Below are 72,089 nucleotides of genomic sequence, written 5' to 3' on the forward strand. Positions count from 1 at the left end.
CTAATGAAGGTCCGATCCCAGCCCCTCTCGAGGGCATCGAGCAATTGATAAGGTCATTTGCTCTACCCATAATTGAAAGATTAAAAAATATAGAGCAACGCTTAGGGGATCTAGAAATAGCCATTACTAAATATGCGGGGGTACCCAAAGAGCATTCACATTCAGTTTTGCCCCCCCCTGTGGCACTAGTCTCATCCCCTATTCATACCAGGAAAAACGAAAGGGCTGGTCTTGATAGCCAGTCTTTGGTCAAATCTTCCAATATAGCCCACCATTACCAAGTACAAAATGATGCGGGTGAATCGATAAAGGAAGTACCAGACCCTCCTCTAGGAATAATTCCAATTGATAGGGGTGGGAATCATCCCCTAGTTAGGGCAAGAGACCGACCAAGGCACCAAGTTGACTTACCCCCAGAGGCAGTCCCATACGTAGTAGTGCTCACGAGAGTCCCGATTCTGGAAAAGGGTAAAAAAGAAGGCTTCCATGAGCTTAAAAATAAAACCATGCATTGGCTCATGTTAAACAGACCCCTTCCCTTCAATGTCAACGGGGAGATTCTACATGTTCGGAGACTTCCCTGGCTAGGCTGTAGAAATAAGGATATTGAGGGGGACATAATCATTATTAATTTTAGAGACCCTAGAGCAGTCACCCACATTCTCGACTATCCTTTGGGTAACACTAGTGGGTCCATTAATCCCCGTGAATTGTTATATTTTTATCCAAGACCTCCAGTCTTATCGAATGCATACTCTAGGGCCCCAGCACGAATGCCGTCATATCCCTTTGCATTCCCTGTACCCACTGATAACCACTGCCACACTTATGCACCCACTTCTGCGGTTCACGAAAATGCACTAGATTGGGTTACAGTGCTCCCCGGGAGCTACCGATATGGCCCAAGGAGGGCGAACTATAGATTGCCATTTACCCCTCTGGAAGTCGCAAATAGATTCGATGGCCTATCACACATTGATGACTGCGATTGACAGAGGAGTTTCCTTAACAAAGGGCCCAATACTGCGGAGCTTCAGGTTGTGGATACTGATCTGACTCCCCCACCGCAGATTTCTTTTCCGCAAAAATCCACTCCTTTCGGGTTAGTTCTATCTTTGCCAGACCCCTCCGCAGCGCTTACGAACACACTTTCGTGTCTGTGGAGGAATTAGATACGTATCCCCCACGGCCCCTACTAGGGGCGGAGAGGGAAAATGCGGTGGGTGGGGGTTTGCCAAATCAGATCCACTCGACACAGGTTGTCCCAGCCAGGGAACGCTCTGGTATCGGGGTTCGCACCCCTCCAGTGCCAGCACAAAGTATTCCTGATGAGATTGTTATAAGTACAGATACGTTTTGAGGTCAATAGAAATTCTATCTTGGAACATTGCTGGGTTGCCCAACAAGTTAGATTGTAGTGAATGGGCAACCTTTATAAAGAAACATGATATATGCATGTTCCAGGAGACGTGGGCTAGAGAAAACTATTGTTACCCTGGGTTTGCAACTTTTAATGTTCTAGCCAGATGGGGAGGGAAGGGCCGTCCGTCCGGTGGTTTGGCAATATGGATTGGCTCCCACCTTGGCTGCAAGGCCGAGATTCTAGAAACCAACTCAGTCGATATCCTGTGTGTGGTCTTACGCTGGTCCACTGGAATGGGCCTGACTCTGGTAAATGTATATTCCAGACCGGTCGGAGTCGCGGGCACCTCAGGGACAATGGAGGCCCTGGTGACATTCCTTGACTCCCTCTCAGGTTCAACAACACTCCTGGTTGGAGGTGACTTCAATATTCAGTACGAACCACTCCCGAATCACCTGGATGGGCTTAGCAGTGAGGAGGATGATCTCTGGGATATTCCAAGTATTGCGGGTCCGCCAGTTAGGTCATCCTCACCACTCCTACTCCAAGTAATAACAATGACCCTTGCAAACTCACTTAGAGCTTGCAATGGCAGGTTCAAAGGGGACACACCTCCGCAACCAACCTTTAATAGACCAGGCCAGGAGTCCCGGATAGACTACATAATGATCAAACTTCAGGACTGGAAACTAGTCTTAGATTTTAAAATAGCCCCAAGGTTCGACAGTGACCATAATGGCCTGATTCTCTCTTTGGCTGTTGATGGCTTTCTTAATGTTGCTGTCCCAGAAAATAGAGTAAGCGCCCCAAGTCTAACCTTATCTAGCAATAGGCGAAGAATAAGGTGGGACAAGCTCCTAGAGAAACCAAACTGTATCAGGACCATCTATGAGCTGGTAGCATCAGCCCTCGAAAAGGTGGGAAGACTTCTCCCACTATTGCCCTCGCCTGACGGGTGCATTTCCCTTGGGGACATTCATCAGACCCTGTGTAGCAATCTTGCCGAGGTATTGAACCCTGTGGTTCGGGACAGGAAAGTGAGGAGAGAAAGAGCCTCATGGTTCAACGCCAGCTGCAGGAAAGCCAAGGCAGACCTTCTACGGGCATTTAAAAATAAAGAGGCTTTATCGGTAATTAGGGAAAAGCGGGCTACTTATAAGCTCCTTCTTGAAAATGCCAAAATAGACTGGGACTGGGAGAACTGGTCAGAAATGTCAACCGCACTCAAAATCAGAGACTCAAGGAAATTCTGGCAAATAGTCAAACATGGCTCAGTTGAGCCTGTTCTGGCTATAGAGGGAAACATCGCGCCTGAAGTGTGGGAGGAACATTTTTCATTGCTCTACAGTGCGGCTGGGCTGGACCATTTAGGAACCCAGGTTGGGGCATTAGCCGCCCTAACCACTGATAACTCTTCCGAGATGGGAGACTTTAATTTGGAGGAATTGGAAATGGCAATTACTCGCCTTTCCTCGGGAAAAGCGCCAGGTCTTGATAAGATTCCGGGCGATCTTTTAAAGCATGCGGTCAGAATCTGGGCCCCCTACCTTTTGGTTCTCTTTAACGCCATCGTACATGGTATGGCGGTTCCCCCCACCTGGCTCGGGGCGGAGATCGTGCCTATTTTTAAAAGGGGCTCGCCTTTAACCCCGGCTAATTACAGACCGATCAGTCTGATAGACGTCCCTCAGAAGCTTTTTGCAAGGCTTCTGTTGGATCGCCTCTTGGACTGGATCGAAGACAGGGATATTTTGAGCCCCCTCCAGGCTGGGTTTCGGCAAAAGACTTCCACCATAGACCAGGTCTTTAGACTGTCCCTTTTATACTGGAAAACAATACAGCTGGAGGGTGGCAGCCTCTATACTGTATTTGTGGACCTAAGGGCAGCCTTCGACCTGGTACCACGTGGTAAGCTGTGGGAAGTGTTGGCTAGAGCGGGGGTGCCTGGCGATCTTTTGTCAATGATCATCCGCCTCCACACCAACACCTATGCTCAAGTGAGGTGTGGTAGGCATGGCGCCCTATCAAACAAGTTCCCCGTTGACAGAGGGGTAAGACAGGGGTGTGTACTCGCACCGACCCTGTTTTGCCTCTTTGTCAACGGGGTTATCGATCACCTCAATAGGGTCCCCAATTCCGACGTCCCAAAGCTGGCGGGAAGGAGGGTTCCGGCAATTATGTTTGCGGATGATACCCTCCTTCTCTCCAAGTCGCCGATGGGAATCCAGCGTGTGCTGGACGGCTTTGGGGACTTTTGTGGAGAACACGGATTGGAGATTAATACTCTAAAGACTAAATTTATGGCCTTCAATCCGCCACCCAGGTTCCACCGTATCCGACGCATAGGGAACAACACGCTAGAACGAGTCAACACCTTTGAATATCTTGGTGTAACCCTTAATGAGGAATTGGGGTGGGGTCCGCACCAGGAGAAAGCAAGGCTGAAACTAGCGCAACATGTGGGTGGGATTCTAAGGATGGTGGGGAAGAATAGGTCGACCCTCAAACCCATAGGCCCCCCGCTCCACATCTACAGGGTGCAAGCCAGAGGAGCCGTAATCTATGGCAGCGAATTGTGGGGTCACAAAGTCTTGGCTGGTCTGACTAAAGAGGAGAATAGGTTTCTTAGGTGCCTAGTAGCCCTTCCTCAAAGTACACCTTTAATGCCATTAAGACTTGACCTAGGCATCAGACCCCTGGAAGAAGAAGTGGCGCTTCGCCCACTGATTTACTGGCGTAGATTATGGGCTGTACCTGAATTGATCCATTACAGACAAGGTTTGCAGGAAGTCCTTAGTCTTCCAAATTCGGGGAACATTGCCTGGTTTAAATTTGTAAGGAACAATCTGGTGGGCCTAGGTCTCGATGCTCTTTGGAACGACCCCCTGGATGCTTGCCCCAGGCTTCCCAAAAAGGTCTTAACCAAATTGTATTATAATTCTAAGGTTCCTACATTCCGACCTTCTATAACCCTAGGGTCTCTAACGCACCAATTCCTTTGTATTAAAAATGCCTACAGCTTTGAATTAATCCTGGACAATATTTACCCTGTACTAATTAGGAAGCTTTACCTACAATGGAGGCATGGGTCCCTGCCAGTACGTGCACTTACTAGTCACTGGTCTGTGTCTGCACCCAGTACTTGCCCGGCATGCAGAGTATGCGATGAAACTGAGCTGCACATTATATTTTTTTGTCCGGGCTATAGTGAGGCGCGCAGAAAATGGATCACTCCCGTTTGTAGGAATTTGGGCTTTACCAGGTGCCACGAAGCCTTCAGAATTCTTAAGAGTGAAATGGCTGCTTACATTGTGTTTGCTGTGGCCACATTTCTGGGGGCTTTCTGGCACAAGAGAAAGCGGTACCTGAAAATGCAAACCTGATTAATTTTGTACTGGGTTAAATTGTACTTGATTCTCTGTAATTAGCAGATATATCGCTCTCCTGGTGTTCTAATGTTCCAACCTTTTTAACACTTTTTAACTATCCAATGTATGATTTTAAATGTATTTATATTTCTATTTTATGTACCTTTTATGGAGAGATTCTCCGAAATAAAGTTCTTTTGACTTGACTTGGCATTAACTTAAAGCTCCTGATAGGCAAATATACGCACGCTAAACATGGAAGACGATACCTGTGTTTTGCTGATGTCAGGAGTGTTTGACCTTTTTGACCACTCTATTTTGTGTAAGCAAACAATGTGGACGGACCCACTGAAAAGAAGGTTACCTAGACTCACTGATGTGATGAGCAGTGCCAAGGAACCATTAGGTTTTCTTAAAAGACCCCTCACACATCAACCTGGTTGGTGTCATGCTTCATCATTGGGGTCCCAACCAGGTGGCCGAATGCCCCCCGGTTGTGATACAACGCCAGATTACAGCAGAGCTGGTGTTGTGCAATTGTGTGTAGTGCAGATTAAAAATATCTCTGGGAATCCTTACCAAATGTGATTATTGTTGGCGACCCAGGATATAGTTAAAACCAGAAAGCGCAACTAATGGAGAGGTTTACTCCTAGTTGTCAAAAAATGGTCTACATGTTTCAGCCTAAGGAAAAAATGAGTGGGTTTTCATCAAGACCAGGTGTAAAGTGCGTGAGTGGCAAAAATTATGCCACATGAAAGTGAATTTTCGCACACATGCGCTAAGGTGTGTTGTAGTGCTAGGTGGTGTCGGTATACTTACGGACCCACTTAGAAAACACTAGATTTGTGTATATGGCAGGATATTTTTGTGTAAGCAAACAATGTGGACGGACCCACTGAAAAGAAGGTTACCTAGACTCATTGATGTGATGAGCAGTGCCAAGGAACCATTAGGTTTTCTTAAAAGACCCCTCCGGGAGACTGAAATAGATCTCAGTGGGATCTCCATCTTGACGAAAGGGTGACTACAGATGGAACCCCTCCCGGGCCCTGAATTTCTGCCATACACACAAAGCACTACACCTAGCACTACAACACATGTTAGCGCGTGTGTTGGAAATTCACTTACATGTGGCATAATTTTTGCCACTCACGCACTTTACACCTGGTCCTGCCGAAAGCCCACTAATTTGTTCCTTGGGCTGAAACATGTAGACCATTTTTTGACAACTAGGAGTAAACCTCTTCATTAGATGCGCTTTCTGGTTTTAACTATATCCTGGGTCGCCAACAATAAACACATTTGGTAAGGATTCCCAGAGATATTTTTAATCTGCACTACACTACTTCACACAATTACACCACACCAGCTCCGCTGTAATCAGGCGTTGTATCACAACCGGGGGGCATTCGGCCGCCCGGTTGGGACCCCAATTATGAAGCATGAAACCAGGTTGGTATGTGAGAGGGTTTTCAAAAAAATCTAATGGTTCCTTGGCACTGCTCATCACATCAGTGAGTCTAGATAACCTTCTTTTCAGCGGGTCCGTCCACATTGTTTGCTTATACCTGAATTGGGGATAGGGACATATCCTTTAATTTCCTCGCTCTCTCCTTGGTTCACACATACTCTATTTTGTGGCCAACCTTGCTCAATATAGGTGCCCCCAAAGAAATAATTTTCTTCCTGTCAAGGCTGTATGAGAAACTTTCATGTAAGGTGCGATATGGTCAATGGGGTGAGTGTACTCCACATTTTGAGGTTAAATGAGGCATCCGCCAGGGCTGCGTTTTAGCACCGTTACTTTTTTCTCTGTTTATAGATGAAGTCGACAAAGCCCTTAGGTCAGTACAGGCAGACGCACCACAAATAGCTGGCAAACCCGTACACGTCTTACTGTATGCAGACAATGCGGAGCTGCTCTCCAGAACTCCAGTTGACCTACAGCGATTAATGGATAATTATAGCCTTTTTATCAAGAATAGGAAATTATTTATTAACAAGACCAAAACTTTTGTCATGGCCTGTGGTCAGAAAACCAAGAAATGCAAAACTATTTACATAGATAATTCCCCTGTGGAATTGGTTAATACCTTTTGCTATTTGGGTGTAACTTCCTCAGGAAATGGGAAATGGACGAATGAACTTGCTAATGTACGCTCTACGATAGTCAAAAGTGGCCATGGGATTTTTAGATTTGCACCCAAGCTAGGCAACCGTTGTATTAAGGATATAGTAGACATATACAAGGTCAGATGTGTTGCCACAGCCCTTTATGGCGCGGGGTTTGGGGCCAAAATCCTAGCCAGACACTACAGCTTGATGAAAACTCTTTTTTAAAACGCCTCTTGTGTCTACCCCCATCAGCATCTACCGAAATTATACATCTCATTGCTTTGCAGCCATTATTGCTATGGAGATCCATTTGGGCCAAAGAGGAGACTGAATTTACTCAAACCATCATTAGGAGCCCTGACAGTACCCCCCAACAAAGGAGGTCCTCTCAATCGTGGCTTTGTAGGAAATCTTTGATGAAAGGATTTTACTAATCTCGGAGCATGCACATCGGACTCCAATTCCCAAGATCGCTCCTCTGGCCCATAGCCCTTCCAGTCCACCAAGTAGTACAATTTGCCCTTTACCTCCTTTGAGTCTAAAATCTCCTTGACTTCAAATTCTGTTCCAGATTCTAATGGAATGGGTTTCGGAGGCAAGTTTTTTCGCAGTTCTAGTGGTGCCTTTTTCAACAATGATACGTGAAACACTGGATGAACCTTCAATTTGGTGGGTAGTTTTAACCGATAAGTAACCGGAGACATCTTTTCTTCTATTCGATAGGGCCCTATAAATCTTGGTTGAAATTTCCTGTTACCTTTTAACCTTAGGTTCTTTGTACTTAACCAAACACAATCTCCTGCCTCTAAGGGAGGACCCTCTCGTCTTTTTTTATCTGCATAGGTCTTGTATTTTTTCTTAGCCTGTTCTAAGTTTTGTATGACCGTCTGATGGACTTGTTTCAAATGAGATACTAGGTCTTTCACTGCTGGGACTAGAACATCAGTCTGCCCTATGGTGAAATTTGGGTGTCGGCCATAGTTCAAGTAAAATGGGGAATAGCCTGTGGAAACATTCCTGGCATTGTTGTGTGCAAACTCAGCTGCCCATAAATAATCTGCCCACTCTCCATCTTGTTTCAAAAGATACAACCTTAGGTACTGCTCTAATTCTTGGTTCACCCTCTCTGTTTGCCCATCTGTCTCTGGGTGATAACTGGTTGAATACCTGGCTTCGATTCCCAGACCTTCCAGAAAAGCCTTCCAAAAATTGGATACGAACTGTGTACCCCTATCTGAAATGACAATCTTCGGAATTCCGTGAATCTTCACAATTTGTGTACTGAAGTGTCTGGCAAGTTGCTTAGCTGTGGGAACCCCTTTTAGAGCCCCAAAATGTACCATTTTAGAAAATGTGTCCACCACCACTAGGATGGTGTTGTAACCTTGACTAAGGGGTAAATCTACAACGAGGTCTAAAGTAACTGTATGCCATGGAAAGGGTGGTGTAGGCAAAGGTTGTAACAATCCCTTAGGAGCCTGCCGTTCTGATTTTCCCTGAGCACAGATTTCACAGGTCTTGACATACTGCTCCACGTCCCTGGTCATTTGAGGCCACCAATAAAGTCTTTTAATTAATTCTTCGGTTTTAGCTTCTCCTTCGTGCCCAGCTAAAAGAGCATCATGCAACTCGTACAGCGCTTGATCTTGTAACTCTTTAGTAGGCAAATACAAAGCTCCTTTAAAATATGGCAACTGATGTTGGATTTCCCTTCCAGCGCCCTCTTCGGCCCAACCTTGCATTTCTTCTGGACTCATGATTTCGATTATTTGTTTCTTCAGGTCAGTTGAGGTGGTGGCGCCAATGATTCTGGTACTTGGAATTATGGCTTGATTTTCCGTGTTACTTTTTTGGTTATTGGTTCCTAGTCTGGACAAGGCATCTGCTTTCCCATTCTGTGCCCCAGGTCTGTAGGTGATTACAAAGTCATAATCGGCAAAGTACAATGACCATCTAAGTTGTCTTGGTGTTAGTGTCTTAGCTGATTTTAGAAATTTTAAATTTCGATGATCTGTGAAAACTGTCACGATATGCTGAGCTCCCATGAGGTAGTGTCGCCACTCTTTAAAGGCGTCTTTAATGGCCAATAACTCTTTTTCCGTTATAGTGTAATTTACTTCAGCTGGCGTTAGTTTTCTCGATCTGTAAGCTACTGGATGCAGCTGACCTGTTTCCTTGTGTCGTTGAGATAGCACTCCCCCAACTGCTAAATCGGAGGCATCAGTCTCAACATAAAATGGTTCCGAGGGATCTGCATGTAAAAGTATTGGAGCAGTGGTAAAATCTTTCTTCAGAGATTTAAAAGCTTCTTCGGTTTCTTCTGTCCAATTAAAGCGAACTCCCTTCCTGAGTAGTTTTGTTAGAGGAAGTATTTTCCGTGAGAATTCACTTATGAACCTTCTGTAGAAATTTGCGAACCCTATAAAGCTCTGAACCTCCTTAACACTTTCGGGGGACTTCCAGTCGACCACTGCCTTGATTTTCCGTTCGTCCATGTTTATTCCGGTTGGTGAAAGGACAAAGCCCAAAAACTCCACCTGGGAAACGTTGAACACACATTTTTCTAGTTTCACAAACAGCTTATTTTCTCGGAGCTTCTGTAAAACGCCTCTCACTTCTCCTCGATGCTTATTCTTGTTGGATGAATAAATCAGAATATCGTCAATGTAGACTATTGCACACTGATCAATGTATTCATGGAGGATGTCATTAATAAAATGTTGGAAAGCTGCTGGAGCGTTGCAGAGACCATACGGCATAACTTGGTATTCAAATAGCCCAAATCTTGTTCTGAAAGCTGTCTTCCATTCATCTCCTTCTCGCATTCGGACAAGATGGTAAGCCCCTCTAAGGTCGAGTTTTGTATATATATGTGCTCCTTTCACCTGATCCAAAAGGACGGAAATAAGTGGAAGCGGGTACCGATTTTTCTTGGTGATTCTGTTAATTGCGCGATAATCGATACAAGTTCTCAAATCACCTTCCTTCTTCGGCACGAAGAATAGAGGCGAAGACACTGGAGATTGCGATGGCCTGATGAAACCATTTGCCAGATATTTGTCTAAGTATTCTTTTAAATGACGATGTTCTTTTTCTGTTAAGGCAGAAACTCGACTGCAAGGCAGATTTGAGCCCGGTTCCAGGTCTATCTTACAATCATACACCCGATGTGGTGGCAATTGTTCTGCTTCCGTTTCATTGAACACATCCTCAAAATCTCGATACTCTTGTGGAATTTCTTGAGAATTGATGACGCAAACAGATTCTGCAGTCATACACAAAGAATGAGCTGGATTACACCCATTGGTTTTTTCTTTTGCTTCAAAACAATTCTTCTTACAATACTCTGAATCCATTACTATTGTCCTGGAGCTCCAATTAATTGTTGGGTTGTGTTCAGTAAGCCAGGGTAGGCCTAAGATGAGTTGAAACTGGGGTGCGTCAATTAAATTGAATTGGATCACTTCTTGGTGTCCGTCACTGGAAATCAGCTGTACTTGCTCTGTATGGCTCACTATGGGTCCGGAGGAAAGATTCGTTCCGTCCACCGCCCGGACGGGTTCGCTCCTAGATTTCAATATTGCTCGTAACCCTACCTTGGTTGCAAATTTTAAGTCGCAAAAGTTTCCAGTAGCTCCGGAATCTATCATTACTGAAACCTCGGTCAATGTTACTTGCCGAAACTTAATTACCATTGACAAAATCAAGTGTGGGGCCGATGACTGCAGGGTATTTGCTACTTGATGTTCAGTTGGAGTTGATTTTTGATTAGCATCCACCGGTCCAACTCCCGCTACTGGTGGTGCTGCAAGTTTTCCTTCGGCTTGAAAGAAGTCTTTGGTTTCTTTGGACACCCCCTAACGAAATGTCCACTGGAGCCTCAGTACATGCATAAATTGCCTGTCCTTCTCTTTTCTTTCTCCTCCTTGGTCAAAGGACCCCTTATAGTTCCTATTTGCATCGGTTCTGTCACGTCTTGTCCGTCCGCAAACTTGACTCCTTCTGACCGAGCCCTGTCAAATCTTGGAACTATTGGTTTAAAATCTCTTCTCTTTTCTCCTTTTCTCTCTCCTTGGCGGAAGTCTATTTCTAAGACCAGATCTACCAGCTCTGAGATTTGGGTGGGTCGATTTGGAATTTGCGCCAACACATCTTTGAGTTCGTCTTTTAGCCCTCTATAGAAGACTGCTGCTCTTTTACTCTCAGGCCAGTCAGTCTCCACCACTAGTTTGTTAAATTGTGCCAAGTATGGCACGAGATCTCGGTTTCCTTGTCTTAAGTCAAGTAATTCGTTATCTACCACTTGAGAGATTCTCCGTCTGTCAAAGATCCGAAGAAATTCTTGTTTGAATGCTTCGTAATTATGCAGTAGGGGGTCATCACGGGAGACCAAGGGCATTGACCAGGACGCCGCGTCTCCGCTTAAGTATGACAACACGAAGGCTACTCTTGACTGTGCATCTGGGAAAATCGAAGGGCGGCACATGAAGTGTAGTGAGCACTGAGTGATGAATATCTGCGCTTTTTGTGGGTCTCCGCTAAATCGCTCTGGGGAAGCTAACGGTATGACTGGGGACAGAGAATGAATTACTTGTGTTGCTATTCTACTTGGACCTTCAATAGGAGGGTCTCCGGTTTCTCGTCCTGTACTAAATGGCTGTCTTAACCTCTGAGCTACTTCTGCTGTCTCCTTCCTAGAGTTGACCACCTCCTGTCTAAGACTCTGATTTTCCTCCCTTACTGCCACCAACTCCTTCTGTATTGTCTCTAAAACTGTTCCTAAGGTTTGCAAATGTATTCCTTCAGTCATCTCTGCTCAGGTGCAAGTTTTTAAACGTGGGCACTTCACTCTGTCAAGGGTTCAAGAGTATTCTTTCAGTAATCTTGCACAGGAACAGAGACACTGATTCCCAACTCCCCTTCAAGGATATTTCTGTGGTCCAGTTTAATTTGTAGACCCACAAATCTACCCCCAAGGGGGAAGGGGGAGTGGATAAAATAATAAACAAGAAGAGACTGGTCCTAAAGCTTGTCTTCTCTCTTTCGTCTACTTCTTCCTTCTATCTGCAGACTGCGTGTCAACTGAGAGAATCTAAGAAACCAAGCATTATTATTTCTTACACTTAGCTGAACTCTATATTCTATTCCGCTCCCTTGTTCTTTACCTACCCTTAGCTCCAAGCACTTGCCCCTCTTCTATTATTCTTGTTACTATCTCTCTTTCTGTTCTTTCTTTTTCTTGAAAAGGCACCTCTGGAATTTACCTGTCAACAAGATATCACTTAATGTATTTATTTCCTATTTACCCCTTGAAACTCTCTTACACTTTAGGTAATCTAATTCACTTACTTGAGTGTGTATGCCTTTATCTTTGTAAGGACTCTTCTTAATAGTATCTATTTTCTAACGACTTTTCTTAACAGTTCTGGAATTCCCTTTTGACGACCTTTTCCTTCATAGCAGGATTTTGCCATTAATCTAGATTTTTTCTGGTAAGTACTGTCTTGTCTCTAACTATATACAACATTTTATTTTACATTTCATTCAGAGTAATTCTATAATTTTCTTTGTGACTTAGCTTATGACTTCTTTCTTCCTTCAGGTTCTGGTAGCGCTAGGTATCCATCGACGAGTTGCTTTCACCAGCTGAAGCCGAGAAATTGGGAAGAGGCGCCACAAACTGTTACCTCAGCAAACTTCTCCTTCTCAACCTTGCTGCAAACTTAGACTGCTTCCGACGGAGGTAGCAGACGAGAAACCGGGCGAAACCCGACGAGGTTGCTCTCTGACTAAATCTGAGGAGCCTAAGAATTAACCTGCGTGCTCTGAAACTTCCTCAGTGAAGTGCGCGTTGGTTCCAGCGCGCGCGCCTCAAGCTGCCTCTGAACACCTGTGGGGAATAAATAAACTAGACCGCTGCGTTGATTAGAAAGCGGCGGCCTTTCTTCGGTTCCATTTCTGATTCAGCCTGGTCCGGCCATTGCCTCTGGCCCGCACTCTTCTTCCTGACCCATAACTTCTGCCCAACACTGTACCCGCTATTGTCCAAGCGCCCCTAGGAGCCCTGACAATCACCTAGTTGCCTTCCCTACCATAAAAATGTGTCCTTCAACCTTATGCCCCTGTGATGGGCTATCAAAACAAAGCACCACACATTTTATGCTTTTCTGTAAGTTTTATTAATTTCTAAGACGTTTTTATTTGAAACCCTCTTTTTTAAAATTCAATGTGAGAACAACCCATGCTGCTATGAATTTATTGGCTAGCCTTAATGATCCTGGAATATGCTTTTATGCCGCTTCTTTTATTCTAAAACAATTGCTGCTAGGAAATCTATCATACGTGATAATTAACTGGACTGTTTTATACACTGGATATTCTATTTAAAAAACACATTTGCTGCTAGGAAATGTATTATACTTGATAATTAATTGGACTGTCGTACACATTGGATGTCTTACACATGTGATTTAAATTTAGTTTTTGCTTTTATGGTTGTTGTACATACCGAATAAAGCCCTTATGAATTGAATTGAATTATGCTTAGTTTGTCTTCATTTTGTTAGACGAAAGGGATTTCAATTAGTATATTGTAGTGGTTGGCTACCTCTGTGACAGGCACATAGGTTTGTGCTATCATTTCAAATAAAAAATTGGCTGTTTGTAGAATATTCTACAGTAAGGGCCTGATTACGAGTTTAAGTGTTTGACGGCCGGACCGCCATTGGCATCCCGACCGCCGTATTGCAAGTTAACTGCTGGGCTGGTGGTGTTTTGTCAGTGGTGCCATGGCGGTGGCATGCTTTGACTCATAGAGAGCCTGCAGCAAATGTCCCCGCCTTGGTAGAGCCGCTTGCTTGTTGGTGCACTGTGTACCATGCCCCATGTTATGCATGACACACAGTTCAAGCATGACAGTGCAGCAGAGGGGGGCACAACATGTGCCCTCATGCACCCCCCATGGGCGGAAACCACCTGGGTCACTGTTTGGGGACCCTTTGCCTGCCTATCCACCGATCTTTTCATGACAGACTCACTGCCTTGAAAAGCTTGTCGGAAAGGCAGGTCATAATCTGCACAGTGGTGCCAGCATCGGCACTGTGGCCGTAGACCACTGTTTTTCCCAACTCTGCCCCGTCCAGGTCCAGGAACCTGGCGGTGGCGGCGGTCATGTTGTGGGATGGTGGAGGTCCGACTGCCAAACTCGTAATTGGGTGGTCCGACCGCCACAAACACCGCAGGTACAGTGGTCCCAAGACTCGTAATAAGACCCTTAGTGCACATTATTAGAGGAGTCTCCATATGCTTTGATTGAAATAATAGGAAAAGCCTAGTATGGCTGTGAGGAGGTACATTTTTTAAATGGTTTGAATCATAGCATGCTCAAAGTCTATGATTATTTTTGGTGGGTAGTATTTATCTGTTTTATGTTTAATGTGGTTTGAGAGGTTGTAGTAAGTGTTGCTTTGTTTATTTAGTAGTGGGGTATATGTAGAAGGGATATTTGTACTTTGATATTCACCATTTATGGTGTAAATATCAGAGTGAATGGTTTAGTATGCATTCTGAAGGTCCCATCTATATCATCCACGTTTGACATTGGCTACGTTTTAGTAACTTATTTGCTGTAGAGAATATTAGGATTTGCTTCTCATTATTTAGGTTGCCATGTAAAAGGAAAGGTTTTTCATTATGTGTCATTGTTAAATGCTCAGGTATTTGTATGTCTTGGTATCTTCTGGGGCAGGAGGAGTATCGCTGGTGCCTTTTTTTAGTTTGTGCAATTTAATGTTTTAAAGTGGGTATAGGTGGTAGTTGGCCTGTGTTGTGTTCAGGGACTTTAGGCAGTATATCTTTGAGGAATCTGGTTGTGGGTTCCTGGGAGCTAGTGCTGGCCTCTATATCCAACAATATCTCCCTTACTTTTATTTCTGTCAGATTTGGGGTGTGGTTGTGCTCTCTTTCATGAATTACTGCATCATTTTTTGTAGTTCACTTCCCATAGCATGCAATAGAATAATATTTGTTACATTTCCAGTATATATTTTCTGTTGATGCACTTTATGAGCTATAGATGTAACCTTTGTAATCTGCGAAGTAATGTTCTTTGCTTCCCCTGTCATTGTATTGTGTCATAGTATCTGAAAGTAGTGTAATAGTAGAAATATATACAATATTTTAAAGTTTGCACGTTTGTTATTTAAATATAAAATTATGCATCTATTTCTATTTTGTATACTTACATGAATATTCTGTTTAGATGTTTCACACAGTTTTGCAGCTTTTCCGAAAGCGATGTTCTAATGTGGAGCAGGTGCTTTCTTTTCTGTTGGATGAAAAAAAACATTAGTTTCATTTTAAATGTTAATTTGAGGTGGTAGTTTGCAGAGGTTGAGGTCACTAGGTTTAGTTTTACTCGCTATGTTTTATTAACAAGTACATTTTAATTTAAATGTAAGTTTTACTCACTTGGTTAAGTAGTTGGTGAGATGTACATATTTCTTCTTTAATGGCTTGGTTGCAGAATCTAGCAGAGTGTGTTTATCTTGCAGCTTAATCATTTTAAAGTATTTAGTTGTTTAAATTAGTGTGCCTTTTATATTTTTGATTTGTTTATCTGATTTAATTGGTCAAAGTTGTTTATACTTTTATTTTATTGGTTGGCTTATTTTTATTTTGAATTCTTTTAAGCTGTTATGTTCTTCTATGATAAACGCTAATTTAGTATTTTTAATGTATGATATATAGTATGAATATACATGTATTTATATATACATAATTTTATATATATATGTGTGTATATATATGTATATACATATATATGTACATATAAATATTTTGGGGTTGTTTTTTAAGGGTTTTAAATTAATGGTAATATATTTTTTGGGTTGTATTGTTATGATTTTAGGTATATCATTTATTGGGGTGAATGGTAAAGATTATGTTGATGCAATATATTTATATGTGGTTTAACCGTGTGTATAAAATGTCTTAGGTTTAGTTCCAATAATTGGTTTAAGTAAAAAGTAGTAATTATTTTAGTGAGAATATTGTAGTCGATAGTGTGTGAATCAATGTTTTTGACCTAATATATGCTTATATAAAGGTAATGATATTTTTGTTTCTGATATTTCTGTTTTCAATATAGGAAAAAATGATATTATTAATGATATTTGTGTACTTGATATTTATGGTTTTGCTAGTTAACTATAGGAAGTGGCATTCATCAGCCAATTCCTAGAGCTTATTATGTGCTTTGTTTGCCCATCTTGATGCTTCTTTGATTAAGTATCTCATTTCATCCACATTGTATGACAATAATCTATTTGTGTCAACTGTTCTCTGTAAAGTTTCCCCAAATAAAAATTTTAAAAGGCCAATAATAATATCTCTCTTCTTAAAAGATGCAACAGGACCTTCAGCAGGCATGTGATTTGAACATGGAGAGACAACAGTAATATATCTGCTGGTACTTGGCAAAAATGTCAATGTATTCTCAGATGCACTCACAACTGTAAGCACAGTCAGTCCTTTTGGCTGTACACTCGTACTATCTCCCGCTGTACCTGTGTCAGGTACAATAGAACTCTGTCCCTGTCTCTGGATTCTATCAGTATATGTAGGCAGTCTGAAATTAAAAAAAGATCATTAAAAAAGTTATCCTCCTCATCTGAATTTGATTTTCTAATATTCTTTTCTCTCTCTCCCTCGTCTACTTTCATTTTGCCTGTAGTGCCTTTAACTATTGCAGGTAAAACCTTTCCTCCCTCCATAATATCTTTCCTTCAGCATTTCTCTTCTCGATACCACTTGCCTTTCAATCATTGTCTAAATGAACCTATGACCTGCTTCTTAATTTTCTTTCTCTCCGTCTATGTAGCTATCTGTACCCATTTGTTCAATGCTTCAAACTGTGCAGGTCTAGGTAATTACTTTTTATCATTTATAGTTTTTCTCAAGAAATCTAGCTTTCTAATATTAAAGGTACACTCCAAAGGAAACTGCAAGGCCTTCTAGGAAGAGGTGTAGTCCTGCCATTTAGAAATTGCACGTACATGTGCAAAAAACAATGTCTGTCATCATTTTATGTGTAGCAGGTTATTCCAGTTCCCCCGTAGAAGGTACACTGGAGGCTTTGGCTTCTTCAACATAGCACCGATTTGTTTCACTCAAAAGAATCTGAAAACCACACAAAACAAACTAACGAACAACAACTAACAAACAACAACTAATCCCAGCATAGCTGTGCCAAAGGTCAACCAATCACAGTTTGGCTTGATAGCAACCAACAAATAACAGCGTGACTCTGTGTTGATGTCTCCTCAATCCCAGTGTGACTCCTTGGCTGACTAACCAATGACAGTACGACTTCTTCATGAACGAGGAATCAGTTGCACAGACTTACTCAAAAGACACACACTAAATAAACTAAATTAACCCATGTCTGCTCAAACTAATTAAGAAGAAAAATTAATGATTAGAATAAGACAGATCTCGCAAATAGCAATAGTAAGACTAGCACCTTTGCAACACTTGTAAACCCTAATTCACACCAAAGCAGACTACCATCCCATAGCAATCCACCTATGATCAATGTATTGACTCTGGTGCACCAAGGAGTAAAAAACACCGACCTAGATTAAACATGAAAACTCCTAGAAAAGAAACTTGTTAATTCAGGGAACCTATCTGGATGCCTGCGGCGCCTTGCAAAACTCACCACCATTGTGCATACAAGTTAAACAACAATAGCTTGAGATCTTGGATTTCGACAAATCTGATAACCAAACCAACCAATAGCCAAAACCCTTTTGATGCAAACCACAAATAAGAATAGTACATCAAAAACAATGTCAATGGAAATAAACGAATACTATTTTACTTGACTACATGCTGCAGAAACATGCAGTGCGTGCGATGTGCAGTGGAGGACAAACGTGAAGCTATCTTTGGAAAGATGGTGGCTTTGCCTAGCTAAATTGAGGCCTAGTTGACAAGAGTCAAGAAAATGCACTTCTACACATCATAAATATTTGTTTCACAAGCAACAGTATTATCTCATTGCATTCATGTGTAATTGAATGTTAAACTGTATTCTGCACATTTTTAATGATGCACAAAAATATGAACATACAAAAAATCCTTTACACCCACGCCTCGTCTCGTACACTTTGGAACTCATCAAGACAAAGCTAAGTTTCGTGTATAGACTTGAAAGATATGCCCTTAAATATATTGAAATGGTAAGGCCTGGTTGGTAAGAATCACTCACCCCCTTTGGGGCACATTTACGAGGTCCTTGTGTCATGCTTGCACCACGCAACGTAGCTCATGCACAAAGCAAAGCCCCAAGTCCTCTATATGAAGCTACGCAAAGCCAAGCTGTGTTGCCTTACTCTGTGCAAGGAAGTTGTTCCATGGGCATTGCGGTGGGTGTTCCCAAGCAACTCCCATGTTTTTTGATGCATTCCCAGATTTACAAGGACTTGTAAACTTGGGAATGCCTCAAAATCTTACGCCTTCCCAGTTGATGGGTAACAAGGATAAATCTGTTTATTTCTCCTCTTCTTTCCCTCTTCTATGTGTGCTGCAGTCTGTAGCACACATAGAAGACACCACTCCTCTGGATTGTTTTTGTGCAGAAAGGTACCCCTTCTTGCACAAAACAACCTGCTGCAAGGAGGCCTGCTTTGGCGCTGGCTGAAGAAAAGCCGCCAGCGCAGGGTGAAAGGACATGAATGCACTACATTGCATAAATACGTTGCATTCCTGCCATTTCCCTGTGACACGGGGCATCACAGTAAGGGTAACTTGCTGTGCAGTCCTGTGCCACCATTCTAATATGCCACTTTGTGTAAAGCAAATATTTGGCTAATATTTGAAAGAAATGTACATGCTCCTTGAATTATGCATCCTTTACTGCAAAACAAGTACAGCATGTGGCTGAAATGATTACTAAAGAACATCTGTTTCTCTGAATATATTTATTTGAGAATTTCACTTACTGTTCTGTTTGTTAAATGAAGTGTGTGTGAAATAGTTTGTTCTTATTTGTTAACTCTTAGATGTCCATAATGAGAGTTTTTCAACTGATAAGATGATGCACTGGAAGAATTTGTATAGCAATTGATGGGTTTGGTTTGAAGACAGGATTTTCTCGTCTAATAATCAGATGAATGTAGACCGTCTGTTGAGCTGACATCTGAGATTCCCTGATTAAATGTAACTGTAATTTTTTTTTTTCCTATTCTTTGAGAAGTATTAAACCTAACCTACCATTCTATTCTGCATGCTATTTACTACGTTTGTGTGGTTAGTGCGAAAGCTTTCTAGTTTCAAGGCAAGTTTTAATGTTATTTTTAAATTATGAGCTTTAAAATGTCATTTTTGGGGGGTTTGGCTCCAATACTCTTTCATGTTTGGGAGTCAGCCTGTGAGGCCACTGGAGACCCTGGCCTCCACTCCTACCCACTGCTCTCCTGATGGAGGACTGCCTGCCATAGTAAAAGATCTCTGCGTGCAGGTGTAGCATGTGCACTCTAGGTGCAGTAGAATGCTGGAGTGGCTACAATGTTTTTTCACACTCTCTGCATTGTTTTTGTGAAACAAACTCCTGAAGCCCCTTCATGGTGCATTGATTGGGACAGCCAGAGGTCCCACTGTCAGTATGCATGAAACAGATTATTTTTTTAATTTGACAGCTGGGCATGCACGTCACAGAAGCATAGTGTGCATGCTTCGCCTGCCCAGCCTTGCCCATTAGTCTCTCAGACTTTTGGTGGCAAATAAATTACAAAAGAATCTTTCTGCCTACTGTCTCTTTTCTTACAACACCACAATTTATCTCTTCTAAGTCACCACTTGCTTTTTGCTGCCTTCTTTCTCCGCCTATCTCTACAAGTCTTTGTACTGTGCATCCTCCATCTATTTCTACATCAGTTTTCTCTACTTCACCCATGTCTACCTCACTAAAATGTCAATATACTTCACTGAACACCACCTTTCTCTCATCTCACACACACATCAACTCCCTCTTAAATATTGCCTGTGCTTATCGCTAGGTCTCCACTCATCTCTACCCCTCTTTGCCTCCACTCGCTATCCAATCCTTCCCTGTGCCTGCACCCCACTGGTTTGTTTGTATCTCTCCTCCATCGACTTAACCTCTCTCCACCACATCTGTTTATCTACCTCACACTTTTACCTCTTTCACACAAAATACCTCAGGTCTCTTTACCTCACCACATTATAGCTACATTTTCTCTATTTTCTCCCTTTGCCCGCATCTTTCACTATCTCATCTCTATCTACCCAGGCATCTCCCTCTCTCTCGCATCCTAAACTCTCAGTTTACTTCACCAATTGTTTGCTTTCTCACCTCTTGGCTCTCTTTCTACCCAGGTCAACTCTACCTCACAATAATCACCATTTTACTTCTTTCTCAATCTCTCTCTCTACTTCAAACGTTTTTCTATCAGTATCTTCTCTCTCTTTTATCTTTACACCCCCTGCCCCTCTCTCTACCTCACTTCACCCTATAATCTGTCTATACATCACTCACTACCTCACATTTCTGTCTATCTATACATCTTGCTGCCTCTACATCTCTACCCCCTCCTCTCGTTCTGTCTTATCTTTCTTCTTACCTCTTCTGTCTTATCTTTCTTCTTACCTCACCCCATTTGTATCACACCCTACTACCCTGGGCGTCTTTTCCGCTTAAGGCAGAGGAGTGTCACCACACTGCTCAGAGCAGGAGAAAGGAAACATAACATGATAATAACCCTGTTATTATCATTTTATTTCTCACTATGGGGCTAGGTTAGGGCGGGGCTGGGGTCACAGGGGGAAGAGTGGTGGCACAATCTAAGTGCGGATGACTGTTTGGCTGGCCGTCTTGGGCCGGCTAAACATTCATGCACCATAGGAGTGAAGTCGGGATAGAGTGAGATGCTGGCGCCTTGATATTGGAGTGGACCCTCTCCTGAGCCCTATGAGAAAGCGGGGTGTACCACCCTCAGAGATACGGGGACCAAGGGACTGATGCACATCTTCCACAGCAAAGGTATGAGAGAAGTTGGAGCGGTCGAAGAGATCAGTGAGGAGCGTCTCCACAAATGTGTCAGGCCTCCCCATGTTGGTGGTTTTCGCAATGCCAGAAATGCAGATGCCATTTCTCCGGGACTTAGCTTCCAGGTCTAATTCTTGAGTGCTACTTGCTTCAGTATACATTCCATCTTGTCCTAAAGTTTCTGCGCCATAGTGATGCTGTCCACCTGTCCCGATAGCCGCTCCTCGGCAATGTCTATCCTCATCCCCTGGTGGCCAGGTGCTCCCCAAACCTGTCTAAACGGCCAGCTAGTGTGTGAAAACGTGTGTCCATGGCATGGAAACCCACCTTGAGTTCTGACATAATGGCAGTCATGTCATTAGTAGCAACGTTGTCTGGTTCACGGTCTACAGTTTCATCTTTGTTGGAATGAGGTCCATGACTCCTGGCAGGCCTCGTGTGATCAAAAGTTTGCCTATGCTGTTTGGGATCTGTGCGGCCCATTGATGGAGGATGGTGGGCCTCAACGGCAGAGGGGAACAGCGCCGCACCCAAATGAGGGAAACAGCGCAAGGATTTGTGTGCACAGCCAGTCTACAAGCCGGGCAGGCATGGGCAATCCGCAGCAGAGGGAATGGGAACGTCAAGAGCCCTGTAGATGGGACTTTAGAATATCATCAGGAGCAAGAATAACATAGAAATCTCCTGACGTATAAGTTGCAAGGGAGGAGAGGAGGTCCATATAATGATCTGTGAACCAACCACACAGTGGATGCCTCACCGAACTACATAGATGAAAACCTTAACAGCCAGAGCAGGGTGATGAGGCATACACAAATGTCACCATTTCCACAATCTACCAGTATCAGGGCCAGAGTAGTGTTAGGTTGGCAATGACTGCACTGTGTCATAAAATACAGGGAGAGTGCAGGGGGTGCAGACAAGGAAAATGATGGGCCCACGCTACACGCGCCAGTGGTGGCAGACACAGCAGGTCCAATACAGGGTCAGCTAGCAACAGTAGGCAGGCAGGAACACTGTGGCAGCTTCAGTGGCCTCCCAGGGATGCGTGAGTACTCACCGCACCAGTCAGGAGCAGGAGTGGGGCCAGCACTGGGCACAGCAGGGAAACCACCAGGTCTGCCCATCTTCAAGTAGGCCCTTACTTTTGCCGGTAACCAATCCAGCAAGTCGGGGGGCCGTGCACACCAATCACCCTCTGCCCCAGCAGGCAAGGCAGGCCCACGGTGCAGCAGAGCCCAGCCGGGAGGCCCCGCGGGAGTCCAGCTGCGACCACAGCAGGTGCAGTAGGTGGGCCGCAATTAGCACACACCTCTCCAAGGCCGCCGATCGCTCAGGGGCCCAGCATACGTGGCAGTAATGAATTAATAAATCACAGTGGAAACACCTGATACAAGAGTGAGTGTCCCACACTGTCTACACAAAATTAATCTCCAAATAGAGGGGAACATCTCAAGAAAAATTAAAGGTCTCTTTTGGGACAATTTGACATTTGGATATGACATCCTGGTAGCAGAAAAAGATTGGCCTCCTGAATTTGTAATGGATTGCCCAAAAGGTGAAAGCGTCATTTTGCCTGCCTTTTCCCACCTCGTTCCGGTTTCCTTAAAACACTCATACGAGCATGAGTGGGCGCAAGCGCTAGTTCCGGCATTACACCGCAACCATGTAGGGTGGGACGTGGAGTCCAAACACAACGAGATCCCATTAAAAATTGCTCCAACTCCACAGAGCCAGGACCCTATTAAAAATGAGGTGAATAAACCTTAGACCAACTTGAATACCAAGGTGTGATTGAAACTTGCACCTCACCAATGAACAACCTTTGTTTCCCGTCATGAAACCTGACAACACATATCGTTTGGTTTTAGATTACAGACATTCAAACACATACACAAAAACATTTGCAGTTCAGAACTCACATAGTGCCGCAATAATGAATAACATTGTGCGGAAGAAATACAAAACAACACTAGATATCTCTAATGGATTCTTCTGCCAAAATATAGCTCCTGTAAGCAGACATTTGACAGGATTTTCTGCCCTCGGCACTCAGCATTAATTTTGTCATCTGCCCCTAGCCTCTAAGAACACCCCGGGCTGTTCTCGACAAGAGTGTCAGAGTCATTACAAACTTGCGATGAGGAGGCAGTGTCCTACGTTGATGATGTTTATCTGACAGACGATGAATTACTTGAACACTTGTGCAGGGTGAACAACATAATTGTTTGTTTTGTCAATTTGGGCTACAAATTTTACTTCAAAAAATTAAAATTTGCCCATCTCACCGTACTATTTTTGGGCTATGAGCTGTCAAGTGAAGGGAAATGCTTAGCCACAAACTTTTTAGAAAAATGCGCAGTAATCCAGCCTCCAAAGACTCTGAAGGGTTTACAATCCATTTGAAGATTTCTAAATTTTGGCAGAACATACATTCAAGATTACACAGAAAGAGTCAAACCTTTCTACGACCTAATCAGACCAGATTTCACAGTGAACAAGTAGACTCAAAAACATACAGACACTCTACGTTTAGTCCAAGCTGACATGATAGCTTCAAAACACTTGCAGACACGAGTAAACGTTCGCAACCTGGTAATACGGGTCATCCCCGGTTTATCAGGGTATACATACATCATGTTCACTGAAGGTGAGACAGTTCCAATCGTGTACAAATCTAATTTGTACATGAATGATGAAAATCTATTTGCAGCTACAGAACAAATACTGAACACAGTACAGACTACTGTAGGGAGAGAAAGAGCACTAGCACTGGGGAAACCCATCATCATTGTAACCCCAATACCGACTTTAGAAGTGTTAACAAATGCCAGCATTCCAAATGCAAAGGAATTGCATCCATGTTGGATACATTGGGCTAATTCACTCACTGCAACAGATGTAGAATATAGATAGGATCCTACACTGAGAACACAAGCATTTCTGCAGTTTGAACAAGAATACCCTCTCCCTAATGAAATCTTGCCTCTATATCAGTATGAAAACATCATTTACACTATATATATATAGCGCTGCGTGTGCTATAGTGAAAGGTCGTATGCGGGAGAGTAAGTTCCATCCCAGCAATACGACTACACAATCTCTGGGAGATTGTACAGTGCAGCTGGTAGAACTAAGAGCCCTGATACCAGAACTACAGTATACGGATTGGGAATTCCCCACACTGATTGTGTGCGATTCATTTTACTGTGTGCAATCTTACAATGAATATCTTCACTACTGGGGCCAGAATGGGTTTAATGACGCCAAGGGTGGCACGATAAAACATAAATTGTAATGGGAAAAAGTGGCAAAGCTGAAAGCATGCCTGCCACGGGCTCAAGTTATTCACACTTTGAGCCATCAGCGTGTTGGCATACACATTGAAAGGAATTCACTGGCTGATGAAGCCGCCAATGCGACAGTGCGAACTGCTGCCGTTGCTGCAATCACTCGTTCACATACAAGAATAGATGGAAATATACTAATAGCTATCAATGCCACAAAGAACTGTTCTGCGGTACTGCCAAAAGGCTTTCCACTCAAGTACTCCTACAAGTTAGATGTGCAAAACACATCATATGCTCAAATTCCAGGAGTGGGGGATAGAGTAATACTTTTAGGTTTAATTCTAGCTGCACATGAGGGTCTGGGCTCTCTCTGCACACGCAGGAGTCACTGCAAAAATGTAATTATTGAAGCAGCGTTACTGGTGGTCAGGGCTGACAAAACATACAAAGGACTATGTCCTTAAGTGCGATATTTACCAGCATTTGAAGGGTTCCACCATTCACAGGCCACCAAAAACACCATTACTGATTTCAGACAGACAACTCGCATGCATCTATTTGGACCACTTTGGCCCCTTATATTCAGACGGGGCTTACAAGTACATCTTGATGGCAGTGGATTCATGCTCTAGATTCCTGTGGGTTTGACCCCAGCTCTCAGTTGACGCTTGAACTTTTCTAAAGGATTTGCGAGTCTTCATCGGGAGATACCCAACTGGCACATTACATTCCGACCGTGGCCCTGCGTTTAGATCTCGAGCTTACAGGGAACCCATGGAAAGTATAGGCATGGCCTTGTGATACTCTTCCCCCTACCATCCTGAGGGAAATTCAGTGGTGGAGAGGAAAAACCGGGACCTAAAGCAATCCTTAACAGCTAGGGTATTAGATTTGATTGGTAGTTCGGTCAATCACCTATATGGGGTGGAGAGGGAGCTCAATAATATGCCAAGAAAATCCTTGGGAGTCCGTACCCCTTATGAAATCCTGTTTGAGACAAGAATGTGGGTTCCTGATCTCGATTGTGCCACCACGGTGGCAGATGCAAAACCATTTGAACTGAATGACCGTTTGGCTGTTTTACAGCAACTCAATGAATTCCGGGTGTTACAAAGCAACGTGCAAGTCAAACGCACCGCCACAGGGGAAGTGAAAACACTTCCGGCAGACCTGCCTGGGTCTGCAGATTAGGGACTTGGTCAAGGAAAAGTTCATAGACAGAAGAGAGTTTGGGCCATCTTACAGATCACCGGTACCTGTCCTGGCGGTTGTAGGAACAAGAACAGTAATTCTTCCGCCTCTTGCCGGGTGGGGTCCCGAGTAGCCGCAGATCTCCTCTTGCTACTATACAGGAAGTTCAGATGTGAAGACTAATAACATTTCAAGACTCCACTACACAACGTGAAGGAGTATCAAAAAAATGGAGCACAAATCATTCCAATTGAAATTGAAAAACATCAAGAAGTAACAACAATCCAAGTTGCAATTCAGCCCAACAATGTTTACATTAATGTGCCTCCAAACAACACATCTGCCAGTTCTACAAAACCTACAGAGCTACAAAGGATAGATTGAACTACATCTGGCTACTTCATCAACTTCGATGATGTCTCCTCAGATCAAAAGTGAACCTGATCAAACACCTCCCATTTCAAAGAAAGAGAAACTTCTACAATTCTACCTTTCACTCAAAGAGACTTACTTAGTGTCACCTTGGTTGCATATTTGGTTTGCAATAGGGGTAGTATACCTGTTAATTTGGATTGGCACAATGACTGTCTTTTTTCTGCTTCTGAATGGACATTATCCCCCAGAACGCTCTGCATTACAATCTGTGAACTTGATCCTGAAACCACATACGTCATCACACCGTGAACAAAGAGACTTATCCCTGGTGAACATTACAACAATTCCAGTACCTGATGGTATAGTTTGGGATGGAGTTTCATATGATGTATTTGGTCCTACTGAACATTTCAAAATTCCATATGTGTTTAAATTTTTTTTAAAGTGATTTCATTACCCCCAGTACAGTCTCTGATGATTGGGACATTAAACTGTAAATACTATGCTTTCAGATTTAGATCAGTCTGCTGCATTTTCTTACAGGGAATTGTGTGAAGATACAGCTGATTACATACCATGTTTTGTTACCAGCATTATGGTCATCATTTTTTGCATAGAGCAAGTGTACCACACACTGCTAACACTTTCCATCAATGGGAACATTGCCCGACATCTGTCACATTCGCACAGAAACTTGCATACTTTTTAGGGTTCAATACCTCAGGCCCAGAATCGTTTTACCACAATCTTGCACAGACTAATGCAACAATGAAGAAGATTATGCTGACTAATACTAAACTGATATATTCAGCACCTTTTATCTCCCAACTGTCTATACAGGGTTTCGACTATTGGAGAGACACCATAGACACAAAATCTATCTGGGGGACAAGAGAGTGGCAGGGTCAGGGAACTGAGGCTTTATTCAGAGCTTGCCTTATACCATCACAGATGATTTTCTTGAACGGAACAGTGCAACAGACTACGTGTTACGGGTTTGCTAAAATTAAAGACCTGAGAACACTGAGCATACCCTCACCCACACCTATTAAGAGTATCACAAATAAAACACTAAAAAGTGAGGGTACACATGGTATAAGTACATACAATTCAACGTCTCCCGATAGGAAGGGTTGGTTGGTTTGTCCTGTAGACACAAATATGTGTAACCCAAGATTCAAGGGTACCACCGAAGGGTTTGGTATCCATAGGCCCGACACACGCTATGTACACACAGACCCAGGGGTAGTGACTTCCTATAGTGTCGGGAAGTTGTGCCTAGATTGGCTAAAGACCTCAACACTATCACAGGTGAAACAGCACTTGTCCCTTCTGTCAGACAATATGGATCTTAGGGATTTCTTGTCGGGTCCCAAGAAACCACCTAGGAAACGCTCCTTATATGCCATCTACAAAGAAGTCTGGAAAGTCTCCCAACAGGAAGCTGCTGGGAAACTTTGTGAAATCGATAGAATTAACCTAGAACAGGCCTTAGCTGTGGCAGACAACAGCATGACCACACTCTCATCTCGTATTTATTCACTGGGCAACATTGTGTCGTCAGCTATCGACAAAATGGAACAAGATTTGTCTATTCTAAAACATGGGCAATCTCAGCTGCGCGCTATTATGCTTTTAAGGTGGACCCTTCAATCATTGCGTTCTGGCCACGTTCCATGGTGACACATAAAAGACATAAATCTGTTTTCGGCTTACAATCTAACCGACAGACAAATAACCATGGCAAGCAGAGATGCTCATTGAAAAACTAGAGAAGTTACTTTTTACTGTAGCAGAGTCACCATCTACAGAATGGTTAATCCAAGGCTATATCACACTGCCATCACGACATTCCAATTCCATTACTGCCTGGAATATTACCCAGTAGGCAGGTATGAAGCGTTGGGCGAAGGGTACATACGAGATACCTAGGAGTTGCCATACACATATAGGTGCAGGACCAAGGGCAAGGATGTTTCTTGAGTGGTTCAAACTGCCAAAAAACCTTGAGTGGGTCTTTAGTGTGTAAAGAAGTGTCGCTTCACGGTGCGTGTAATGCGTTACTAGCGAACTTGTCCTGCTACCTGAAGGGTTCCCCAGCTGCTATAATTCATCCAGCTTTTTAGTTACTTTTCAATGGGAGTTACTTAATGCTGAATGACCAAGGCAGTTGTGAAATGATGCCAGGCATCGCTTATCTAGTGACTGTAAACTCCAAGGTTCTTTTTTGTAAGCAAGAATTGTTTCTCCCGGCTCGCACAGTTAGGGAGGCACCACTGTGGCCTTCACTGAATGTTTCTATCATAGGGTTTGATTCTCTGAGCAGACTGAAAACCAGGTTGCAAAGTCCTCGGCAGAGATACAGGCTCTGGTCTGTACGAACTTCTCGCTCTATTTCAGAGAAATGGTCCATCGTATCTTTAACTTGTCTGATACGCGGGGGAAAGTACACTTATTCAAGAGCATTGGATCCGGTCTGTTAACCACCTTTCAAATCATTTTCGGAGTGATTTCATCATAAATACACTCCGTACTTGGAAGCGTTTTTGGAGGGCTTCCTTTGGTCCTGCTTTCAGTGGCGGACATCCTGGTTTTAATTCTACTGCTTTGCGATAGATGTCAACATCACTCGAGATATGGAGAGAAAACTTCTGGAGCGACGTTCGGTGTTCTTAGTGGGTATATCTCTGCTTCGAGAGCTGAGTGAGCATTGGTTCCTGTCTTTCCTGTCTTTCAGACCGGCCTGGCTTGACTGCATTTTGCCAGTATTCTGCTGCCTCTTTTGCGGATTCGGATGCGTATTGGACCTCTGTCTGACACTTCCATCGATTGCGCTGCCAGACATGTTCCTGGCACCTTTGCGGGCCCAGGTGCACAGTTGTCCACAGCATATTTTCATGTTGATGATGGCATTTCTATAGCCTCCACGGGCGCTTCAACTCTTGTTGGAACGGAGATTGGCTCCACAACGGATATGCAGGCATCAGTCTCAGACACACAAGCATCTAATTCTTCCCCGACGGCTGCTGAGGGAACCAGAGATGACCACCTCTGCTCACTTGATATCATACTGGAAGTACTGAAGGGACAGCCTCCTGCTGATGCCATGTTCAGTGATGTTGAGTCTTCAGAGCAGGATTCTTAAACAATCTGGCCTCTCCTGTGCTGGGAACCATTTGGCAAATATTTAAACATGTACCAAATTGAAGGTCGAACTGACTTTGTTTTTTTTGTTCTCAGCTCTATCTGTACATAGTGGCTTTCAAGGTGCTCAGAAAAACAATGACAATCTATTCAAGCATATACACAACATTTTATGAACGCTTTTTAGAAAAGAATGCTTTTACTATAAACCTTGCGTGTATGGACATTCTTTAAGACTTTTTAAGTGCTATTTAGTATGTTTTAATATACATGATTTTTATGCCTTTTTTAGCATTGACTATTGTTACCAGCTGATCTTGTTGACCTTTTGATGAGGAGTGGGTGTCATGTCCTTTAGGATAGTCCCATCAGGTACATACCAATTACATACATTTTAACCCATCCACACAACATAACGGTCCTACACAGGTGACCTTTTACCTAGTAGCTTACTTCTGTCTATTCGACACCAGACTCTCTGTACCCTATCTTAATCTCTGCACCTGACGTACATAAACATGTCCCCAGGCACAGCAGATTCATTCTGTGCAAGGATCACAACTTTTTTTATCCATGGCCAACAGCCAGCTGTGCATGATCATTTTTGTTTAGAAAAGGATTAGCAAAGGATTAGCTTATGTTTTCAAAACATATCGATTCTAGAAGAAACCCTGAAGTGACCACTTTAGTATGAAAGACCCTCACTCCCCCTTACAAAACAAAGAAGAATTCCTTCCAGGGGACCGAAACTCTACAGGCTGATCCTTCGACAAGCAGAGAACTGACATCCCTTGCGGGGTGCCATCCTCGACTCAGATACAAGGTCCTTTATTCAGAACCATCAGGTGAGGGGTTAGCACTTCCCCGGGGGATTCTTGGTTCCTTTAGGATATATCCTAGCACTCACATACACATGCTTCACCTACATATCTAGGCTAGGTATATTTAGGTAGGCTCCGCATTGTAGGAGTACGCCAATGCTATTGTTTTATATAATCTGCTTTTTCTCATCTTATTAGCACTATGGTAGAAATGTATCTACTATTTACGATATTGGTGATAGCGATCACATTTGTCTGCTCCTGTCTTTTGATTGTCGCAGCGAATATGTTTCTTAGTGCCAGATGTAGGTAACTTCAATTTAGCGAGTCCTTAATAGCAATTTTTACCGAATCGCTATTAAGGACTCGCTAAATGGAATGTAGGTAGGAATCCCTAAAATATTAGCGATTCCTTAACATTCCTTAATAACGAATCGGTAATTGAGATTCGTTATTAAGGAATACCTACCCATTCATTCCTATGGGCTAAGAGGCCCATAGGAATGAATGGGAAGATATTCACTATTAGCGATTCGGTATTACTGAATCGCTAATAGCGGGAGCTATTTCAAGGTTGCCCCCTGTTGCACCCCTGAAATGTGCATGTGTCCACATGTGGCGCACATCCATGCCCTAAGGGCATGGATGTGTGCCACATGGCACATTTAAAAAAGCAAAAAAGTGCTTTTTCAAAGGAAATCGCTACTTACAGCCAACTTGAAGTTGGTGGTAATTAGCGATTCCTTAAGGCTGAAGTGCCCTATTTTTAGTGCTACGTACATTGCATTTAAGGAATCGGTATTTCCGATTCCTTAAATGCAAGAGCATATTCGGTATTTGGCCACCTACATCTGGCCCATAGTAGACTGGTACTTGATCAATAAATAATCATTGAAACCGTCCCAGTCGTCATTCTATGTGTATTCTGAGAAAAGTAAGCACGAGTGACACAGCAAAAGATACCGTATTGTTTTCCACGATACCTGAGGAATCTAGGTTGTCATGTTCAGTGGTTGCCTGAAACTACCTACACCACTGTAGAATACATGGGGGTGGTAGTGGCACTATAGAGCTAGCTGGTCTAACGGCTGACTCATTCTGTGGGGGTGTTCAGAGTCTGTTTGTACACCAAGCCCTCAGTTTAGGTCATCCAAAACGCACAGGTCCTGTGGGGTTCTAGGAACTACACGACATTACCCAATACTTTTTTTGATTTTATGGCCAGTCTAGAACACTCAATACATAACATAAAATATTTTGTTTTGGTTACTGGCACTAAATTTGTTAAGCAGTTAGCCAATTTTTGTAATAAAACAAAGATTAAGCTAACACATTTAACTACTTGGGCATTTTGCTTGATGATATGAATATATGGAGCCCTGTGCTCTCCTCTAAAAGACTTACGCTAGCATGTTCCTGTGGGTTGGTTCTGTAATTTAGTGCCAGACTAGACAAGAAACCAATAAAGGCCCTACTTCACATTTATGACCCCAAATGTGTGTGTCCCACATTCTATGACAGGGATGTATGGGGGTACCGGGATTATAGTGCCATTCAGGTTGAAGAGAACAGGTTTACTAGGCGCTTATTGGCTGTTCCGCAAAGTACTCCAACTTATGCTGTTCATGAGGAATTGGGCCTTAAAAATATCTCAGATACTATTAAACTTAGAGTTGTGTTATGGTGGATTTCAATTTGGTACCAGAGTGAGCCAACCCTGAATGATTGTCAGGGATTGCCTCTCCCCGGACAATGTGAGAGCGAGCTCTTGGTTGAGTTATATCAAGACCGAACTCATCACATTGGCCCTGAAAGTTTGTTTTCTTGTCCTAACAGCATTGCTCCAGCCGATTACACATAGGGCAAACAGAACTTCATAACTCATAATATTGCTGTCAGGGAAGTAAAATAATTACAGAAACCTGTTGTCTTTTCCCATTGCCTGATTAAAACTCTATCCTCAACTGAGTCATTGTTGATGCGGGTAAACAGTGTGTATCATCGCCAGCTTTTAACCATGTTTAGAATGAACCTTTTCTTACAATTACTTAGTTTTTCTAAGGGCTGGGTCACCCAGGGTACCCTTGGTCCTTGCAAGTGTGACGAAATTCCGGCCCAGACCATTGTGCATTTTGTTTTGTTCTGTCCTTTTCATACGTTCCTGTGGAAGAAAATGTTAATACCCATTTTAAAGGTTTTAAAATGTAATCAAGTAAGGCCTGCTATGTTGTGTCTTGTTATGCTTAGGGTCTTTCAAACCTGTGTGAATGCAGGGTATTTTGTAAGCAGCGTTGTCAAATTACGAGATGCCTGGCCTTAATTTGGCTAGTGGTCTTTTAGACAATGTCTCTTGTTTTGTTGGAATATATGAAGTTCTTATAATTTGATGACAATTGATTTGTAATTTAGACTGGAAAGATGTATTTGTCACCCATGTAAAATGTCTGTGCATTAATACTCATTGCACTGTGGTTATGCACTTTATTATACATTTGTACACTTTGTGGTATTCTTTTTCATTCTTTGTTGAACATTTTAAATATTGCTATAATGTATTGATTGCTAGAACTGATTTTATGTATATTTAAGCGTATCTTTTTTAACCGAATAAAGACAGAACTACTACCACCACTACTTAAATAAATTAATTAAAACATGATGTACCAGTGCATGAAGAAAATTTGGCTAATGGATATAAGGATAATGTTTTTATTATATTGATTAAAGAATGTATATTGAATTTATTTTTATTGTTTCAATTAATTAAAATTGTTACAATGAACTGCAAAAGGAGTCAATTAGTTAAAATTATTACAAGGACCAAGAAAAAACTTAATTATATCATTTCTTTAACCAATCTATAGTACAGGAGAAAAAAAGCAGTTAAATAAATGTATACTCACGCCTTTAAAAACTGTTTTAAAACTCTAATTCTTGCCTGAGTCTTTACTTATAAATTCTTTTAAATGGTGTGCAAATTGCGCTAGTCTAGCCAGTTCAATTGAAATCCCCAAATTAAAGAGAAGTTTAATTGCATCTGTGCAGGTACGAGTCTAGGCCTGGGCAGTGAACTTCGCTCCGTTTGCAGAGTTTCCGGAGTTTTCTGCACTCAGCACTCCGTGGAGCTCGTGGAGTGCAGAAAACTCTGCTTTGCGATGTGCAGCGGAGTTTTTTCCCCGCTCGCGATTGCGAACAGTAAGTTCGCAAGCCCGAGCTGCCACTCGGGTAGAATTTCTACCAGAGCTGCAGGAATACCAGCACAAACTGCATTTCGCACTGCACTCCGCAACTCATGGAACTTCGCGGAGTTTTTTTGTAACTCCGCGAACTACGCTCAGGCCTAACGAGTCCCGTATTTTAAAAACAGAGGTTTCAATAAAGTGCGACGTGCATGGTTCAGTAGATTGCAGATGCAAACCAAATGAGCCATAGATTCCTCGTGCTGGTGACACAGTCTGCAAGTGGTAACTGCCTCTAGTGTTTTCCAGCTAATATTTATGTCTTTTACTGGCAGTACCATGAGTCTGACTGACATGATTTGCTTTAAAATTGTGTTATTGAAGGCTGAGTCAAGGTATGGCTGTCTCAGTTTATCCCAAAAGGAATTAACTAAGAGCCCAATATTGCTCTTAGAGGTCTCTATTACCTTCATGTCGTCTTCTTTAGATAATAGTCTAACTTGTTTCTTTAAAATGAACTTTAAAAGTCCTGGTTGGTAGATAAAATCCTGCCAGTTGGACAGATCAAGATGCAGTTTATTGCAGGCAATAAGAAGGCTGCTAACCCAGGAATTTTTACCTTTAGTGAAAATTTCCTTTAAAATTGCTTTCATCGTATTTGGTCGTGCTGCACAGACCCCTAGGTATTACCGGACGATCGATGCCCAATGTTCGTAGGATTGTTTATTTAGCCCGAATTCCAGCCGTACCAAGGCATTCCGGGCATGGGCAGGTATCTGGAAAATCCGTTTGAATACACGGCAGTTGGCAAGCTCCATGGTGTTAATTAATACCGCAGGAAATGCTAGTTGGCCGTATGTGATTGAGGGAAGTAACTTGGGTCTTATGACCTTTCGAATGGGTTCAGTTGTCGAGCTGCACAGTATGGAGTTTAATTTACATAGGGCATACGTCACCGCCTTAGCTTTTGATTCTTACCATTACTCATGATCCAAACCCCCAGATAATTGTATTTAGCTGTTGTTGCTATTTTCAAATTGCCCATTCTCCATTGTTGTTTGAGTTTATTAGGGTGCTTTCCAAAAATTACTACCTTCATTTTGCCTGTGTTTACTGTTAAATCGTTTTTATTATTGTAGATGTTTAATGCGTCCAGTGCTCTTTGCATGCCCGTCTTAGTATGATCCATTAGCACCATGTCGTCTGCATACTACAAAAAAAACAGTTTAGTAGACCCAATTTTGGGAGCTAGCAAGTTGCCTTTAGATATTGTCTTGCCAAGGTCAGCAGTGTTTACGTTAAAAAGCAAGGGCGCCAATACACAGCTTTGTTTCAGCCCTCGATCCGTATAGATTTTTTTGGTTGCTGTGCTCGAAGATAATTTCACCCGTGCCCAAGTTCAGGTGTAGAGGGAAATGATGGCTTTCAGCAGCATAGTAGTTTATGCCAAAGCAGGTTCCTGGTAACACAATTGAATGCCGCAGAGTAGTCAACAAAACAAGCGAAGAGCGGGTGCCGTTTTTCCTGAATAGACTGTTCTACCAGGTATGCGAGGTCTAAGATGTTATCCAATGTTGACGCTCCTGCCCTAAAGCCAGATTGATAGACTGGTTGAATTTCATTGTCGTTAGCCCAGTTTTTCAGATCTTGCAGGATGAGGCTTGCATATCCCTTTGCCTCGATATCAAGGAGGGCTATTAACCTGTAATTGGTTGGCTCTCTGGTATCGCCTTTTTTGTGAATTGGATGTAACAGGAAGCCTTTCCAAGCTTCGGGAATCGTTGAGTGAGCCATACAGAACTGGACTATAGTTCCCCAGAATTCGTAGTCTTCTTTGAAAAGGTGTCCCGTTAGACCATTGTGGCCCGGAGCCCCGTCCCTTCTGATGTTCTTCATTATTAATGCCACGTGTTTGCCCACACCAATAGTTTCAGTTGTTTCTTCGATGATTGCATGATCGGCATTAAACGTGCTTATACTTGTAAATGGGCGTTGGTGGTGTGACAGGATAGTGTCGGATGTTCGGCAGAACAATGAGTTCACATGTTTAATCCATGTGTCACTGGCGACCCCGTTGTGCCGGTCGTGGCCATGCCCGGACAACCTATTAATATATAGCCAGAATTCGGCTTGTCTGCTTGGGGTTAACAGACTGAAAATGTGCAACCACTGTGAGTCTTCCTGCTTCCATTTATGGTCCCATACATTTTTTCTGTGTGGTTTCCTTGCTGTCAGCAGATTTTGGAGTGTTCGGTCCTCTCAGTTGCTTGTGATTGCGGTTGGCTTGCCTCAAGACCCGCTTGCTTAGTTCTATTCTTTTACACCTAGGTTGAAATTGACAGCATACCCTTTCTCCGTGTATGGACTGATGGTTTGGTTCTTTGCCTGACAGGAGACGATACAACTCCGGAACCAATTTTGTCCAATATTCAGGTATACTACCCACAGTGAAGTTTTGGGCAAGTGTAGACCAGTTGCTTTCCCAAGCTGACATTCTGGATGTGTCTATTTTATTCCACTTCAGCCTTCTCAATAGCGTGTGTATTTCTTCCCCATTAGACAAACCCAGGGGGGTGATATGCGGAACACTGACCGTTTGCAGAGAGATGACTATAGCCAGTGGGAGATGTTCACTGGTCTTTAGCACTGGTTTTTGGAATTCCACCATTTGCTCATGTAAGTGATTACACATGAAGATGTGATCAATCGTAGATTTGTTTATTCCCTGTGAATCTTTCGTCATGTCAAGGTTGCGGCATTGTGTATCTTGTGTTGACCTTAATTTGTATGTACTTAGGAATGTATTCAGTAAGATTCCAGCACGATCCCTTGGGGGTGGAGCGTCTACTAATGTCCCTAAACTGTGAGTGTTAAAGTCCCCTGCCATTATAATACCGCAATTTGGATGATTACCGAGCAGCTCTTTGAGTGTTTCAAGCAGAAAACTCATCTTGTCGTATCTTGGTGTATCTTTACATTTGAAATAGACATTCAGGAGTAAGATTGTTATTGGATGGTCATTCAGTTTCAGTCCTTGCAGATTGATAGCTTGGATCATATCTGTGCTTAGTGAGGATTTTACTGACGTTATATTGCTGCCTAGTCTTACATATATAGATAAGCCCCCTGATGGCCTTCCAAACACGTTGGGTTTTTCTGCTGGCTGTTGGAATTCCTTAAAGCCTGAAATGACCAATGGAGCAAGCAGCCAAGTTTCTTGACGACACCACACATCCCCAGTCTGTAACAATTCAAATGCAGCTCTGTTCTGTAGCGTAGTTTTTAGTCCATACACATTCCATGAAATTACTTTTATAGTGTTAATTGTTCTGCTCACAGGCCAGTTGTTATTCTTTGTGCTAGGAGCAATTTAATTGTTGTCCTGGATGGATCGTTGTGACTCCATCTTGGTGATGTCTGTGTTGATGGGGTTGTCCTCTTTCTGAGATAATGCGCCCTGTTCCTTTGGAGATAGTCGGAAGGTGTATTTCTTACGTTGAGGAACGATGTGGCACAAGGAACTGGGTTTGCCCCTCTTAAAATGGACTTTCTTGGCGTCTGTGTCCTACTGTTTTTAAGTCCACCTCCTAGCATGTAGAGATATTTTTCCTCTTCTGGTTTGTGTACACTAATCCCCCATTTCGCAAATGTATCCTTTCCTTTCATGATCTTTTGGACTATCATGTTGTTTTTCCATGTTAATATTGTTGACTCTCTTTTTGTGTTGCTGCTCAGAACCTTGAATTGTACTTGAATTAGATCTTCAGTCGTGATGGAAGATAACTCTGGAATATGTTGGAGGATTTGTAGAATGTTGACCCTGTTTAGAATATCGGAGCTTCCGCGGGATATATATTCCGGTGTGAAAAGAGTAATATTGTCCTCTGATTCCCTTTATGCGTTTTCCAGTTGCCTTGTGATAGAGGAGTATGTTTCTGGGCAGTGTGGATTTGTTGTATTTGCTCTGTTGTCTTTGCGGATGGCCTTGTTCCCCCATATCCCAGTGCTGTTTGTTGAAGGGATTGTTGTCCTTTCCCTGTCCGTCGCGAGCGGCAGTATGTCTTGCTCAGGTCTTTTTAAGTGGCGTACTATGTGGCAGCTCCCTCTACTATCTGTTTGTTGTGGGAATTCAAACTCCTGTAGGTGCGACTTCTTCTCTTCATTGTCCTGGTTGTCCCCACGGCTTGAGTTGGTTGTGGCACTGGTGTTGTCACTGACCGGTAATTCCCTGGCTTAAGACCGAGCCTAGCTTGTTGAAAGATTGGGTAGAGTTTCTGACTCCCCAGACAGTTTTGTAATTGGGCCTCCTTAAGATCATTTTCTGGCCTGGGTTGCCATCTACTGTGGCCAAGCGCGGCTGTAATTCGTTTACCCTGTGTCTATGTTTGATGTTTTTTGTTTGTTTCTTCAAAAACATTTTTGCCCTCCTGGAAAGCGTTTTGCGGGGTTCAACGGCCTCTTCTAAAATGTCTGCCGCGTCAGGTTTCCAGTTCGGAATTATGTCTATTGATGTTTCATCATGTGTAGTTGTATCTTGGCCCATCACTGATGCTAACTGTGAGAATGTTGGAGGAGTATCTGACCCTGAAGTATGTTTGGTGGCTTGGGTCTTAATATGCGTAGGGAACTTAGTTGCTGAACATAGTTCTGTAAAGTATAGTTAGGGCTCCTCGTTGCTACGCTCTGTAGCAAAATGGGCATCATTTCTGCTACGGCTGTGGCACTACTTCCATTGTTTTTAACATGGGTCAGGTCTCTTGCTACTGAGCATTGGCTTAGATGGTCTATAGTTGTTAGTTGTCTTTGTTGTAGTTCTATGAGTATTGATGTTAAAACTTCTGGGAGAGAGCTGAGCTTCTCAACAATTGGGAGGCAAGAGCACCCTGTTGGCTGCGATTTCTGCAACACCAGATTTCCCACTAAGTTGTTGATTTTTGCTTCTATATTGGTCATAGCTATTGCAATTGCCTGCATAGTATCCATTTGAATCTCAAGTTTTTGTGTTTGCCATGTGAGGGCATTAATTGCAGTTGTTAGTGTAGAGTTTATTGAAGATAACAAGGAGTTTTGGTTATAGCACCCACTTTGAGTTGAGAGCTTTATTCCGGCGGTTGAGTGGTGAGAGGTCTGTTACCCCAGAGGGCTAATGTCCCCCAGTTCCATACCCAACAGGGGTGAGCTTTGGTTAAAAGTAAAGAGGTTGATTGCTGACAAGCTCTGTGATAGTAGTGAGTCATGTTGATAACATCTGTCTCCAGCCTGCTTGGTCGGTGTGCTTTTCCCTTGCGTATTTTGTACGTCCTTTTTTGGGGAGTCCAATGCCGATGATATTTCTAGGACTTCCAGATTTCTTTGTCCCATCGTGCTTTTCCCTTGCGTATTTTGTATGTCCTTTTTTGGGGAGTCCAATGCCGATGATATTTCTAGGACTTCCGGATTTCCTTGCCCCCTTCGCATCTTGTTGCATTTCTTGCGGCAGACAGTGATCTGCAACCTTGTCCCGGGGGGGATGGTATTCCTGTTGACTAGTTTCTCATTGTGACTTGGAATGGGCTTTAAATTTAGTTCCTGACTCGTGCCGTCATTTGTTTGTAGCTGCACATGCCTTGATGCGTTGCCACAAGACTCTACTTTCCCCAATGTTCTTGATCCGGATGGCTTTGGCGTAAAGTATTTGCAGATTGACATAGCGTTTAAGTTTGAGGGCTTGATGGAGGTAGATTCTAGCCGGCCTTGGGTCTCCGTAGACAGCATTTAAGGGGTGCCAGTGTTGCTTGTTTTGCTTATTTTGGTGCCTGGCCTCCTCTTCATCATTTTCCTCCCCTGGAGTGCACAAGCTTTTGTATAATTTCTTTGTTCAGCCCTGTTCTCCAATAATAAAGAATATATAGATATAATGAAAGTTAGTGGGTCTTGTGTGTGGGCCTACCTTCTTACTTCAGTTAGCAAGGGTTCTACATTTGTATGACTTTCCATCTCCTGCTGACTCTCGTGCAATGTATACATAGTGATTTTCAATAATGACGAATTTCTTTCTCCTTAGTTGACTAATTTTACTGTGTCTTTGGAGAATCTGCCTATTAGAGAAGACAATTGAGAAATTAAATGCAATACATTTTTTTAGAGTGATTGCACAAAACAAGTATGATCCTGATGAAGATTATGGGCCAGATGTAGGAAGCCAAATAACGAGTGCAAACGCTGAAATTCACAGAATTTCAGCATTTGCTATAACTATTTGGCTGCTTGCAATGTAGGTAAGTTTAAACCTACTCGTAAAATAAGGAATTGCAAAATTGCGATTCCTTATTTTGCTCAAGCATTTAGAGAATCGCAATTTGCGATTCCCTAAATGCTATGCTGGTAGGCATCGCAAATTGCGATTTTGACTTAAAGAATCGCAAAATACCACCAACTTCAAGTTGGTGGTATTTTGCGATTTCCTTTAAAAAAGCACTTTTTGGCTTTTTTCAAAGTGCCATGTGGCGCACATACATGCCCTTAGGGAATGTATGTGCGCCACATGTGCACACATGCACATTTCAGAGGTGCAACAGGGTGTCCTTTTGGAACCGTTGCACCCTTGAAATTGCGCCCACAATTTGCGAGTGCTTCTTGGTGACTCGCAAATAGCGGGCGCAAATCCTATTCATTCCTATGGGCCGCTTGGCCCATAGGAATGAATGGGATGGGATTCCTTGATTGCGAATCTCAATTTGGGATTCGCAATTAAGGAATCATAAGGAATCGCAAATATTTTTGCAATACCTATCTACATTCAATTTTGCGAGTCCTTAATAGCGATTCAGTAAAAATCGCTATTAAGGACTCGCAAAATTGATTTTACCTACATCTTGCCCTATGGGTGTAATTTGAGTAGTAAGGAGCTTCATTTTATTACAGAATACAACGATAGAGGAGCATAGATTGTGAGAAACTAGAAAAAATAGAAGGTTGCATTAGAGCAGATAAAAGAAGAAGAGGAATTCAGGTTGCTGGGTTTACATCCTAGATTGAGAATGGAACAAGAGGGAAAAGATTAATTGTGTATGGTAAGGGGTAGTCCTTTAAAGGGAGAAAAGGCTGAATTTGTAGGAGAAAAGTATGATAGATCTTATGCAGTAAGTGGAAAATATTTGCAAGGTGGAGAACCTATTTTGAGGTGAATTTATTATGTGTGTGGGAAGGCTGCTTATTCCAAACTGCTGAAAAATTGTCTGGGTTCATGTTATTTAGCTTTTATATTTCCTAGAGTTTGTCATATGAATGAATTAGATAGTGAACCTAGGGCCCGATTAGGATGTTGGTTGGACTGCCACCAACAGGCCGTCGTGGCGGTCCCACCGATTTCCAGCATAGTGGTCCGAATGCCACATTATGATGCGGTTGGTCAGACCACAGAGGTCAAGGAGTCTGTTGGAGCATCAATCCAACTGCAATCCTACGGTGGGGGCAGTACCTACTGAGGCACAACCCCAGGGATTACGATGTACCTTTCCCTCTGCTTTCACATGACAGTCCGACAGCTATCTAAAGGCAGACGGAAAGGGACTTTGGGGGCCGCTAGGCCCTGTGGGCCTCCACTTTGTGGACCTGGAGGCACTTGAGGTGCCCCCCAAACATCCATGCACTGTGGGCCAGGCACCCCTTTATTAGGGCTGCAGTACAAGCTGCAATGGAAAAGAGCAGTTTTCTGACTGCCTGCACAGCTGTCGCATTGTAATCGGGCAGGTGGTACTGCCGACATATAGTCAGTCGGACACCTGCCCGAAACGATGGCGGTCGGATGCTCGTCCAGTCACCATTGTAATTAGGCCCCTAGTTTGAGAAGAGTGAGATGTAGGTTTAGACAGGTAGTTTTTGATATATTAGGTGCTATAGTTCTTTCTATAGGTGTAACAATGAATGATGTCAAAATTAGACATTTGTCTATAGTTATAGATAGGCTTTCAGTAGATATAGCTGGGTCATTTAAGTAGGTAAATGTCTAGATTAAAGAGCTATGGTTATGCAAAATCGATTAGCATTAGAAATTCTCTTGGAAAAAGAGGACGGAGTCTGTAAGGTGATAAAAACTCAGATGTTGTACTTACGTACCCACCAATAGTAGAGTTATTGATTCTTTTATTACATATCTGACTAATCTTTCTCATGAGATTAAATGATAGGTTCAGTAAGATTGGGAAGGGGTTTGGTAAGGTTGGCGAATGGCAAGGTAATTTAGGTGAAAATGCTTTCAAGGCAATATTAACCCCTATTAAAATTACAATGATTGGTGCAATTCTATTTCTTTTGCTGACATTTTCTAAATGTATGATTAGTAGATACAAAGGTAAAGTGAAAATAGGTTGATGAAAAGGAAACGATCAATGGAGAAGAGGATGGAAAGTCCTACGTAGCATGTCTACAACCTGATGAAAATGGCAGAGGAGGATTCTCGAAGGTAACTGCAGATGATGAACATGTCTACTAACTGAAGAATGACTACTAAAGATGAATTCATGTATTTTTATTGATTATAAGAATAATCAGAGGGGGGAGGTTGTTAAAGTTTTTTCTAATACAAAATGTTGACTACTAATGATTTTTATATTGAGTTCTACTCAAATATGCTAAAATAATACAGTTGCACTTAAAACGATTGTGATACGTCCTTTATAAGTGTGTTTATTAATGTGATTTAGTTGTGCCACATTTGAATAACCTAGCAAAAGTGAGATGACTTCAGCTGATGAAGTTGGAAGAATGCATTTTTGCATACCGCATTTGTCTGCATCAAGAATGAGCGATCATTACTGATGATCAGTCTCAGGCAGCATGCTTGATTCACAACGTTAGTTGGAGAGCCTGTTCATTCTTCATAGCTACAGGGATAAAAGAGCTCACTAAACCAAAGAGCAATATTTTCATTTTTTTCCTCATTAAGGTATGGGCAGTTATTTTAGATCCACCAATGAATATGCAATAGCTTGAGAAAGTTACTAGAGTTGTCCTCTATCCCCAGTTAGAGCTGGGTGCCATATGCAAACATGTAGAAATCTATATTATCTGCAAAGGGAGCCATGTAGATTATAAATACAATAGGAGACCAAGCAAAACCTTGAGGAACTCTAATATGGCTATCTTGCATTTCTCAGAGTTCTTCAGATTATAAGAGCAGATCATTTGCAACTAATGGCAAAATTCAAAACAACTGGGAACAGTAGAAGTGGAACACATATCAAGTAGTTAAATCATCTCAGGACACTGTGATTGCATATGTATGTCATCTTATCTGATTGCATTGCTGATAACCAGGGTTGAGGAGTAGGGTTCATAGAGTTGCAACTCATTTGAGTGACTTTAGGTCTTCTTTTATCCCTACAGGAGCTAACTGGCCTTTTAAATGTAGGCAAGTTTAATGTATTATTTAAACCAATTGAAATATTTATTCCTAAACTGGCCTTCCTGGGAACATGATCTCTTAGCCTCAAATTGAAATGTGAAGAACTAAATAATCGCTCTGGTGGGCCGAACACAAGAGTTCAACATTTCCCAGAAAAGACCGAAGCAGGAGATGTCAAAATTCAACTTGAAAGCTTATTCAGAGATATCCTCTGCAAAGGCTGAAAGGAAGACATTTACACTGAATTACCAGACATCGTTTGTCCATTGCTGAGGCTGAAAGCTAAGGAGCTGACACCTAAATAATTAAACGACTGTGCAATAAAATATAGATGGGCCTTGCCCTTTGAACTTGCCTTTCAGTTGGAAACCTGGCATAATCTTGTTGTGTTCCTTGAAGAGAGTCACAGTGCGCATAAAAATGGTGAAGGTACTAATCCAAACAAAATGGGGGGAAGAGGACAACAACACCGGAGATGCAGAACCCGAACAGCTAAAGAAGAAAAATCTGATCCAAAGCCTACCACGCGATGTTGCAGATATTGCCTGAAGCTGAAATCTGGTGAAGAAATGGTGAAGAAATCCTTCTTAATCTAGAAATACAATTAAAATATGTAGGATGATTTAAGATGGTTGCCAGCGACATTGATAGAGGGAAGGAGGAGCCATTGGAGGGAAAACTGCAACTCATCTCCTAAGATTGCTGCAAACTGTGGCCAAATACGAAGCCTGGCAAAGACTAGGACCTGACTGAATATGAGTCATATGTCTACCAATAATCTTGACGTGCTTGCTACTAACACTGTAAGGGGAAAGGCAAATGTTTGATTGACTGGAACCTGATTGAATGTAAGTCATATATCTATTAATATTATTAACATACCTGCTATCAACACTGTGAATGTTTGATAATATTAACAGGGTGACTTACCAGGCTGATAAAGACTAGGCGACTTAATAATAAATAATCTACTTGACCTAATTATAATGCTCTTGAACCATAAACTGGTTTCAAATCATGTGATCCTGGGCAAATATTTTAATTCACTGAGCCGCCATTTTCTTCTTTATAACATATGAGAGCACCTTTAAATACACAAGTTTCGCATATCTGCTGTACAAAAAACACTTTTGATTTAATCGACCAAACGTTTACGCCATCTATAATACAAGTCTAGCCGCATATAGGATACACATAACCGTTGACTTGCTTGTTCATTAACCGCTTTATCATCAGGGCAGGGACAGGAATGTTTCTCAACTCATGTTTAAAAACTATCACTTTTAATAAATACATAACTGATGCAGTGGTAGCACACTTATTTTCAATCAGCAGATTGTTCATTGAAATGGGCACAACACTTCAAACTGAAGTGGTTTTACTGATAAAACTATATAGTGTACAATGTTTGGAAATCGAGTTTCTGCTAATATTTGTCATTTGCACATCACCAAGTAAAGTGTTCCGATTTGTTTTGCTCCTACTTAAATCTTCATTTGCATCACACTTCTGAATTACAAAAAAAGTTATTTCATAATTCCTGGTATATTTTGAAATAATTGTACTATTCATTTACAAGCTGTTTAAATGTTGTTTTAGAAAAAAACTGACATCTTACATCCTTTTGTTTCACAATGATTGTCAGGCAGCTCACTTGACAAAAACCTCCAGAATAAGATAAGTAACAATTAGAAAAAATAAAAACTGACATTTCACCTCTGTCCTTAAAGAGACAGCATATTTGTCAAGATAAAAAGATTTAAAGGCGTCTTTATTGCTCATTCACTTTCTGAATGAACAGAACACCTGTTCCTTCCAGCTTTAGTTCACCTGCCAGGAGGGGCGTGGCCACGACAGCCACCAAGATGGCTGCAGTCTTGCGAGGCTCCGGCGGCGGTGGCTCTTAATCCCACATAATCACTGCCATCATCGCCTCTTGCACTGAAAATATGCCCTACCGTATTATCTGAGGGCTGGTGCTGGGTGGAGGCGAAGTTGCTGCGCTCCGAACGCCTTTCCTGACACCGGAGACAGGGGCCACAGATGAGGCTGAGACCACCCGGTCTCACCTGTGCCACGTACCTCCCTCTAGACCCGCCCAGGTCCTGCTGGGAGAGTTACGGGTGTTGACAGGTTCTGGCGAGCTATTGTTACTTCACCGGCGCAGTCTTACATCGTCAGAGCCTATTCCTTATTCAGAAGCTCAGTCCTCAGTAACCTGGCCATGTCTGATTTTTAATCCAGCTACTTTCTTCTTTTTGAATTGAGTCTTTGCTTTAGGTTGCTCTTCCTGTTTGATAATGAAATCTGAATTGCGATGTGTTTCCCTTTTTCCCTTTGGTCAATCTTCAGTCTTTTGTTCTGACAGTCCTTCCCTCTCCGAGTTTTTTGATGAACCCTGAAAGGAACGAAAGGAATATGTATTCGTATCCTGATACCTGTCAGGTTTCCTAATGTTATCACGATTCCTAAGGTTATACCTCCCCGTTGGGGAGACCCACCACTTGATTGTGAAGTGTTTTTTTATTGTTATTTTTGGATTGATTTTGATTGTTTTCCCATTTCTTTTTGGAAGAAATGGGTGCTTGTTTTGAGTTATCCTTATCAGAACTACTCACCACTTGTGGTTTCCCTGGTTTGGCTCCCAAACAATCTCTACCTAGTGAAGCATAGTTTTCCTCGATAATTTTTGGTAATGCACGCTCCTCATTTGTAGGTGCTGTTTCCCTTAAGCGTTGGCGTATAGCCACTGCTGCTGCTTCCCCCTTGATGTTGCTCAGCATAATTGCCAAGACTTGGTCAAAATTACCCATCAGTTTCATCCCCAAGTCCAGGGCAGGTCCTGCCCCGTACTCATTTTGTATCTGTTTCAATACTTCAGGAATAACTGATATGGTCGGGGCACTGTGTATTCTAATGTAGACTGCAGCAAAGATTGTTCCCTATGTGGTTCAGTCCTCAAGTGAGGGAGCCATTCCCATTGGCAAGCAAATTGTTAACAGTCTTTGATTTTCCTTTGGACCCGTATGGGAAAATACTGCTTCCAACTGTACTATTTTTTAAGCAATCCAGAACGGTACTTGATCCCTCTCTCATGGGAACGCACCCATTATTGCTTTTAGTGTCTGTAGACTAATTGTTGGTTTGTGTTGGGTCTGGACTATTCAAGGTGGAGCAGATCTCGCAGGTTGGAATGTGAGTGTTCACATGATGACTGGACAATGTGTCTATATAACCTGACTACTTCTTTGTAAAGTGCACGCACTTCCCCTACTTGGAGTGTGTCCATCTCAGGATGTGGAGTGTAAGTCGCTAAGACCGGCCATGTCGCTCCTCCTATGCTGAGTGGACCAAGTCTTACGACCGAAGTTGTTTGATTTAGGGCACCTTTAAACCAGTTCTTATGTTGCTGGTAAGTTAACAGGACTTCAATGCCCTCATATGGGGTGTATTCTTCCAGTGGATCCACTTCAATGTATTTGGGGAATAAATGTGTCTGTGGATCTGCAGGTGGGAATTTCACCCAGAAATAGAATACCTCTGATCCTAACACCTCGTGTGCCTCAATCACGAAAGGAACATGGCCACCTGTTACGGGTGCGCCATGTTCTAATAATCTCAGAGTTACTACCTGTCTGCAGTTCTCTGTGATATTTGGAGCATTAGCAAATTCGTCTCCCTCCGCGCTTCCACTACTACTCGCAGATTCAGTCATTTTGAAAGTAGGAGAAAGTAAAGGTTTAAGAGGTAGGGTTTAGCACAATATGGGAACCTTTCATCCTTACAAGCTTTTCTAAACCATCAGCCAATACACAGGGTGTACCTGCTCAGCTGTGGCGGATATTCCTTCCCACTTCAGACGTCTCTGAAATGTGTGAGTGGACTGTCTGAGAAAGCACAACTGAATTACTCAGATTTTACTGTTAATATAAGAACCAAACCAACGTTAATGGCGCCATGTCGTGTAGTTCCTAGGACCCCCCGGGACGTGCGCGTTTTGGATGACCTAAACTGAGGGCTTGGTGTGCAGACAGACTCTGGACACCCCCGCAGGATGAGTCAGCCATTAGACCAGCTAGCTCTACAGTGCCACTACCACCCCTCTGTATTCTACAGCGGTGTAGCTAGTTTCTGGCAACCACTGAACATGACAACCCTGATTCCTCGGGTATTTTGGAAAACAATATGGTATCTTTCGCTCAGTCACTCGTGCTTACTTTTCTCAGAATATACATAGAATGGCGATTGGAACAGTTTCAATAATTATTTATTGATCAAGCGCCAGTCTAATATGAAACATATTCCCTGAGACAATCAAAAGACAGGAGCAGACAAATGTGATCGCTAGCACCAATATCGTAAATAGTAGATACATTTCTACCATAGTGCTAATAAGATGAGTATAAACAGATGATATAAAACAATAGCATTGGCGTACTCCTACGATGCGTAGCCTACCTAAATGTACCTAGGTTAGATATGTAGGTGAAGCATGTGTATGTGAGTGCGAGGATATATCCTAATGGAGCCAAGAATCCACTGGGGAAGTGCTAACCCCTCACCTGATGTTTCTGAATGAAGGACCCTGTCTCTGTGTTGAGGATGGCAGCCCGCAGGGATGTCAGGTCTCTGCCTGTCGAAGGATCAGCCTGCAGAGTCTCAGTCCTGCCTGGAAGGAATTCTCCTCTGTTTCTGTAAGGGGGAATGAGGATCTTTTATACTAAAGTGGTCACTCCAGGGTTTCTTCTAGAGTCAAAATGTTTTGAAAACATTCGCTAATCCTTTGCTAATCCTTTTCTAAAGAAAAATTATCATGCAAGGCTGGCTGTTGGCCATGGATGAAAATAGTGGTGACCCTTATACAGAATAAATATGCCGTGCCTGGGGACATGTTTATGTACGTCAGGTAGAGGGATTAAGACAGGTTACCGAGAGCCTGGTGTCGAATAGACAGAAGTAAGCTTCTAAGTAAAAGGTCACCTGTTTAGGACTGTTATTTTGTGTGGATGGGATAAAATGTATGTAATTGGTATGTACATGATGGGACTATCCTAAAGGACATGACAGTAATAGTTGAAGCCCTAATGCCATCGCTGACATAAAGACGGCATTGTCTGCATATAGCAGGACTGGTAGTGCATGGGCACCTACGCAGGGAACATCCTATTGTTAATCCAACAGTACCTTCCCTTGGCAATTTACATAAATAGTAAATAGGAAAGGGGCCAGGATACACCCCTGCCTAACACCTCGTATAATGGGAAAGGGTTTAATACAAGAGCCATCCTTACCGACGCCGACATGTCCATGTAGATGTCCCCCGAAAAGGACACCAAAGCTGGATCACCACCTAAGGATGACATCATTGACCAGAGCTTAGAGAAGTTCACCCGGTCAAACGTTGAGGTTGGATCCATGAAACCTAAATGCCACAGTGTAACTCTAGATCAATAGATGCAGGTTCGGACTCTGATCAATAGTACTTAAGCCAGACCTGAACCCAAACTGTGGGTCAGAAATGATGTTTTTCTCCTCAACCACACGAGATAGCCATTCCAGGATCACCTGACACAGAACCTCAACAGTTGTATCAATCAAGGAAATGGGCCTGTAACATCTTGGGTCAGCCCGATCGCCATTTTTGAAAATTGCTACCATGATGAAATGAGACCTGAGATGGGGGAACCTGTGAGCACATCAACATTCAATATGTTAGACAACAAGGGAGCCCAGATGATGACATCACTGTGGGTACTCTATCGGTGTGAGGGCCCTTATTGCCTGTTAAGTGCCTAATGGCACATGCAACTTCATTGATCGAGAAGGAATGACTGGGGTTGCCCAGCACCTTCCTATCAGCATTTTGAATCGCTGGCTCTATCCCATCCTCAAATAAATACATTTGAGAAAAGTGGTCATACCACTTGGCTTCAACTATCACTGAGCACAAGAATAGTGCAGCCTCTGCAACTTAAAAAGGATGATTAAGAAGTCTCCAAAAGGTAGTGTTATCATTAAGGACCCTAGATCTCAATAACCGTTCCCAAACATCGTCTTTAAGAGACTCTTTTCTCTCCTTCGTGGCCTTCTTGTAAATGGCACTTAAGCGTTTTACCTCCCCTTTGACACTTGGGAAATATTTAAGGGCCTTTATTAGGTTGATGAGCTTGAAAACAGGGCTCATCAAACCTACGTTCCCCCCTGGGGATAGTATTGTCACAAACAGGGGCTGTACGGGCAGTTCTCAAGCTAAAGCAAGGTGCAGAGAAGGCATTTAAAACATTGATTTAGGATTGGGATTAAGAAAGCATTCTAGCTAATTGCTCATCTGCTAGAATACATTTCCACATACCTCCTCTGGATTAACTTTTGTTCACTTCAGAAATCTACCCTGATCCGTAGTAGACAGATGTTTAGTGGAAAGTGATGATCTCTGCTATTGGGATTTTAATACTAACGCTAAAAGATTATGATCGCTCCAACCAGACCATTTGGTCTGGTAATCAACTAAAGAGTTAAGAAGAGGTGAGGAAATCAGAATAGAATCCAAAACTGATTCACAATGCCTGCCAACATAAGTAGGGGCTACCCGAACACTGGGTAGAACCAGATTCAGGGATTGAATTAGTAAATTTGCCTGATCCCCTTGGCCAGTTTGTTCAAAATGAGCAGTTGAAAGATTGTCACCAAAGGGGAGGTCCTGAATATCTGACAAGTCTTTAAACAAGGGTGGATGTTAACATCATCCAAGACTGCTATTGGGGTATACAGGGTGAAACTTAGGGCCGGCACCAAAAAGAGGGCCCTATATTTCTCTATGACCACGCACAAGAAGAGGAAATAACATCAGAGTGGGGGATGTGTCCATTGGGACTGTAAATGTTTAAAATCAATACGTTTGCTTTAGCCAGAAAATTCTGTAGTACCGCCTTTATATTTGAACAATTTGTCCCCACCTAGCCATTACACAATTCAGGGACAAGGATATTAAAAGGCACAGCCCCGCCTTAGTCATCCCTGATGAAGATGGAATAGCTGGGTGCAAAAAATGGGCAAAGCAGTCCAAAAAAAGATTATTCTTAGGCTGTCCGGAATTCGGTTAAAACCGACTCTCCCCGACACTACCCTACCGGGTGAAAATCATCTGACTCGGTTTAAACCGAGTTTCACAGATTTTTCGCATTCGTTGCACTGCTTCATTTGTTGCACTGCTTGGCCACTTGAGGGCGCCAAAGCAGTACAAAACATATTGAGACGGGCTATGGTTGGTCGCAGAACAGAGGTCAGGCTACGGGCGACACGGCCGACACCGATTTTACAATCCGGGCAATGAATGAATGAGTGTCTTTTATATAGCGCGCAGATACTGCGAGTGTCGCGGCGCTCGGCTTGAAAGTACAGGTGAAGAGGGGCAGAGTCCCCAAAGGTGTCCCAGAGTCCTCAAAGCCTAAAAAGATGTGTCTTCGGAGCCTTATGAAGGGAATTCCTCGGGAATGAAAGATAGCAGCGACAGAGCGCAATGAACACGGGGAGAAGGGAACGATGCACAGCAGACGCATCTATTGCATGTGTGCTAAAGAATTCTTCGTGTTATACAGATCGGCCTTTTCTTCCAATGTTGCCATGGATACGGGCTTTTATTTTGGGCTCAGCGATTTCAGTTTCCATTGTTGCATGTTAAACCTGAGGGATAGTTAAGAGGAATGAAGAAGAAAGGCAACCCGCTCTTGCCTCGAATGAGCTCAAATCGGCCACTAAGTATTGGCGACAGTCAAGGAGCGCTGGCACTTGTTTACAGAACACACTTGGAAGAGCAACAATAATAAAGCCAGCGCGAAACAGGATAATACATTTAAAAAATGAGAACAGTGGACCGGGGCTACTTTTGATTGGTCAAAGACTTATTTTCTAGAGCTTAATGGTCATCTACAAACATGCATTAGGTATGTATTTAAAAGAATGGGTCCTGTTGGGCATGTGGCAAGTGTGCAGGGAAAAGCATACAGAGAGGAGAGTGCAATACGGCGGAATGGGAAGGAGGCCCACGGGCAAGAAAGAATATAGCGCTGAGAAACGCACATGTGGGAGGTAACTGGAACACACCTGCACTCTCATGCCAACATTTCGGAAGAGCAACGTGGGAGATTGGAAAAAACAAAAAAAATCGGGAGAATGGGTTACTGTCATGTGTGGGCTTTGGAAGTGTGCTGCTGCAAGATCGGACATTTGAAGCGCAAATGCACGTTTTTTTCGTACATTTCAGAAGCATGGAGCGCAATGGCAGGAAGAGAGAGGGTGGTGCAAGTGTTGTGCACTGACCTGGCAGGTCGCTGCCAGTGCATACACCCCCCCCCTGTGTGTGGCAGCCCTGGCTGAAACAGCTTCCCGGACACACACCCAGCTGCCCCCAGTACTTCGCAGGTCTTTTAAAGACCATTCGCTTGTTAATGGGGCTCTGTTGTTTTTTCACCCCTTCTAGAGCCCCTGCATCGCCACTCAGACTATTGCTGGAAGAATTAGCACGTCACACAATACCAAGTCCTGTCAGCTGAGACCCCCTAGGAATCGGGTTTTTGTTTGCAGGAATGGGGTGGGGTGGGGTGGGGCGGGAGACGCCTTGAAATCGGTAGTCTCCCGCCTGAATCGGGAGGGTTGACATGTGCAATACTCATCCCAGAAGACGGCCCAGAGAGTACATCAGTTACCATTAGGTTGCTGTGTGGTGGCGCCGATAGGCCACGTAACGGTGCCATTAAGAACGGCCCTGATGCTTTGCTGGCATTCACTTGCTAACCTCGTGACATCCGGGGTTAGCCCTTTTATTCACGGTTCTACGTGACTATGCACGACCAAACCATTCCGTGGGTTGGGAGGGGGTTGATAAGTACATACAAACGATGGGGTTATGACCTAGCCATTATATGCTGTTCAACAAACTATGGATTCAGCAATTACTTTATTGCTGTCTTCAACACTGAAGCTCCGGAGTTAACTGTATCATGAGAAAACAATAGCAATCGAAAATGTGAAAAAAGTGTTAGGAGTAGCCCAAGATGCAGCTCTACATATTTCCTCTCAGGACAGACCCCCTGTCTTTGCCCAAGAGTCAGCCATGGCACGAGTTGATTTGGCTAAAAAAATTATTGAAACCTGAGTTATTGCTTGCTTAACGCATCTGCTAAAATATTTTAGGAAGTTACTGACTAAGGACGAATGCCCATTAAGTAATTTGATGGAACCCTGCACAAACGAATTGCTGCCCACTAAGCTGCCAAAAGAGAAAGGGATAACCTCATGTATAAACCGTCTCTTAAAAAATCCAGAATTTTAAAGGGATCACCAGAGATAGGATCTACATATGATTTCTCATACCAGGAAGAAAAATTGGCCCTATGTTTTGCATAGCATTTAAGAGACGAGGGTTTCTTAGCCAAATGGATATCACATGCCACTTTCTTTGAACACTGTTGCAACCTGGACCTCTCAATTTCCAGGCCACCAACCCCAGTTGGTAGAACTACTCATGAGTCAACAACAGAAAACGAAGCGCCGAGGATGAAGAGACAATGGCAGATGGGGAAGAATTGCCAACTGTATCAGAATGAGTTAATGTGAATGATACAATAAGAACCTCATGCCAACTTCGTAATAGTGGAAGGTATAGAAGATGCTTAAGTAATGGCATACAAAGCACAAAAGGGGCACGAACCATTCTGAGAAAACTACAAAATGATTCTCTCGTTTTGGGACAGTCGTTCTTGGGCATGAGAGTCTAGGAGTGATTACTGATGTTTAGTGCACTGCTCTGTCAAGCAGTTTCTAAGTACCAAGATCACATTTGAAGTTGACAGTAAGGGAATCAAACATTTAGAAGCAGAACAGGGAAAACATGGTCATCAGACTTCTATGGCTGAAGGAAGTCGGTGCATAAATATATGAATAACTACAAATATTCTCAATTTTCTGTGAGAAATGGTGATAAACAAAGATGAAAAACCATTCTAATTATTTTACCCTCATTCAAATTGATGATAAAAGTATAGGAAACTGGACCCACTATCTTTATTTTAAGCATTCTTAAATATTTAGAAAATAATACAACTAAAGGAAGTCTCTTTGGCTGAAATTTGTGAGTCCTGATATCATGGCCATGTGGGCTGGCAGTAGAGACATTTAGTGGCATTTAGCCAAGATAGTATACGTGTAGTGCTGCTTGGAAGAGGGATCAGAAAACATTCTCTCTTCAAGTGGTTCACTTTGCAGTGATAGTGAGACATCCAAGACTGAATCACGCCTAACTTAAATAGGAATGTGTGTGACATTTGTATAATTTACTTGCAAAATTTCAGAAAAATTATGCTTACGTACATACAAAACCAGCATTTAGCGCCAAATTTGACTTGTAAAAATTTATTTTAACCTCATATACACTGTACATAGACTGTCTATATTCCATGCACCAATTAAGAAAGCAAACAATAATAAAAGCAAAGCGTCCCATAAACACCGGTAAAACACCGTTTCAGTTGTTTTTTATAGCGCGAAAATTAGTAACCACTGAAAAGCACTGTTTTTTTGAGGTATTGAAATCACTGGAAAACACTGAAAAAACACCACCAGAATTTACCAAAAATAGAAACTGAAAACAGGAAAGCCTAATTATTCTTAACAGACCAAGTTTCCTGAAGCTTCAGTACATGATATGGCCAGATAAGGTCTAACTAATTTGGATCCTTAACCTTCTCCTCAAGCCCTGCTACATTCCATGAAAGAACACAAAGCTGGTCGGTAGAATTAGGCCCTAAAGAGAGACTATCATTTCCATACCTTTCATAATCAAACCACCATCATGCTCAAAAGAGGGTAGTTAATTCACCTCCTTGAGTAAGTCAAGAAGCTCAAATCTATTGGAGAGAGTAAGGGGGAAGTTGGGTCCCTGGAATGGCCAGAATATGCCTTTTGGGGTCCTCAAGTTGCCTGAGAGTAAATAGAACTAGGGGTTTTCACCTTAAACATGGGACCTGTTTTATAGAAAAACCCCAGCAGCTGTAACCCAATACCCGTGGGGGAGCTTTCTATCCCTTGGAAAGATGCTAAGATTCTCCCAGTGACCCAGCTGTTGCTAATGTTAATGACTATGCAGTCACCATGGAACAATTTGGCATCTCGTTCTACCAATCCCACCCATCGTTCCATATTATTTTAAGTATGAATGTTTGCATCGGCCCGGCCCTCCTGGAAAGCCAATGTGTTACTGTGAAAACCCTTCACTGACATTTGTCTTCAGTTGGGGCATACCTACCAGGACCACAACATCTAGTTGGTTAACATTAGGTGAAAGTCCACAAGTCCTCACTCCAGACAAAAACAATGTTTGATCCCTATTAAAAGTAGATGGGGCATGGCCATGTCCTGGCTCTGGTGGATAGATGAAAGGAGCTCTATCATTATTACCAGCCTTAGCTTCTCTATGTAGGCATTATTTACACAAGGGGTACCGCCTACCATGTAGAGTTGGAAACTACGACCGTAGATGGAGGGCCACAGGGGTGGAAGAAGGTAGATTATTCCTTTTAATGTGACTTCTCTGTGGTAATGCACTAGAATTAGCTGAGCTAGGAACACGGTCAGGCTCATTGTTTGTGTATGCCTGATGATTATGAAACTCACTTGCTTAAAGGTTCTCCATTAATCTACAATTAGGTTAAAAAATCCATCACCCTCATATTTAAAGCAAAAACAGCATTGCTGACAATATTAAATTCAGACCTCAAATGTTCTACAATAGCTTTGATATCATCCAACCATACAACATTGGCAGCATTAATGTCCAGGCCAATAAAAGGCCAATCCTCTGGCCTATTTGCATCAGGTAAGGAGGTATAAAAAATAGCTGGGCATGATGGGCAAGATTTATGATTAGTTATAGCCACTTCCAGTTGAGCCCCACGGTTAACAGAGCATGTCTGGGTAGCATGCAAAATGATAGGATCCAGAGTCCTTGCCTCCACCCCAGAATGGGTGATTTTTGGCCCTGGTTGAGTGCTATTTGCCTTCCCCATCTCATTGTAAAATTGTGTAATCTTAGATTTTTGGCTTTAGGTGCTGGTGTTGCGGGTGTATTTCTTCTGCTATTGAGAATGTCTTCCATTTCCACAATTAGATTGTGTTCGACTTACAATGCATTGTTCTCAGCCGCATGATGCCGGACTGATTTAGGGTCCTTCCCAATTCCCAAGGAATTGTCAGCTGCCTTTCTTTTACTCATTAGGGAAAAAAAGGGGTAGAGACACCCACAGCACAATAAACAAAACAAAACAAAATGAAACAGTCAAGAAGGCCACAATCAAGAGAAGAGTGAGGATTCCTTAAAAAGGCTACAGCACATCAAGTGATGGCTTACCAGAAAAAGATCTGTCTGTAACTGCGTGCAAGGCCAAGGGGGGTTGGCCTTCCCAGTCTCTTCCTGGTGCTGATGGGTGCAGGACTGCCCAACCTTGGCCCGGGCTTTGCCCTGACATGCACTGTGCAGTGCTGAAAGTGTTTGTGCTCTATAGCTCCTGGGGCTTCCAGAGGTCACGCCTCCTCTTCATAGACTGCAGATTCCTGGGACAGGTAGTTCCCAGCGATGTTTGTGCACATCCCACACAGTGGTGAAAGTGTTTGCCTTTTAAAGCGCCAGGGGCCTCCAGAGGTCACGCCTCCTCCTTGTAGGCTGCAGTTTCCTGGGACAGGTAGTCCCAACGATGTTTGTGCGTCCCACGCAGCGATGAAAGTGTTCACGCTTTATAGCGCAAGGGGCCTCCAGAGGTCACACCCCCTCCTCGTAGGCTACAGATTCCTGGGACAAGTAGTCCCCAACAATGCTGTGCGCGTTTAGTAGTAACTTCAACATTAGCTTGTTTTTAAACTTAAACCACAGAAGCAAGCACAACAACGACATCTAAAACCATTATTATTATTAACACTATTCCTAGAATTTTACAGCATGTTCTGTATTCCAGCTTCCAAATGAAACAAAAATGTACTGTGGCAAACATTGAAAAAATGCAGCAAAACCTTTCTTTATAAGAATAATATCGTTTCTTCTTTTCTTCCTATTGTATTAAAATAATAATCAAGACAAGATAAAAAATTATCTTCTGAGTCTCTTTTTTGAAAGTTAATTTCAGTTTTAATTTCAATTTTGTTTGTTCAACAGCAGTCTAAAAAATGTTATTTCAAAAAGTCTCTTTATACTATTCAAGGTGGTTCTTTTTCTGTTTCAAACTCAGTCACTGGTTCACTCTCAAACATATGCTGGTCTTGATTTCCCAATACTGTTGCATCTTTTTCTTATGAGACTGTAGTTAGGTACATCCATTCCAGCGCGGCATATTTTTGATTTGGAACTCTCTTTCTCTTTAACCTTTTGGTCGCTGGTGGTTCACTGCCACTAGTTTCAGAACGTATTTTGTCTCTTCTGATTCACAGTGTTTTCTTTTGCAAGTTCTTTTCCTTTGAATATCTTCTTCAGCTATTATCAAAGTCTCTTCGTTCTCCAAGGAACTTTGACTTGAACCTGAACTTCAAACAACTTTGTCTGCTCTGTGCACTATGAACTTCATTCCTTTGGGGGCCATTGATTTTCGATTGTGGGCTTTCAATGTTTCAATCAGACACTACTTCTCCTTGCTTACACTAATGCTATTGTCTTTTGCACTATAAGAGCTCTTCACTCTAATCCCTGCCTTGAGAATGGACTTCGGAAATTACAGATTCTTCATCAGAGCTCCCACTAACCTGAAACTTCACCACTTCATTTTGCTTTTGTTTGTCATCTTTACCAGTTTTAGATGTTTCAAAATGTTATCCCCCTTTAATCCAAGCCACGAAATTGAGCATGGCTTTGAACTTGACTTTTCACCTGGCTTTGAGTACTCGACTTTGGACCAGCTGATTCATTCACTGCTTCAACGGCTCTCACTCTCTTCGTGTGAGCAGCGTGGCTCCACTGTGGCAGACCAGCACATTTTACTGCAGCGTTCATCATCAAAGTTACCTGGAGGGAACCTCTCCTCAAAACAGCTTTTCCTGACATATTTCCAAATCAAAATCCAGTCCCCTGGGTTCCGACAGTGGCAAGGAATGCCTTTTGCTTCCTGTTGCCATATTCATCTGATGAGAGACAGAGTTCACCATATCAGCCAGAACTTTGCAATAATAAAGTGTGATGTCATCAGTTATTAACACAGGTGGAGCTGTAGAAACATAGGCAAGTCTCATTGCTCTTCCCATAATAACCTCATGGGGCAATTAACTAGTTTTTCTGACTGTCAGGAATACTTCTCATTCTCATTGAATCACATTGAATTGAATATTTCATTTGTAAAGCGCAACTGTCACTCCGCATGGAGCATCCTGGTGCTAAGTGGGAAGGAAATAGAGTTCAGAGCATAAATGAACAGAGTCCGGTCTCTAAATGAGGAAAAAGCACAGAGAGTCCAGGGCTGTACAGATCCATGTTTTCTGAAGTTTCTTAAAGAGAAGTGTGATTTAGTGGATCTAAGATGGCCAGGAAGAAGATTCCAGGCTCTAGTCCAGAGGAGAGCGAAGGATTTACCACCTTTTGCCTTGCATCTGAAGGTAGGAGGTTTAAGCAAATTTGCTGATGAAGATCTGAGCGTACGAGCAGTATCATAAGGTATAAATTTGAATGCTATGTATTTTGGCCCTGATGTTCTAAAGCAGAGGCATTCAAACTGGGGGGAGAGCCCCCTGGGGGGAGGCCTTAAGTGATCTCAGGGAAGGCTCCAGTCTCTGGCCAAGAGAAGCATCATGCTTCGTTTTAAGTTTTAAAAACATGAGCAGCAGTAAGCCATTTTGTAATGGGCCATCACTAACAACTTTTGTCATTTATATCCTGACTCGGAGTGCGTTTAAAAAGGGGTAATAGAGCTTAACTGCAACTTTTAAATATGTTTAGACATATTTAGACATTGCCAATTTAGCGGAATTGTGAAAAAATTGAGGGGGGGCCTGAGAATACATTTTTGTATCGAGGGGAGGGGCAGCATTAAGATGCTTGAAGACCACTGCTCTAAAGGTTCTGAAATTAATTAGCAGGATCTTGAACAGTACTCTATTATGAACTCGTAGCTAGTGCAGAGTTTTAAGAACTGCTGAGGCCGAGGAGCGGTGAAGCAATTTCAGTGCCAGACGAGCGGCAGCGTTTTTCACTGTTTGAAGCTTCCGTAACACTTGTTTGGTGGCACCTGAATACAGGCTGTTGCAGTAATCTAATCTTCGATGCAATTAGTACCACGGCCACTGTATTTCTTGCTGAGAAGGGAATAAAGTCAAATAACTTTTTAAGAGATTTTATTAGCTTGAAACAAACCTCTGCCAATGCAAGAGCTCATGGGCGGAAAAAGAGAGTGGTGTCAAATTTTACGCCTAGGTTTTTTACCACCTCAACGGTATTGTGTTGGCGGGGCACTTCAGACCACCATAAAACCGGGTTGGTAGGGTTTGAGTCCCCTACTAGCATTATCTCCGTCTTGTCTGTGTTACATTTAAGGTGGTTGAGTTGCATCCACCGTATGACTTCTGAAAGGTATAGATTAAAGTTATGCTCCGAATTTGTTGAATTTCTTTCTAGGGCTCGGATCAGCTGTATGTCATTGGCGCATGAGGTTGATTTGATATTAAAAGAAGATATCAGCTAGATGAGTGGGGCCATGATGATGTTAAACAGTGGACGTCTGAGAGAAGATCTCTGTGGTTCGCCTGATGCGATGGAGCGTTCAGTTGACAGATTAGGTCCTAGAATGACAGTTTGCCTGTGGTTGGAGAGAAAGGATTTCAACTAGGCTAGGACAAGATGGGATATGCCACAACTTTTTATACGTTGTAATAGTATATCATGAGAGATGTACCGCATTCTTCCCAGTGTCGAGAGTTAATTTTAAAGTATCTGCGACTTCTAATAGTGAAAATTCAGTTGAATGTTTAGGACGAAAACCTGATTGGTGGGTGTGCAGGAGCCTGGCCTCTTCTAATAAGTTTGTTATCTGTTTATTAACCAGTTTTTCAGCAACTTTACCAAGGGTGGGAAGTAGCGAGATAGAAAGAAGGTTTGAGAGGATGGAGGGATCTGCGACCTGTTTTTTCTGAAGTGGTTTGACTGCTACAAGCTTCCAGTCTGCAGGGACTTCTGCTGTAGCCAGTGAAGCATTTATTATTGTATTAATTACTAGAATGACAATGTCCGCAAAGGCATGGAGAACAGCAGGAGTGCAGGCGTCAAAAAGGGAACCGGATTTGCAAGCCAGAATTGTTTGATGAGACTGATCAAAGCTAATACTATGAATGCTTGAAGAGACGATCCTGTGTGGGAGGTGTCCAACTCTAGATCTGGGGAAGCTGTCGGCATGGTACTGAACTGGATTTTTAAAATCTTTTCTGCGAAAAAGGATGAGATCTGATTGCATAGGGTCAAGGAGGGAGAGATGTCTTTGTCTAGAGCATTTGGACGTAAGAAGGAATTGACAGTTTTGAAAATGGATTTCTGATCTTGTTGAGTGTCTGTTATCTGCTTAGAGAAATAGTCCTTTTTTGCTGATTTGATTTGCAACTTGCAAGTGGTAGGTTTTGAGGGCTGCTGTAAATTGGACTAGATCTTCTGTTTTGTAGGCTCTTATCCACCTCTTCTCTAGTGGTTTACAGTGGAGATGGTAATCTGCCAATGCCTGGGTGTACCAAGGGGCTGAGGCCTTGGGAGTGAGTTTCTTTTTTATTTGCGCTAGTGGGGCTCATATGTCACTGACCTTGGTGATCCAAGACCATTTTTATCGGGATGGATGTCAAGGAGGAAGGGAAAGGGCTTGTTCAAGGCAGTATAATATTGAACGGGATTAGCATATGATCTGACCAGGCTTGAGGAGTGTGAGGTTTTTCTGTAAAGGTAGGAAGATTAGAGCATATCCCATCCAGGATATGTCCTGTGTGGTGTGTGGGTAGTAGTACCAACTGATTAAGCCTGAGAGTCTCCAAAGTATCTTAGAAGTTCCCTACTCCAGGTTTGATTCTACTTTTGAGATGGAGGTTAAAATCTCTCAAAAGGGTAAAATTGGAGTACTGAAGTATTAAAGGACCTAATGTGTCCCCTAGAGAGTGCAAAAAGTCAGAGCTAGGGCCAGGGAGGCGATATATGAGCCTTCCTGCTATGGATAGAGATCCATTAAGCTTTAAACAGAAACCAAGGTTTTACGTCCCTTTCAAATGAAGAAGGTCAAATGTTACACATTGGAATGAGTCCCGATAAATAAATAATCACAAGCCCGCCTCCCCCCATGTCTACAGATGGTGTATCCTGGGGTAGTGCCTGAGCAATGTCTTGGTTGCACCAATCTTTGAGCCATGATTCTGTAAATAAAAAGAAAGTCAAGGTGGGAATCAGTAAATAGGTCATAGACATCTTGGGCATGTTTACATAAGGAACGGGCATTAATAAGCCTCCCGCTTACCAGATTTACTGATGGGCATTGTTAGAAGGGTTTGGTGGTTTAATAATGGGTCTAATCTAAGTTCTACAGTTCAGGCAGGTTAAGAGGCCCATTATTTTATTAGGCTTTAAACGGGTTTGGCAATTATGAGAGCCAGTACTGAATGATTTTAAAAAGTCTGATGTCACAGAAATACCTGCTTGACTTCGGGCAGAGTGGCTGGCGCTGGTCGTGTTCCGCATGCGGAAGGGCGCAGACGGGCTTGCCTTCGGCACGTCCGCTGCCCGCGTCCTAGGAAGGAAGGCACTCAAATAACTAGACTGCCGAACTTCCAAATGGGCGCTCAAAAATGGGCATCCTGCCTACCGGAGGAGGAGTGCAGTAAAAGTGCAAGGTACAAATTTAAGTTAAAAGAGGACTGATGCGGTGTTTTTCTAACACAACCTTTTTCATGTCAAATTAATTCCTTCAAATTTGAAATTTGTTCCTCCCAACATGTAAAAGCAATATAATTAAAAGTATGAAACGATCAAGTGCCATGAACTTATCTCAACCGCTGTGCGTCTGCGATAGCAGGAACATTAAATACTGGTGACTGCCAACCACTAGAGTGCCGAACTTCCAAGATGACTGCTCAAAAATGTACGTCCTGCTTCCCGGTGTAGAGGAGACGGGGTTCTATGTGCACACATTGCTATGTTAGCATAAGCGCTTTAGATGCAAAACGCCATCTTGCTACTTTGCTGCTTTTGCACACGACACTGCAGGTAGCTGTTATGACAAGAAAAACAGCTTCCTTGCTTTTTCTTCACATGAGAATGGTCTGTTGTTCACATCCCTAGACGTGCACCGCGACATTAGTCTGAACACTGTGTGCAGAACCCGTCAAGGTCAAATAATAATGTATGCTTTTGAATTCAGGTTGATCGGCCCACGCTCTAGCCATAACACGCACACAGCTGCAAATACTTGAAACTCAGGTGCCTTTAATATTGCATTTGCATGCATGATTCAGACACTTGGAGAAAACCTTTTCCAGACACAGAGCAGAGCTGATCCTGTGATGTGATTCACCTAAGCTGATATTTACAGTATGGGATTCCCCCTTCAAGCCTAGAGACCTTCTATTAGTTTCATAAAGCTAGCTTACTAGCGAAGGGAGGGTGGTTGTTTTCCACTATCATTTGTAATATGATTTCTCCCTTCATTTTCTATGGTATTGTAACAATGCTGATGGTTTTGTTTTTAATCATTTGTCTGCTTATGTTAGCCAAAGTACTGTACCTTAGAGCACGTAGTTAAAAATAAACATTTTAAACTTTACCGTGTCTCTGATTACTCTTATTGTGGACTGGTATGAGAATAATAATGAAAAGGTGTTTCTAATTCCCACCATTCCTGAGAGTACTCTAAGTCACTTGTTCTGGGTTGTCTAATCATTGGTAGCTTCGAGATGATACGGAGAACGAATGAGACACTGATGCTAGTCGGATAGGGGTTCTGGGTACTGAGGTGAGTTTTTGGTACACCACAATTCACTGAGGTCCTGGTTTCCTGCGCATAGTTCTGTGCATGAGCAGAATCCCTGAAACATGGCGCACCTAACGTTTTGGTCTTATGATTGCGACGCCTTAGTAGTGCTTATATTAGTCCACAATACCCTCACTCTTGTTTCCGGTTGACGGGAGTGACAGTTTAAACCTACCTGAATAGTTAAAATATGGGTTCTCTCAAGCTTGAAAATTAAAAAGGTTTCCTTTTATCTTATACCCTGTTTGTGCTACTGTTTATATAGGTTGTTTTTCCTCTGTGTCCTTATGGCTGAAGTCGCTATTGCAGCGCATAGTCGCACACCGATGGGATGTCTATTATCTTTGTAGTGAGTGCCGATGCATCACATCCCTATGAGCTGTTTTACTCTTGGGTTACTTTGCCGGCGGTGAATGCGGATGATACTACGTTTCACTCATACACTCCTACGACAGTCCTGGCTAATTACAGGACATATAGGACGCAGTTGATTCTAATTTCTGCTTGGCAGCATCGTATTTGGTTCAATGGCACCCTCCCCCACACGGTTACACCGGTTCGTTTTGTTCCCTTTCCCATTCCAGGGGCCACTTGGCCAGTCTTGACTGGGTTTACACCACATCCACGTTATTTGCAAGCACCGGTGGATGAGTTACGTCAACTCCATTCCGCCCTAATTACAGTGCCTAGGGCTTTAATGCAATACGTTTCATGCAATATCCAGGTGGGGGCACCTGGGGTTGCGACGCAAGTAGCTGGCCCGGCCGAGATTACTATTAGTCCCGTCATGGTTAATTCAGTTATGGGCAAGCGCCCCCAAAATAAGGACGATATGCCTTATTGGCTTGCTGAGAAATTTGACCAGCTGGAAGCAGTTTTTCCGAATTCTACCCCTGTGGAGAAACAAAGGATCCTCACCATTAGTTTGCAGAAAGCCTTAGTCCCAGAGGTAGCTGATTGTGATAACTGTGGTAAAGTGTTTGCAGCAGTCTACTCGAAGTGCTTCGGCACCCCGTCTATGGCTGTACTGCCCTCCGTGATCAAACGTGTTCAGGATCAACACGGTCCAGAGGCGGCTGTCGAGTTAGGGATGAGGCTTGTCGGTGTGTTTGACGTAGTTGCCACGCTCATCCTTGCTAACGTTAAGGGAGATGCGGTTAACTTTCAAGTGTCGAATGATCTGCGCCTCGTCGCCGACGTCGATAAACCCTGGCAGTTACCAAAGATCATTGCGGAGGCTTATAAGACCATTGGCCGCAATAGTTTAGGGGTTAAGCCTTTTGTTCAGACAACAAATATGCAACCGCAAACTAAGACAGGGACGTCTTCTAAAGACGACCGTCCAGCTTTTCCCAAACAGAATTGGAAAGCTAAAAAACAGGGGAAGCAGCAACAGAAACAGGGGTATCGTCCCGCGTTGTCGATCCAAGCGACTACTGAATGCACATATGATTTGCACAATCGCACTAGGATTAGGTCTCCTGATAGATTTCAGGTTCCTGAACAACGTTCTCCTCGTTCTTCACAGGAAACATCAGTTTCACAGTCCGGTGGAGGAGAACGGGGCAAAGGTCGGGGTGCCCAACAAGGACGTGAGCAGCCACTCTAAACTAACGGTAAAGGCAAGTAGGACGAATTTTCACGACACCGACCCGTGTTTCAGAAGAAGAAAGCTGCTGCACTAACAGCGAGGTATGCCACAGATAGTGAGAACGCAGCTTCGGAACCTGACATGGGCACTAACGCTGCTAGACAGCGCAGCGGAGGTTACAGTAGTGCGGCAAGCACTGCGTCCATATCTGAAGGCGACAGCAACTGACACATTCATTACTGTAGAAACGGCTGATACCAGAGTGGCTCCCCCTGACAGACTATATGACATAGTCCTTTTAATAGAAGATGACATACACCGTACCATAAAAGGGATTTTCTGGGAAAATCTGATCTCTACATATGACATTCTGTTAGCAGAGACAGACTGGCCCCCAGCTTTCGTTGTGGCCGCTCCTAGAGGGGAGGAGGCAATCCTCCCATCTTTTGCACACACTGTGCCGAAGGATCAGGCTCAGAACTTTGCAGAAGAGTGGGCTCAGGTACTTGCTCCGGCGTTGTACCGTACTCAGGTTGGGTGGGATAAGTTGTCGCCAAGCCATGAGATTGCATTACGATCTATGCCGCAGCCGCAACCCCAATATCCCATGCGCCACAAAGCTAGATCTCACATCGCGGAAATCCTTGAACAATTGGAATATATAAAGGTGTAATTGAAACATGTGTGTCACCCATGAATAATCCTCTATTCACTGTAACTAAACCTGATGGGTTGTACCGCCTAGTTTTGGATTACCGGCATTTGAACTCTCATTGTCGGGCCTGTGCCGTACAGAATACCCACAGTTCCGCCCTCGTTGATAGTCTCGTGAGAAAAGGGTTTAAGACCACACTTGACATCTCAAATCGCTTTTATAGCCATAATCTGTCCTTGATTAGTAGTCAATGGACAGCCTTTACTTCTGGCGGCAAGCAAAAACAGTTTAAAAGATTAGCCATGGGCTACAAAAGCAGTCCAGGCGTCTTTGCCGCTCGTGTTGTCTCTCTGTTAGAGAGCATTGACCCTGATGCGTACTCATATGTTGATGATATCTATCTCACAGACGACGAATTATGGCCGCATCTGCGTCGCGTTGACCGCATCATTGTCATGTTTGCGGACTTTGGTTACAAATTCAACTTTGCTAAATCACACATTGCAGAGTATACAGTGTTGTTTTTGGGCTATGAACTCAACAACAAAGGGCGAGGTTTAGCACCTCACTTCCTGGAGAAGTGCGCATGTTTGCGTGCGCCAACAACACTGAAAAAACTACAATCTTTGCTGTGTTTTTTGAATTTCGGGCGTCCTTACATTCCCGATTATGCCCAGCGTATCAAGCCGCTATATGCCTTGGTACAACCTACTTTTTCCAAATCGAGCAGGCTGCCAGAACATTCAGCTATCCTGCAATCTTTGCAGGCTCATCTTCTTGCTTCGAAATACTTACTGACGCGTGATAACCACACTACCTTGGTAATAAGAATTGTGCCTGGCGCTGTGGGTTTCACGTACTTAACGTTCAATGAGAGCGACACAGTCCCCATTGCTTATTTATTTATTTGAAAGGTTTTATAGAGCGCGAACAAGACCCTTGCGGGTATCAGAGCGCTAAACAGTCAAATAGAGTTTTTATACATAAATCAAAGGGAAATTGTAACATCTATACAGAAAAACATAATGCAAAAACAAAGTGATCAAGTACAGCGGGCCTCTATCCCCTTGAGTCAGGGAAACAATAAGATGGGATGTCCAAAACTTCGCTGGACCCTTGTCATAGTCCGGGTAATGGTAACACTATAGCAGATCACAAGCCATCAATGGTCAGTACTCAAGTGAATTTAGCCATGAGAATTGATTTTACTTCCTTTTTGAAGGATGCAAAAGAGGTGTTAAGTCTGGTTTCAGGTGGTAGAGCATTCCAAATTCTTGGTGCCATCCCTGAGAAAGTACGGTTGTATGTTTTTTTCTTGTTGAATCTCTGTGGTTTTAGAATTAGGTTTTTCGCATTTCTAGAGGATCTGAGCCCTCCGGAGATTGTTAACTCCTGTGATAGGTATCTGGGTGTTTCGTGGTGTATGGCTTTATGCGTCATACACGCTATCTTCAAGTGAATTCGGGCTTCCAGGGGTAGCCAATTCAGGGATTTAAGGTCCGGTGTGATGTGTGCATTTCTTTTAGAACCAGTGATGAGTCTCGCTGCAGCGTTGGTTGTGGCTCTTAATGGTGCTGTGGTTGCCTTGGGTAGGACGCAGAGAGATACGCTACCATACTCGACTCTGGGGATGACAAGTGCTTGAACTGCTTGCTTAAAGTCCTTGGTAGGCAGGAAGGGTTTCAGCTTCCTCAGTGTGTTTATCTGGTAGTTGGCTCCCTTAGTAGCGTTGCTGATATGTTTTTGCATACTGAGGTTACAGTCGAGAGTTATTCCCAGAGATTTAGCTGAGTCAACGATGATTGGTTGGATGTTGAGTGCCGTAAGGTGTTTTACCACTCTTGCATTAAAGGGACTTGGGCGGGTGGAGCTATAAGCAGGAACTCGTTTTTTAAGGCATTTAGTTTGAGATGGTTTTTTGCCAGCCATAACTGGGTATTCCCAATCGCTGTGTTGAGCAGTTTGATATCATCTAGGGTGTGGATCTTGAGGTATAATTGAGTGTCGTCAGCGTACATGTGATATTGCACTTTAGAGCCTTGAAGAATTTCGGTGATGGGGTTCCATGAAAAGGTTGAACAAAGTCGGGGATAGAGCAGACCCTTGCGGTACTCCTAATGTTACTGGGACGGGTTTAGACATGGAGTTGTTGACCCTGAATTGTTGTGTTTGATTATGGAGAATTGAGGTGAACCAGTTTAACACTGAACCTGATAGACCCATTCTGTGCTTCAGCAGGTCCAATAGATTCTCGTGTTTGACCGTATCAAAAGCTGAGGATAGGTCCAGCAAGCTGAGAAGGCATGATCCATTCTGATCCAGGATTTGTAACGCGTCATCAATTATATGTGTCATGGCTGATTCTGTACTGTGACCTGTACGGAAGCCTGATTGGAATTTATTAAGCAGGTCAAAATGGTCGATATGCTTTGTCATTTGGAGGAGTACACATTTTTCCAGGAGTAGGGATGTTGGAAATAGGCCGATAATTATTTAGATCGGTGGGGTCAGCCAAGGGTTTCTTAAGAATGGGTGAGACCTGGCCCACTTTGAGAGTGTCCGGAATGCAGCCTTGTTGAAGTGAACTATTTATGATCTTAGTCCAGAGAGGCAGCAGAAGTGGGGTAAGGGTTTTAACCGCGTTAGCGGGTAGGGGATCGGAGAAGTGATTGGCAGGGTTCATGGCCCCAAGTATTTTACCAATGGCTTCTTCGGAATATGTCGAAAAGGATGACCAGTCTGCCTCATTTTTTAGACTAGGCTGTGATGGGAAATGGTGCGGTGCCATTGGCCTTTTTGGGGGGGTCTTCTTGTGCTGTCCCGTGTGTAGGATTAAATCATTCAGAAGTTCCGTCTTAATATTGTCTGTCTTCATGGTGAAGAAGGCGGAGAATTCTTCACAGTTGAGTTGCTGGCAATCTATGTGTTGTGTATGTTGAGCAGGGTCCTTAGATTGGGATTTGATGAGTTCAAAGAGTTTTTTGGGACGATTTCTTATCTGGTCTAGTTGGTGGCTAAAGAATTCTGCTTTAGTGCGCTTGATCTTTCTGAAATAAGCGTTTCTCTTTTTCCTTAGTGTATTTAGGTAATTGGCTGAGGGAGTTGAGCTCCAGGTACGTTCCGTGGCTCGGAGAGAGCGTCTGTCTTCGTTGAGCATTCCATTGTACCAAGGCTTGGAGTCCTTAATGGAGGCTCACTTCAATTGCAGGGGGGCTACCTCATTTATTATCCTGGTCATGGAATTAAGGTAGTGATTGGTGAGGACATGGACTTCTGAAGATCCCATGGGGGGCAGAAGTAGGTTGTAGCTGGAGGATGGAAAAGTAGTGGGGTTGATTTTTTTGATGTCTCTTTTCCAAATTTTAGGTCTTGTAGATTGCACAGAGATTGGTTTCGCTATTTCCTTGATAAAAAAGGTGATGATGTGGTGGTCAGACCAGTCACATGGTTGGATCGAGTCTAGCTGAATGCAATCTCTTTTAGAGATTATTAAATCCAAAATTGAGCCTTTGTCGTGTGTGGGGCTATTGCAGCTTTGGGTGAGGTCTAGGTTTCTAAGAAATTTTTGAGGCTATTGACCGCTGCATCCTTGTGGTCGTTCCAATGTAGATTGAAGTCGCCAAGGAATATTTGGGTATTTTGGCACCCGGTGTTTGTTGAAACCAGGTCCATGAAGTATACGGTGAAGGCTAGGTTGTCACCTGGTGGATGATATATCGTGTGTAGGGAGCATAGTGGTTTATCATTAATGGAGATGTTGAGGCATATGTATTCACAAGATGGAAGTACCGGTGCAATTGATCTGCTTACTGAGATATTGCTTCCGTGTATGCAAGCGATGCCTCCCCCTGTTTTATCAACCCTGTCTAGTCTGATGATGTCATAGTTAGGGGGTACTAGTATGTCCATGATCGGTGAGGAGGATTCATTTAGCCAGGTTTCGGTAAGCAATATCAGGTCGGGTTCTTGTGTGAGGATGATGTCAGCTATGTCTGCTGCGTGTCTAGCGGCCGATCTACAATTTAAGAGGATGCATTTGAGGCGGGGCGAACTGAGGGAAGATGTAGGTTCTTGGATGAGGGGGACTCTTTTTAGGTTGTTGTCGATGATGCCTCTACTATGTTTGGTGGTTCTGTGTGGATTGGGGGGATAGTTGGGATGGTCATAGCAGAGGGCGTGATGGGGTTCGAAAGGGGGGTGCATATGAGTGAAGTAGCGCTAGTAGGTCCCTCTCTGTCATCGAGTTGTTAATTCGTCGAGGGCGGGTAGAATTATTAATGGAGGGCACTGATTTCCAGCTAGGTAAGATCGGAGATGAGGTATTTGATGGCTGCGTCAAGAGCCCGCTAGCTTTGGGTTGACTAGTAGCTCCAGAGAGCCATGGTTGTTTCGAAAACAACCCATTAAAAGCTTGTAATTCTACTTTGATTTGATGTAGTGCGGTCATGATCTCATCAAATCTGGGGTCTGGAGTGATTAGGAGTGGGGTTGTAGGCTGTGATGTGGCTATAGTTGGGTGGATTGTGGGTTGATCGGGTTCCTGGTCTGTTGAAGAAATGGGTGCGGTGGGAGGGGGTGCCGTAGGTGCGAATGGCTGGTTAGGGGATGTGTAGGGTGGAGCTGTTGGCGTGAGTAGCTGGGATGAGGGTATATGAGGTGCCCTTGGGGTCAGAAGGGGCTCCGGTGGTGGTGTATCATCCGTGTAGTGATGGGCAGTCTTATTGTGTTCTGCCAGCTGAACTGTGTGTGGTAGGGTGGGCTGCGGGCTATGAGTGCAAGGCGTCTTGGTGGTAAGTGGAGATGGAGTGGCTGGAATTTTCGGTGTGGCGGGGAGGGTGATGACAATAGGTGCAGCTGAGTACGAGTGTAAGTGGAATTGGTTATCTGTTGGAGGTGCAAATGCTGCCACGGTAGTACAAATCGCACTTGTACACGTCGGCTGAAATGCGCTTTTCCACTGTCGAAAAAGTTTTGACTACAGTGCAGATGGCGATTCTGAAGGCGAGAGCGCTGTCGCAATTGAAACGCATGTTGGTTGTCACACCGTATCCTGCCCGAGAGGCAGTAACGAAAGCCAGTGTACCTAATTCTAAAGCTTTGCATCCACGTTGGATACAATGGGCCACTTCTTTCACATCGCCGGATGTCACTTACATCTCTGATGCCTCATTGCAGACTCAGGAGTACTTGCAGTATGAATTTGTTCATCCAGCTCCTTTGTCCTTGCGCCCGCTTGAGGATTACCATTGTGTCATTTACGCTGATGGTTTGGCGCAACCGGCGACGAAATCTAAGCATGCTTATTCAGCGGCCTGCGCAATAGTGCCTGGTACTTTTGTGAATGGTGAATTCAAATCTGATGTTGTGCACACGCAGACATTGGGAGATTGTACCACCCAGTTGGCAGAGCTACGTGCTCTGGTGCTTGCGCTGGAGTTTGCTGATCCTGGAGTTACTACTCTTATAGTGAGTGACTCTTTTTACTGTGTTTAGTCTTTCAACGACAATTTATTCTTTTGGTCTCAAAATGAGTATCGTGATTCCAAAGGTAGCACAATCAAGCATAACATGCTTTGGGTTCAAGTCGCAGACCTCAAACAACGTCTGCCGCACGTGAATATGATTCATACTCTAGTGCACCAACGAGTAGGTGTCCACGCTGTTGGAAACAGTTTAGCTGACGAGGCAGCGAAAACAGCAGTGGCAACATATCTAGTAGCAGCAGTTACAAGATCCAAAAGTAATATTGATGATGACATCTTGGCAGCTATTGCTGCGACAGAGAAGGGTGGTAATTACCCTCGGATTTTCCCTTCTAAATACTCTTATCTTTTAAGTCCTGATAAAGTTCCCTATGTGAGAATTAATGACGTTGGTGACAGATTGATTCCTAACGCAGACTGCAGACTTTCCTTGATAACAGCAGCTCACGAAGGTATGGATTCTGCCCATGCTGGTGTTTCGGCGACTGTTACTCTCTTACAACAACGTTACTGGTGGCACGGATTGTATAAACAGACTCGTGCGTATGTTCTTAATTGTGACATCTGCCAGCCGATAAAACCTTCAACTGCTGTGCGCCCACCTCAAACATAGTTGTACATATGTAATAAACCACTTGGGTGTGTTTATTGAGATCACTGCGGTCCTTTCTCTTCTGATACTGTGTATAAGTATATCTTAGTTGCAGTGGATTCGTGCACACGTTTTCTTTTGGTCTGGCCACAATGGAGTGCTGATGCTCGAACTGTCATCAGGGATTTGCGTGTCTTTGTGGGAATTTTTGCATGTGGTACCCTTCATTCTGACCAAGGTCCAGTGTTCACCTTTAAGGCGTACAAAGATGCCATGAGATCTTTGGGGGTCCAAGTCAAATTTTCATCTCCATACCGGCCTGAGGGCAATAGTGTAGTGGAGCGAATGAACCGTGACTTAAAGCAATCCCTAACAGCTAGGGTTTTAGGTACTGGCAGGAACTGGTTGGCCCATCTGTATAGCGTTCAACGTGAACTTAATAATCTCTATAGAAGGTGTCTGGGTGGGCGGACCCATACGAAATGTTCTTTGGCATAAAGATGTTCGTCCCAGACCTTGATGGTCTAGACATTGTGGCGTCAGCCACACCCTTTGACGTTGATGATCACTGTGATGTGTTACAGAATCTACAAGAGACCAGAGACAGTCTTGCAAAGGAACACTTGCCCTCCACAACTGATGCTGCGCTTCAGATTCCGGTAGTTGGCTGGCTACCTCGAGTTGGTGACCTGGTCCGTGAGAAGGTGGAGAACAAGAAGGAGTTTGGCCCCTCTTATCGTGCTCCAGTTCCAGTGCTTGGCGTGCAGGGTACAAGAACAGTCATTTTACCTCCACTTCCTGGTCGCAAGGATAACAGGTACAACTCCATTGACAATGTCAAACAACAGCGAGTGGCCGATTCTTCTTAGTATGTCTCCAGCAGTCTCTTGTCCAGCAATGCTGAGAAATTCTGTTTTGGCTTCGGCAACTACCAACAGGCCTGACATTGCCATCAAGATGCATACAGTTACTAATCCTTTATTGCCTCCACCGGCTGGTGGTCCAGTTGAAGATACTGAGTATACTTATCCCACAGATGTGTCGTTGCCTGGTTTACATTCAAGTGCAATTGACCAGTCACGTTTTTTATTTGACACTAACTCTGTGACTTCCAATGCCCCATCAAAAATTTCTATTTTTGCTGCTTGGTTTAAAAGACATTTTTTAATTCCGCCTTGGACTTACATTTGGCTGGTGCTCATAACTATTTTTTTGTTTATGTCAATTGGATTTGTGGTTGTATTTTTTCGTCTAGTAAATGGACACTATCTCACCGAAAGATCTACAATTAAATTAATTGATGGAACTTTGGCACCCCAATACTCGTCACACATCATTAAGAGGGACCAGACTTTTGTTAATATTACTGCCTGGCCAGTGTTAGATGAGATTTATGGGATGCTGTTAAATTTCAGATTCATGGTCCCACAGAGGTGATTAATGTCCCTAATGTACTTCGTGTTTCTATGGGGGATGTTGTGAAACAAAACATTCGCTCCGATGATTGGGATGTCCAAGCCGTAGAGGCTCTTTTTTCTGATTTGAAATATTATGCTGCTTTTGATGCTGAAGATTTGTATTTAGACACGGCTAATTATGGGGAGTTGTTTTGCTACCAACACTATGGCAATCATTTCCTGCATAAAACGAATACATTTAGAAATGTTGTCAATTATACGCAATGGGAACATTGCCCAGCACCCATTGAAGGCAGCTCCAAAACTCTAGTGAACAAATTTACATATTTTACTGATTTCAGTGTATCTGAACCTGCAGCCTTTTATTTTAAAGTGGCTGCTGAGTCAGCTTCCAAAGTTAGACTGACCCACACTAAATTATTGTATTCCAAGTCCTTTATGGATGAATTGGCTATAGGGGGCTATGAGCTGTGGAAAGATACCATTGATCTTAAATCTGTTTGGGGTTCAAAGCATGGCAGGTACAACGTACAGAAGCTATGCATCATGCTTGCCTTATCCCAAACCACATGTTGTTTTTGAATTCTACCATTTTTCAAACTACCTGCTTTGGATTGGCTACTTCTAAAAAGATGAATTCCCCCTCTATTCCTGATCTGGGCACTTATCCAAAATGGAATAGTCGCACAGATCTGTCCCTTGTTGCGTTGCAGTCATTCATTACTAATACATCCTTCAACATTTCCAACCAAGACCCTGAAGGGTGGTTGATATGGCAGAAGAGCTCAGATTCCTGTCATCATCGTTTTCTGGGTCTATACCCTGGCTATACACAGGTTAGAGTGGATCCCCGATTTGAAACTTCCCATTCTGTTACTACTTATTCTGTAGGGAAGTTATGTCAGAACTGGCTGAAACATTCCACCTTGGCATCTGTTAAACTTCATTTATCAAAATTGAACGACAAAGTGGATTTTAATGATTTTGTTAAGGGTCCTGTGGGTGGCAGGTCCAAAAGATGGATGTATG

The sequence above is a fragment of the Triturus cristatus genome, chromosome 3_1, assembly GCF_964204655.1.
Source record: "Triturus cristatus chromosome 3_1, aTriCri1.1, whole genome shotgun sequence".
Taxonomy (NCBI): Eukaryota; Metazoa; Chordata; class Amphibia; order Caudata; family Salamandridae; genus Triturus; species Triturus cristatus.